Consider the following 71,435-nt stretch of genomic DNA (forward strand, 5'->3'; position numbering starts at 1 on the left):
GACGCGGTTCCCAGTAGGGTGATGGGTTTTTCATCATAAAGAAATGCTTTTAAATGTTGTGTCAGTTGAGAAGGCTTAAGAAACTTGCCTGCTCCATGCGGCTGGATCGACGGTGCCTGGGAGGAATATGCAGGCACAGAGCAGAGCCATTTTCTCCACCGCTTCTCTCCAGAGCCCCAGTCATCGCCTCAGCTGCTGCATGGACACCTTCTTCTACACTAAAGCCTCTATCAGCACCCCTCAGGACACTTTTAACAATTGTGGTACAAAGCCCTCCATGATCTAGCACTGCCTATAATCCCAGCACTTAGAGGTAGAGTTAAGGAGATCAGGAGTTTAAGGCCAGGTTCAACCATTTAGAGTTTAAGACTAGTCTAGGCTACTTACGCCGTCTCAAAAAGAAAAAAAAAAGTAGTAAAAGCTGGGCAGGTGTCACACACATCTGATTCCTGCACTTGGGTGGAGGAGGGTCATTCACCACTATGTTGCAAATTTGAGGGCAGTCTGGGCTGTTTGCGACGCAAAACAAACCCACATTAATCAGATCAGCTTTTCCCACTCCCAAGTGGGCTGCAGTTAACACAAAGGCTCATAACTGCTCCGAGTGCTGAGAGTCAGTGACTGCTGAGTGCCCGGCCCTAAATGGTCGTCTGTGCTAGGGCCGAACCCCTCAGGGTTCAGGGAGCATCTTGTAGAAGAGAGAGCAGAAAGGGTTTAAGAGTAAAGTACTATGACATGTGACATGCACTCTTCTAGACGCTCGTGGCCTTTGCCCCCATGAACTCACCATGGCAGTGTTACCTGTGCAAGCTCAAGCTGCTCCAGCACAGAGAGGCCACAGACAGGTTCATGAAGTCTCACCTCTCCTGAGGAATGACCACCAGCTGCGGGCTGCTGGGAAGGAGCATCATTTTGTGGGAGTATGACCGCTGACAGGTGGCCTGTGCTCCAGCAGCTTGTCCCATTGTCACACACACCTGAGCATCAGGAATTGGACACAGTAGGCTAATCAAAAAAATCAATTTTAAAAGGACTTCAAGAAGTTTGGTGTTGCTTTTGGGGTGCCAGAAGGAGTTGGAAATTGAGAGTAGGGATAGATGGGCTTTAAAAAGTAGTCATGTATGACATGCTGAAGAAAAATCTAAAATGACTAGAACACAGCGAAACCCCAGGCATACTGTAAAATTTAGCAAGGTTAACTGTGTTTCGATGGTAAGTACACTTGTACTGTTGTGCAGCCACCACTGTCCATCTTCTCAGATGGAAGCAGGGGTGGGGGTGGCAGAGGCTCCTGCTGTGGCTAGCCTCATGCCTGTGGATGCCCATGCCATCTGAGCTCCTTTGCCAATAGTCTCTTAGTGGAGAGTTTCCTCAGTTGGAGTGTGGCATTGCTCTGTTGTCAGGTTGGGTATGAGAGTCCTGAGAGGGGTTGGCTAAACTGAGTGTATATCTCCACCACACATGAGAAACTGAATCAAGGGGACCAGACAACTCTACCTCCAAGACATTTAAACAGAAACAAAGGGCTCCAGACATGACTTCAGACAGATGTGGGGACCCAGGACAGGTGAGGAAGCCATGCCGAGAAAAACAGGCAGAGACCAGCAGGCTGGAGAGAGTCAGGGAGGCGGCTGTGGACCTGTGTGGAGAGGAGGCACAGGAGCCCAGCTGGACTCCATATCCCAGCGGACAGTTTGTCCTCGGAGGAGATGCTGCCATTGACTGTTACTGCGTCTGTCCTTTTGCCTAATGTATTTAGTTAAGTGGGGCAGAGGCCGAGAGGAGCCTCCCCAAGATGGAGCTCTGTGGGCCAGCAGCAAGGCTGGTGTTCATGTAGGAAAATGTGGCAACTTGTTCCTGACTGGAGCCCTGCGGCCCTGCTGAATGACTTGGCCCCTGTGTGAGTAGTGTGACTGAGTGGATTTACTCTGCTGGTTTGCCTCCCATCACAAAGCAGTCTGAGAGCATAAAAGGCAGAGAAGACAGCAGTAAGGTGCCCGGTTTGTTACTGGGAGCAAAGGGAAGAGGAGGAGGCAGAGGACAGCAGGGATGTTCTCTCTGTTCAGTGGGGTGGCTCTCCTGGCTGGCTCCTTCCTGTTCCTGAGGCTTGCCACCTTGTGCTGGAAAAGGAGCCACCTTCCTCCCGGCCCATTCCCTTTCCCCCTCCTTGGGAATTTATGGCAACTAAACTTTCAGCTACACCCAAATATGCTGTTCCAGGTATGGAGCGGGGGTCTCAACATGATTCCCTAAAGAGATAGGCAGAAGAACTCTATCCTCTCAGCTTAGGGATCTTGGAAGTTGAAGACTTAGAGCCATAGGTTGGAACGGGGAGGTTCTGGTCTCGTCCTAGCCAGCTCAGAAGCTTTGAGCCTCAGTTACCGCACCTGCCAAATGCAGGGGCTTACAGGGCTTGTGAAAATAGTCTCAAGACTGGGTGGGAAGTCGGGGGAGGGGGAAGTGTGTGTGTGTGTGTTCAGGTAATACCTAAGAAGCCCATCCAAGAAACTGCAGCTGTCTCTATCACACACGATACTGGAATATACCCATCCCAGGACTGAGGGGTGTGAATGCAGTGGGAAGAAAAGAGGGAGAGGGGGAGGGAGAGAGAGAGAGAGAGAGAGAGAGAGAGAGAGAGAGAGAGAGAGCATTCCTTATATATACACGGATGGTGCTGTGGTCACAGGTAAAGGTGAGCCCAGTGGATTCTGGGAATATGGTGGCTGCTGCCTTGGCAACAGGTGTACAGGTCGCACTGTCACCATGTGATGTCATGGGTTTCGGAGGTCCTGGTACCAGCATATAGCAAAGGTTGAGTGTTGGCTGCAGGAAGGTAGGAGGTATTCATACCTAGACGGCGATCACAGCAAATGGGGCTGGGAACCTGTTGAAGCAGAGCTGTGGGATGGATACCCGGTGTCTCCACAGCTGGCTCAGACTCACGGCAGTGTGTTTACGGTGTGGTTGGGCTCTACACCCATTGTGGTACTGAGCGGCTTCCGTGCAGTGAAGGAAGCCCTGGTCTCCAACTCAGAACAGTTCTCCGGGAGGCCCCTCACTCCGTTCTTCCGAGACTTATTTGGAGAGAAAGGTGAGTCTGCTCGTGCTGTGAGGGAGGGAAGGCGGCTGGCTGTATATCAGGGTACTCAAGGTGTCGAGAGTTGTTAGAACTATGAACAGACAGGGCTGGACCAGGAAGATATTCTCAAACCCCTCCACGTGAGGGGAGATGTTAAAAACGGACAACTTAAAAGCCCTGATCAGCACCTTCCTGGCTTCCTGGTCCTGGATGAGTCAGCTTCACATTCCAACTTCCAGTGCGCTCATCTTTAGAATGGGAACTGCTTTCACTTCCTCAGGTGTTGGAGACTAAGTCATCCAGAATACCTCAGAGGGCCCACGTCTGTGCCAGCTCAGAAGGGGCCTTGTCCCTCCTGTCCTTTTAGGCCTTTGTTGTCTCTTTCACTCTTCATTTCTGTGGGGACTCGATGCAGAGTCAGGCTGGAGTGTAAGGACAGGTATCTCTGAGCTTACCCTAAGGACCCTGGACTCACTTGCCACCACCCCACAATGGCCCTCTACTCTTGGGCAGAGCAGCAGTTCAGAGCAGGTGGGAAGGTTATTTGGGGGTCTGCCCTCTAGGCCTGGTGGACTTATCCGAGGGGTGGGGGCATCTGGTCATCCTCTCCGTCCTTGGACTCAGGTGTTATCTGCAGCAATGGGCTTACGTGGCGACAACAGAGACGCTTCTGTCTGACCACTCTTCGAGAGCTAGGCCTTGGCAAGCAGGCATTAGAGTTGCAGCTACAGCACGAGGCCGCAGAGCTGGCTGAGGTGTTTCACAGGGAACAGGGTAAGAGCAAGTGGGCCAGGGCAAGCCTGCCTATCCCTGTGCTCCTCCACACTCATGCACATCCCTGCAGAGAAGCATAAACCCGTGTGTGCGTGTGTGCGTGTGTATGTGTGCGCATGTGTGTGTGAGATGTCACGTCACTGAAGCCTAGTAACAGTACCAGTGGTTTTGACTCGGAATTTCCCCAAGGTGAGTGGATACAGACCTAAAAATGCCTAAGTGGAAAGCCTCGACGCCTCCTCTATAGTTCTGCACGTGTTCTCAGACAGCACCTAGGGCCTTTTCTATTTCTTGCCTTTGCACAGGTTTCTTTCTCTTCTGGACTTGCATAGGCCCCAAGCCTTCCTTTCCATTGGGGAACCAATACTCATCCTTTTAGGCCTCAAAAGACCTGAAATTCCCGTCTTAAGGCCTCCTCAGTCCTAGGCATAGCTAGTTCTTCCCAGCAGCAACATGCCCGCACCATAGTGTGTGTGACCAGCTTTTCTTGCTTCACACAGCGTCTTTCATAGAACATGGCTCACAGGAGGAGTTGGAAGCATCTGACGGGCTTGAATGAGGAGTGAGAATGAATGACATAGAGGAGTGGTGATGTCTGAAGCTGGATGACTCCTGAGACAGAACTTTCTGTGCCTCCTCATATCCAGCCCTCCCCTCTCCTCACAGGGAACGCCTTCGATCCTCAGGTCCCTATCATCCGATCCACAGCGAGAGTTATCGGGGCCCTGGTGTTTGGCCATCACTTCCTCTCCGAGGAACCCATCTTCCTGGAACTAATTCAAGCCATCAGCCTTGGCCTAGCTTTTGTCAGCACTATATGGCGCCGGGTAATTGGCTCTTGGGGAGGCTGATGCTTAGATCATGGGACTTAAGTCACAGGCCCAGTCTATTTTGGAGTTCCTGGTACAGTGCTCAGCTGTTCTGCTCAGGACTGGTGCCGGAGTAAGCCCTGAGTGGGCCATTCTCTCCACAGCTGTATGACATGTTTCCCTGGGCCCTCCGCTACCTCTCAGGGCCCCACCAGAAGATATTTCAGTACCACGAAGCTGTGAGGGGCTTCATCCACCACGAAATCCTCAGGCACAAGCTCAGAACGTCTGAGGCCCCCAAGGATTTCATCAGCTGCTACCTGTCACAAATCACCAGGGTGAGTCTGGGGCACTCGCTCCTCAGCCGTGAGCCATTTCTCGTGTTTGCCTCATTCTATAAACTTTTGGGCACCTTGAAACGTGGGCTAAGAAAGGGTCTTTCCAGGCCAGAGCTGGTTTCTCTACAGATGATAGGCTGGAAAGAAGACGGTATAGATGCAGGGGGCAGAACTCCATAGCCATCCCCTACTGATACCAATCCAGTCCTGGTACTCAGGCCCTCCTCTGGGGGCCTCACACTCAAGAAAGCTCTGATCCTACAAGTCTTGGGGCAAGTCAGACCTTAGGAAGACACCTGGTCTATGCTACAGGAAACTCTTAGAGGGCTGGAGAGATGGCTCAGTGGTTAAGATTACTGACTGCTCTTCCGGAGGTCCTGAGTTCAATTCCCAACAACCACGTGGTGGCTCACAACCATCTGTAAAGAGATCTGGTGCCCTCTTTTGGTAGGTCTGAAGACAGCTACAATGTACTCATATACATTACATAAATAATTTTTAAAAAAAAAAGAAAGAAAGAAAAGAAAAAAGAAACCCTTAGAGCCAGAGCTGTTCCTTCCCTCATCCTCACCAGGCCAAGGATGACCCTGTCTCCACGTTCAGTGAGGAGAACCTGACCCAAGTGGTGATTGACCTGTTTCTGGGAGGCACAGACACCACGGCCACCACACTGCACTGGGCTCTCATATACCTGGTCCATCACAGAGCCATCCAGGGTAGGGGATTCTCAGTTATACTCCTCCTATGCCTAACTCCTTCCTTCTGTTAGTCCCTAATTCTATGGGCATGGGGGAGGACTCGTTCTCTTCTCTGCGGCTGAGAGATCAGTGGCAGATTTGAGTCAGACAGGAGGGATTTCAGCTCCCCAGACTGTGACTTGCTACATGACCTTAGGAACTCCTTCTTCCTCTCAGAACTGGTGACTGGGAAGGCGTGGCTTCACTCATTCTGTAATGACTCAGCACTTACTGAGTGCCAGGCCCTGGGGTAAGGATAAGATAAGGAACTAAAGTATCTGGAGTTCTCTAAGGAACAAACTGGCTGCAACCAGCTCCAGTTCTGGGAGGGCAAAAGTACCTTCTCTGTAGAGCCTTTGTTTCCTCATAAGTCAAATGAAGACAGTAGGTAAATGAAGACTAGTTTGTGAGACTCACATCCAGGTCTTTTCCCTTCTCATAACATCTCCCTCCAGAATGAACCTTACGCAGAAGCAAATCCTCTCTCCTGTGAAACTGTTGGTGGTGGGCTGGAGGTCTGACCTAGGGCTGTGAACTTTAGCTGTTGTCCCTAGGTAGGAAACCCGGATAGCCGCGTGCAGTGGGGAGGAGTGGTGTGGGGACGCTGGGCCACAGACATCTTCCCAAGACCCTCACTGAGCTATCTGCAGAGAGAGTGCAGCAGGAGCTGGATGAGGTGCTGGGAACTGCACAGACCATCTGCTATGAGGATCGAGAGCGACTACCCTACACCCGCGCTGTTCTCCATGAGGTACAGCGCCTTAGCAGTGTTGTGGCTGTGGGCGCGGTGCGTCAGTGTGTGACTTCCACCTGGATGCACGGTTATTACGTGCCTAAGGTAAGTGGCCTGAGATAGGCCCGTGCCAGACCCAGCATCAGCAGAAAGCACTCCTCCGAGCACAGGTGCTTGCTACTGATTCTGTCAACCTGACAGCTGTCTGTCATTTAGTCTGTGGCATTTGGGGCAGTGGTTATGACAGAATACAGCCATTGATTGATAACCTTAAAGTTTCCTGTGTTTGAGAGGTGTTTTAAGAAACTTCGTTCCAGTGTTTATTATCCACACATATTTCATGTAGTTCTACCATGTGCAGGGGGTACCTAGGTTTAATACCCAGGAATACAAAAGTAAACCAGCAAACACAAGTTAGGCTAGCAGTAGATCCAACAATTCAGGAAGTAGAGGCAGAAACATCAGTTCAAGATCATTTTCAGCAACATAGTCAAGGTCAGGTGGCCAGGCAAAGACTACATGAAATCTTATCTCAAAAACCAAAACTAGGGGCTGGAGAGATGGCTCAGTGGTTAAGAGCACTTGATCTGGCACTGGTCTTCACTGCAGGAAAGTTAAGGCAGCAGGAGTTAGAGAGAATTGGTATGTTTTATTCACAGTGAGGAGCAGAGAGTGGTAGAACACATGTAAGGGAGTCATGTAGCCGTTCATGCGTGTTAGTGCCAGGCTTGCTTTCTCTATTCTTACACAGGCAAAGGAAGCGATGCTATCCTTATCTGTCATGGGTAGGTCTTACACCTCAGTTAACATAATCAGACTAATCCCCCACCACCAAGCCCAAGGCCCGGCTCCCAGGTGAGTCCTGATTTTGTTGAGTCAAGACCATTTTAGCAACCGAGGGACAGGGACAGCAATGGACCCCCCACAATGGACCCTCTTCAAGCTGTCTCTGCTCAGGGATTCTATGTGTTGGTGAAACTCAAACTGCCATTTCCTGAGGACAGACTAGAATAGGGTCCCCAGGATCCAGATGGTTCTTTAATCTAGGAGAAAGGCATGTTTAGCTTTTATGAATGAATATGGGGCGTTCTGAATCTGCTCTATGAACTAAGATCAGTCTGTGCTTCCCACGGCACCAGATGTCATTTGGAATGGGATGCATGAGCAACTATAGCCTCCTAGCAAATGTCTCTTTATCTGAGGAATTAATCTCTCATGTTTGCCTCCTTCTCCCCTCTTTATTAAGAATTACTGAGCTGGCTCAGAGAGAACTCAGCTGTTAAAGGTTAAGGCTCACACTCAAAAGAACAGGAATTGATTTTGATTTGGCTGAGGTGTGGCTTAGTGGTAGAGTACATGCTTTCTACATGTGAGTGAAGCCCTGGGTTTATCCCCAACACCACACTAAGTGGCAGGTGGGGCTGTCACAATGCATGTGCCTATTAATCTCAGGCCAAGACCCAGGGAAATTCTCTGCACTGTAATGGGAAAATGTGCAGCTTACTCAGGCACGAGCAGAAACACGTGCGTTTCCAACACCCATGTAAAGCCACAGAGTGGCCAGATCTGGGCGTCTCACTGGTCCAAGTGGCTGCACCTTCAGCCCAGACGGTGTAGCACCCTCCACAATGCACACACCTACTGGAAGCCTTTGGCTCAGCTTCTCTTCTGCATGCTTTAGTTTTTGTTTGGGATGCAGACTTCAAACTCTTCAGAAGTTTTTGTTTTACTTTGGCTTTAAACTTAAAATTCTCTTTCTTGAATCCTGGATGCCATGGGACATTTGGCCTGATTCTGTGGGATTGTTAATAACCCATAGGGTAGGAATCCTGAGGTCTTGGACACCAGAATCCTGAGGCTGAGTGTCCTAAGACCTAACTAATCCTTATTGTTCTTTGCTTGGCCTTTTTGCTACCTCCCTTCTTGCTCTCCCACACTGTCTCCCTCCTTCCTGTGCCAGACTGCAGGATGAAACTCGGGCCCTTGCAGACAGGCAAGTCCTGGACCACTGAGCATTTCCCCTAGCTGCTAACAGTGTTTCTTGTTAGCCCTGGGTCCACATGGAAAAGAGCACAGTTTATTTGGGCTGAAGCCTTTGACCCTTCCTGGTCCTATTTGCTCAGTGTGACTTCTTTTTAGTCACTCATTCACTTCACTTGTGAGGCAGAGTGGATGCTGGGGTTAGAGCTGTAGGGTAGTTAAGGGTTAGGTAGGATAGGGCTGTGGTTAGTGGGAAGGTGAGGGAGGACATAGTTCGGGTCTCCTCTCCCCACTACTAACCAACCAGTCAAGTGTCTATCTCTGGCTCTACATTTTCTGTCTTTCCAATGCTTGATTTTTCTTTGCCCCTTTTTATTCTCTCTATTCTTTCCTTCCCCCACCCATCGTGGGCTGCCTTGAATCTAGAGGTATGAAACTCTGCTCCTTAATGGGTGTGAGCATGGAGGGAGGGCCCTTGGGGTCCTGAGCACTTGGGCCACGCCCCACCCATATCCTGGAGTTGCTTTAGCTCCAGGCCAAGGCTGGGGACTGAGCAGTCTGAACCTCCTTAAGCTATGTCAGCCCTTCTCTGCAGGGAACCATCATCTTGCCCAATCTGGCCTCTGTGCTGTATGACCCTGAATGCTGGGAGACCCCTCACCAGTTCAACCCTGGCCACTTCCTAGACAAGGATGGAAACTTTGTGGCCAATGAGGCGTTCCTGCCCTTCTCTGCAGGTATTAGGAACCGGGCTGGGCGCTGGAATGGTATATGTATGTGGGAAGATTATTGGGACAGACACAGTCCCATTTTCCTTTGGCTTTTCCCTCTGCTTCCAGGGCATCGGGTGTGTCCTGGGGAACAGCTTGCCCGGATGGAGCTCTTCCTGATGTTTGCGACCCTCCTCAGGACTTTTCAGTTTCAACTACCAGAAGGGAGCCAGGGCCTCAGACTGGAATATGTGTTTGGTGGTACGCTGCAGCCTCAGCCCCAGAAGATCTGCGCAGTGCTTCGCCTGAGCAGTCTCAGCCCTAGGAAGCCCTAGGCCTGTAACTGCAGTGCCCAACACACAAGGTTTCCATCTGTCAGCCTTCAAACTCAGGAACTAGGAAGAAGCAGATTTTTCCTAGCTCAGCTGCCCACAATTCTCACACTAGCTCTGATGGGAATCCCAGAAAATGGATGTAGCAGGATCTTGCAACAGTAACCAACTGGATTTGAGTAGTTTCTTTCTTAGAGTAAGATGATTATGCTTTGGCAGAGGAGGATTTTATAACATTTGATAAAGTTTGACTTTGAATCAGTTCACAGGGTTCATTTTGGGGCAGGGGGAGGAATCAAATGTCACAATGTAGTAGCCAAGTAAATTTAAGGGAAATGCTTTCCCATAGTACTATAAACAGCAGTGCATGCAAATGCTGGGAACTGGTAACTGGTGGGGCAGGGGTGGGGGTGGGAGTGGGGGTAGGCACACACACCATTTTCTGTCCCCTCCCTGCCATCTTCAGACCATAGGGAAGAAGTACCTAAATGTATAATCTAAATAACTATTTCTATAAAAATGTCCATCAAGAACCCTAGCTTTACTTTCCCTAAAACAGTTGGAATGCTTTGAAATATTGTATCTCCAAATAAATCTTATTGAAAAGAGAATTATTTGTGTTAAGTGGAAGTTATAATAAAAACGAGAAGCCACCACATACCTGCTAAATTCCTAAAAACCAAACTCTGACACCCAAGAACTTGTTGCACAGAATCAAGAGCTTTCACACACCTCTGGGGACTGCTACAGTGTTTACATATAATAATCTTGCCGCGTCTATATCATCACCACAAATGGTAAAATAGTGGAAAGAATTTGGCTGGTTTTTGTGTGTGTGTGTGTGTGTGTGTGTGTGAAATTAGGCATTGCACCACAACCCCAACCATCATGTCAGCATTTTCTTTCTTTCTTTCTTTCTTTCTTTCTTTCTTTCTTTCTTTCTTTCTTTCTTTCTTTCTTTCTTCCCTCCTTCCTTTCTTTCCTTCCTTTCCTTTCTTTTCTTTTCTTTTCTTCCTTCCTTCCTTCCTTCCTTCCTTCCTTTCTTCCTTCCTTTCTTTTTTTTTTTTTTTTTTTTTTTTTTGGTTTTTCGAGACAGTGTTTCTCTGTGTAGCCCTGGCTGTCCTGGAACTCACTCTGTAGACCAGGCTGGCCTTTAACTCAGAAATCCTCCTGCCTCTGCCTCCCAGCGTGCTGGGATTACAGGCGTGCGCCACCACGCATGGCCATGTCAGCATTTTCATCCAGAGAAATTAATATATGCTTGGATGAATGTGAATTGTTTGATTCAATTTTTATGCTACTTTTTGAAAGAGTAAAACAGATAAGTAATTTTTTAATGAAAGGTAAATAGTGGCTAAGGTTTAGGAATAGGGTTGACTATTAGAAAATTCATGAGTACAGACTGGAAAGATAAATCAGTGGTTAAAGAGTTCTTACTGTGTGACAGTGAAAGGCAGTGCAGAGCCTCCTCCTTCTTGGTTTGTTTGTTTGTTTGTTTTGCTTGAGGCCATTTCAGGTTTAACTAGAGTTTGGTCTCTGATAGAGAATCCCATGGAAAATTACTAAACTTTGTTCTAGGAACCTGAAGGACAAGATGCCCTAGTTTATCTTAGTTTCTGCCTGCTTGTGAAGAACCCTCCCCAGCTAACTGCTTATCTTAGCTTCTGATAAACTGCTTGCTTCTGCAAATTATCCCGATGTCCTTTTTTTTTTTTTTTTTTTTTTTTTTTTGCCTACAAACACCCCATGCTGTGGCCACTTGGGGCTACACCTAGGTCTCTGGTCTCTGAGTACCTGAGTGTACTCCCAGCCAGCTGGGATAAAGATTTTCAATGGCCTCTCAACTGTGTCTAAGTGTTTTCTGGTGGACTCTCCACAACAACTGCTCTTCCCAGAGAACCTAGGTTTAATTCCCAGAACCCACACGGTGGCTCAAAACCATCTGTAACTCTAGTTGCAGGGACTCGGATATCCTTTTCTCACCTCCATAGGCACCATGGTGCACAGACACACATACAGGCAAAACAATATACATAAAATAAAAGCATAAAAATAATTTTTAAATGAGGGAACTTTCTAGGGTCATTGAAATTTCTTTTGTTTTATTATTATTATTTAATAATAATGTTTTATTTTAAATTTCACTTTAAAACAGATTTTTTTATTCAATAAACTCTTCATTTACATTTCAAATGATTTCCCCTTTCCTGGATCCCTCCCCCTGTTCCCCAATCCACCCCTTTCTGCTTCTCTGTCCTGGTATTCCCCTAAACTGCTCCACTGAGCCTTTTTAGGACCAGGGGCCTCTCCTTCCTTCTTCTTGGGCTTTATTTGTTATATGAATTGTGTCTTGGGTATTCCAAACTTCTAGGCTAATATCCACTCATCAGTGAGTGCATACCATGAGAGTTATTTTGTGATTGGGTTACCTCACTTAGGATGATATTCTCCAGTTCCATCCATTTGTCTAAGAATTTCATGAATTCATTGTTTTTAATGGCTGAATAGTACTCCATTGTGTATATATACTGTAAGACCCCCAAAAACCGAGGGTGCCCCAGAACCCCACGCCTCGGAAGGCGACACCCAAATCACTTGCGAGAAACGGTCTCGATGCAATAACATGAGGATTTCTTTATTCCAGAATTCTGGGTTCCACAGCCATACACTGTGCAGGGTTAGAGGACTGTGGACCCCGTGCAACTGAAGTCAGGGGTATTTAAAGGGGAAAAATCACAAGACAAGGGTTGGAGGACACAATTCACAAGGCAAGGGGTGGAGGACAAAACATGCACGGAATGGGGAAGTACAGAATGAGGAAGTAAGGAAGGTTAGAGATTATCTGGAGCAAACATCCTTGGGGCATTTGTATAGTTAAACATTGGAACTAGAATAGGGTGGGCTATCTTTCTCAAGCTGAAAGCAGAAAAACAAGTTACTCTTTGCTGGGCTAGTTGTTTAGAGGTCTAAAAACATTGAGTTGCGGGGGAGGGTCTCTCATTCCCCCCCTCCTTCTCTTGTTAGGAGTTCTAATCTTAGAACTAGGAGACTTAAAGGTTAGCCTCCTCTTGGCTCAGAAGGCTCTCTTACAGTTATCTAAGTGTTATGGTTTTGGGGGTTTTGTTTTGTTTTGTTTTCTTTTGTTTTGTTTTTTTGGATTTGTTTTTTTCAAGACAGGGTTTCTCTGTATAGCCCTGGCTGTCCTGGAGCTCACTCTGTAGACCAGGCTGGCCTCGAACTCAGAAATCCGCCTGCCTCTGCCTCCCAGAGTGTGTGATTACAGGCATGTGCCACCACCACCCGGCTATATAAGTGTTATGATCTGGACTGCACTCACTCATTCTCTAACAAAAGCAATAAACATAAACCTATTAATTATGCAAGGCCCAACTGTAAGCAACAGGAGCAAAATTACTAAAGGTCTCATCAAAACAGAAAGCAGGGTGGTCAAGAGTACAATTCTACCGAGTCTCAAGATTTTCTGCACGGTGGTATCTAACGTAGACCAAATCTCCAAGTTGGAAGCGACATGGGACTTGCAAGTCTCTTCCTCCTGAGTAGGCCTCCTGGAGCTGCTTCCGCTGCCTCACCCACTCGGGCACCATGAGCCTAGAAAACAAAGGCCTGAAGAGCACAAAGGGTAGGAGAGCTATTTAATCATTAACACCAGCCTCTGTGGTCAATTTGGTGAGGGTTTCTTTCATCAGGGTTTCAGCAACAGTTCCTGAAGCCTTCTTATACAGATCCAGTCACCTATATGGAAGCAGTGAGGAGTCTCTGGCATGCCTGGAACATTTAAGGAAAATCTAATATTGTGGGACACCTCCTGGGAGGGCCCAGTGAACACAAAAGGAGTTGGGTATCAAGGAAGACCTCTAGGGGCGTCAGGTTAAAATAGTAGGGGCTCTTTAGAAACAAGGGGAGAGGCACCACCCAGCCTGAACGAGTCTCCAAGGTCAATTTAGTTAAGGTCTCATATAGGGTTTTGTTTATTTTCTCTACCTGCCTTGTGCCCTGGGGACAGTAGTCCAATGATGTTTCCAATTAGTCCCCAATATCTCTCAATTTCTCACTTACCTTAGAAACAAAAACAGAGCGATTATCTGATCCAATTACGTCGGGCAATCTGAAACTCGGAAAATTTTTTCTAACCCTGGCAGCTGTTTCCTGCTTACTGGGGAAAGTCTCACCTCATCTAGAGAAAGTATCTATAAATGCTAGAAGGTATTCATAACCATATTCTCCTGCCTTAGCTTGTATAAAATCTCTTAATATACTCTAGGTTGTTCTCTTCTAGGTCTTTTGCCCTGTTTACTCTTTACTGCATAAGCATTTACTTGCTGGCATATCTTAAACTGTTCTATTATCTCTCTAGCCTAAAACCTGAGTCATAAATATATACGTTTGGTCCCTTATCTGCCAGGACAAGGTTTTTTTTTTAATCTGCTAAATGAATCCTTCTGTGCATTTGGCCTAGTGAGTCTTTGGCTTACTTTCTGGGGAGTATGGTTCTCCCTTCTTGTGTGCACCTTCTCTTGGTAATAGTTGGTAGGGTGGCCAGCAATCTCAGACCTTTTTTAAGTGAGGCTGTTCCTTAATTTTGTCCCATTTCCCAATGGGTGTCTCTTACAGACCCATAATCAGTATAGGCTCCTGCATATCCATTGCTGGAGCCATTTGCTCTGCCTGGTTGTTGCCCATTTAGCCTTTTCCCTTTGGACGTCCTGGGCAGTGAATACTCACAGTGGCTGGCTTCATTAGGACATGTAAGAAGTCCAAGATTTCTTGTTGGTTTCCTCTGATGTGAGCAGTCCTCTTGGCATATATCCCCGTGGATGTGGGCTGTGGCAAAGGCATACCTGTTATCCGTGTGGATGTTGATTTTCTTGCTGGTTCCAAGTTCCAAGGTCTTGGTGAGGCAACGAGCTTTCTGCATTGATGTGCCAGGGGGTAAAGATTCTTCTACCCAGAGGCTGGAGAGATGGCTCAGCGGGTAAGAACACTAACTGCTCTTCCAAAGGTCCTGAGTTCAAATCCCAGCAACCACATGGTGGCTCACAATCATACGTAATGAAATCAGATGCAGTCGGGCGGTGGTGGCACACGCCTGTAATCCCAGCACTTTGGGAGGCAGAGGCAGGTGGATTTCTGAGTTTGAGGCCAGCCTGGTCTACAGAGTGAGTTCCAGGACAGCCAGGGCTACACAGAGAAACCCTGTCTCGGAAAAAAAAAAAAACAACCCCCCCCCAAAAAAAGAAAAAGTAAAAAAGAAATCAGATGCCCTCTTCTGGTATGTCTGAAGACAGCTACAGTGTACTTACATATTATAACAATAAATAAATAAATCTTAAAAAAAAAAGATTCTTCTATCCAGATGACATTTGTGCTGTCCACCATAGCAGCACCTGCTTCTATCATGGAGAGAACTTCTCCAGTCTGTAGCGACTTTCAGCAGGGGTCAGTCTCTCTTTTTGGGCCAGTTAGCTGCAGCCCGTTGGGCAGGAAGAATATCTGCCCCCCCTCCCCATTTTGGAGAGTATGTCTTACTCCAACAGAGAGTAGGAACAGTCTGGGGTGACCCTAAATGAATGGGCTACCCACCCCATCCCTAGGTCTGCTGTTCTTCGGGTAGTCCATGAATAAATTTTGGTGCCAGTGGCTTCTTGGACCCAAGATCTTTTCTTGGAAACAACGCCATTGGCTTGGAAGACCGAGTGTTGAGCCCCTGTGTCCACCAAGAACTGAGTGGGTTTCTCTTTCACTCCCACAGTTATCCTGGGTTGGGGGAGGTGGTCAGAAACCCCATCTCCCCTAGTCATTGTCTTCACCCAGGGCTAACACCTGGGTTTGCCATTTGGTAGCACTTTCCCTAAGACCTGGGAATTCCTGTTCCTGGCTTCTATTTGTTAGGGCACACTCTGGCTCAGTGGCCTCTCTCCTTACAGTATGCACACTGGTCCTTTTCTGTCTCCCTTTTCTGCTTTTTCTAACTATTATAGCCAGGATTCTCTGTAGCTTCCTTCCTTCTCTGTCATTTTCTTTTTCTCCGAAAGTCGCACTTCCTGGCCAATGCACCAAGAAAATGTAAGACCCCCCAAAAACCGAGGGTGCCCCAGAACCCCACGCCTTGGAAGGCGACACCCAAATCACTTGAGAGAAACGGTCTTGATGCAATAACATGAGGATTTCCTTATTCCAGAATTCTGGGTTCCACAGCCATACACCGTGCAGGTTTAGAGGACTGTGGACCCCGTGCAACTGAAGTCAGGGGTATTTAAAGGGGAAAAATCACAAGACAAGGGTTGGAGGACACAATTCACAAGGCAAGGGGTGGAGGACAAAACATGCATGGAATGGGGAAGTACAGAATGAGGAAGTCAGGCAGTAGTTTATGCCTTAAGGAAGGTTAGAAATTATCTGGAACAAATGTCCTTGAGGCATTGTATAATTAAACATTGGAACTAGAACAGGGTGGGTTATCTTTCTCAAGCTGAAAGCAGAAAAACAAGTTACTCTGTGCTGGACTAGTTGTTTAGAGGTCTAAAAACATTGAGTTGGGGGTCTCTCAATACCACATTTTCTGTATCCATTCCTTTGTTGAGGGACATCTGGGTTCTTTCCAGCTTCTGACTATTATAAAAAGGGCTGTTTGAACAGAGTGGAGCACGTATCCTTATTACATGCTGGGGAATTCTCTGGGTATATGCCCAGGAGTGGTATAGCAAGGTCCTCCGGTAGTATCATGCCCAGTTTTCTGAGGAACCGCCAGACTGATTTCCAGAGTGGTTGTACCAGCTTGCGACACCACCAGTAGTGGAGGAGTGTTCCTCTTTCTCCACATCCTCTCCAGCACCTGTTTTCTCCTGAGTTTTTGATCTTAGCCATTCTGAATGGTGTGAGGTAAAATCTTAGGATTGTTTTGATTTGTATTTCCCTGATGACTAAGGATGTTGAACATTTCTTTAGGTGTTTCTCTGCCATTCGATATTCCTCAGGTGAAAATTCATTGTTTAGCTCTGTACCCCATTTTTTTTGTCTTTTTTTTTTTTTTTTTTTTTGAGACAGGGTTTCTATATATAGTCCCCTGGCTGATCTGGAACTCACTCTATAGATCAGGCTGGCCTCAAAGTCAGAAATCTGCCTGCCTCTGCCTCACAGAATGCTGGGATTACAGGCATATGCCACCACTGCCTGGCTATTTTTCTTTTTTTTTGATTTTTCAAGACAGGGTTTTGTAAGACCCCCCAAAACCGAGGGTGCCCCAGCACCCCACACCTTGGAAGGTGACACCCAAATCACTCTCAAGAAACAGTTTTGATGCAATAGCATGAGGATTTCTTTATTTCCAGAATTCTGGGTTCCATAGCCATACAGGGGTAGAGGACTGAGGACCCCGTGCAACTGAAGTCAGGGGTATTTAAAGGGGGAAAAATCACAAGACAAGGGGTGGAGGACAAATTATGCATGGAATGAGGAAGTACAGAATGAGGAAGTCAAACAATAGTTTATGCCTTAAGGAAGGTTAGAGAGTATCTGGAGCAAGTGTCCTTGGAGCATTGTAGAGTTAAACATTAGAACCCGGTGGGCTATCTTTTTTAAGCTGAAAGCAGAAAAACAACTTACTCTGTGCTGGGATAGTTGTTTAGGGGTCTAAAAACATTGATTTGGGGTCTCTCATTTTCTCTGTGTAGCCCTGTCTGTCTTGGATCTCACTCTGTGGACCAGGCTGGCTTTGAACTCAGAAATTCCCCTGCCTCTGCCTCCCAAGTGCTGGGATTAAAGGCATGCACCACCACTGCAAGGTTCTGTACCACATTTTTTAATGGGGTTATTTGGCTCTCTGGAGTCTACCTTCTTGAGTTCTTTGTATATGTTAGATTTAAGCCCTCTGTCAGATGTAGGGTTGGTCAAGATCTTTTCCCAATTTGTTGGCTGCCATTTTGTTCTTTTGACAATGTCCTTTGCCTTACAGAAACTCAGTAATTTTATGAGGTCCCATTTGTCAATTCTTGATCTTAGAGCATAAGCTATTGGTGTTTGGTTCAGGAAATTTTCCCCTGTGCCCATGTCTTCCCCAGTTTCTTTTATGTTAGTTTCAGTGTGTTTGGAGGCTTGATCCTGTTGAGCTTAAGCTTAGAACAAGGAGATTAGAATGGATCAATTTGCATTCTTCTGCATGCTGACCTCCAGTTGAACTAGCACCATTTGTTGAAAAGGCTATCTTTTTTCCACTGGATGGTTTTAGCTCCTTTGTCAAAGATCAAGTGACCATAGGTATGTAGGTTCATTTCTGGGTCTTCATTTCTATTCCATTGATCTACTTGCCTGTCACTGTACCGATACCATGCAGTTCTTAACACAATTGCTCTGTAGTAGTGCTTAAGGTTGGGGATACTGATTCCCCCAGAAGTTCTTTTACTGTTGAGGATAGTTTTTGCTTTCCTGGTTTTTTTTTTTTTTTTTTTTTTTTGTTGTTGTTTTTGTTATTCTAGATAAATTTGAGAATTGCTCTTTCTAACTCTATGAAGAATTGAGTTGGGATTTTGAATGGGATTACATTGAATCTGTATGTCACTTTTGGCAAGATGGCCATTTTAACTATATTAATTCTGCCAATCCAAGAGCATGGAAGATTTTTCCATTTTCTGAGGTCTTCTTGGATTTCTTTCTTCAAAGACTTGAAGTTCCTGTCATACAGACCTTTCACTTGTTTGGTTAGAGTCACACCAAGATACTTTATATTGTTTGTGGCTATTATGAAGGGTGTCATTTCCCTAATTTCTTTCTCAGCCTGTTTATCTTTTGTGTATAGGAAGGCTACTAATTTGCTTGAGTTAATTTTATATCCAGCCACTTTGCTGAAGTTGTTTATCAGCCATAGGAGTTCTCTGGTGGAGTTTTTTGGGTTGCTTACTTATACTATCATATCATCTGCAAATAGTAATAATTTGACTTCTTCCTTTCCAATTTGTATCCCTTTGGCCTCCTTATGTTGTCTAATTGCTCTAGCTAGAACTTCAAGTACTATATTGAATAAATATGGAGAGAGAGGGAAGTCTTGTCTAGTCCCTGATTTTAGTGGGATTGCTTCAAGTTTCTCTCCATTTAGTTTTATCCTGGCTTCTGGTTTGCTATATATTGCTTTTATTATGTTTAAGTATGGGCCTTGAATTCCTGTTCTTTCCAAGACCTTTAACATGAAAGGATGCTGAATTTTGTCAAATGCTTTTTCAGCATCTAGTAAAATTACCATGTGTTTTTTTTCTTTGAGTTTGTATATGTAGTGGATTACATTGACAGATTTCCGTATACTGAACCATTCCTGCATCCCTGGGATGAAGCCTACTTGATCATGCTGAATGATCGTTTTGATGTGTTCTTAGATTCCGTTGGCAAGATTTTTTTTTTTTTTTGGCAAGAATTTTATTGAGTATTTTTGCATTGATATTCATAAATGAAATTGTTCTAAGGTTTTCTTTCTTTGTTGGATCTTTGTGTGGTTTTGGTATCAGCGAAATTGTGGCTTCACAAAATGAGTTGGGTAATGTTCCTTCTGTTTCTATTTTGTGGAATAGATTGAAGAGTATTGGTATTAGGTCTCCTTTGAAGGTCTGATAGAATTCTGCACTAAAATCATCAGGTCCTGTGTTTTTTTTTTTTTTTTTTTTTTTTTTTTTTTTTTGGTTGGGAGACTGGCAATGACCACTTCTATTTCTTTAGGGGTTATGGAACCATTTAGATGGTCTATCTAATCCTGATTAAATTTTGGTAGTTGATATCTGTCTAGGAAGTTGTCCATTTCATCCATATTTTCCAGTTGTGTTGAGTATAGGCTTTTGTAGTAGGATATGATAATTTTTTTTTTTTAATTTCCTCAGTTTCTGTTGTTGTTTCTCCCTTTTCATTTCTGATTTAGTTAGTTTGGATACTGTCTCTGTGCCCTCTGGTTAGTCTGGCTAAAGGTTTATCTATGTTGTTGATTAAAGAACCAGCTCCTGGTTTTGTTGATTCTTTGTATAGTTCTTTTTGTTTTACCTTGATTGATTTCAGCCCTGAGTTTGATGATTTCCTGCCTTCTACTCCTCTTGGGTGTATTAGCTTCTTTCTGTTCTAAAGCTTTCATTTGTGCCATTAAGCTGCTAGTGTATGCTCTCTCTCCAGCTTCTTTTTGTAGGCACTCAGAGCTATGCATTTTCCTCTTAGCACTGCTTTCATTGTGTCCCATAAATTTGGGTATGTTGTGCCTTCATTTTCATTAAATTCTAAAAAGGTTTTGATTTCTTTCCTTTTTTCTTCCTTGACCAAAGTATCATTGAGTAGAGCACTGTTTAGCTTCCATGTGTATGTGGGTTTTCTGTTGTTTTTGTTGCTATTGAAGACCACCCTTAATCCATAGTGATCTGATAGAAGGCATGGAATTAGTTCAATCTTCTTATATCTGTTGAGGTCTGTTTTGTGGCCAATTATATGGTCAGTTTTGGAGAAGGTACCATGAGGTGCTGAGAAGGTATATTCTTTTGATTTAGGATGAAATGTTCTATAGATATCTATTAGATCCATTTGGTACAAAACTTCTGTTAGTTTCACTGTGTCTCTATTTAGTTTGTGTTTCCCTGATCTGTCCATTGAGGAGAGTGGGGTGTTGAAGTCACCCACAATTATTGTGTGGGGTGTGATGTGTGCTTTAAGCATTATGAAAGTTTCCTTTACAAATGAGGGTGCCCTTATATTTGGGGCATAGATGTTCAAAATTGAGAGCTCTTCCTGGTAGATTGATGAGTATAAAGTGTCCTTCTGTGTCTTTTTTGATGACTTTTGGTTGAGAGTCTATTTTATTGGATATTAGAATGGCTACTCCAGCTTGTTTCCTGGGACCATTTGCTTGGAAAACAATTTTCCAGCCTTTTACTTTGAGGTAGTGTTTGTCTTTGACAATGAGATGCATTTCCTGTATGCAGCAAAATGTTGGGTCTTGTTACAAATCTACTCTGTTAGTCTATGTCTTTTTATCAGGGAATTGAGTCCATTGATGCTAAGAGATATTAAGGAATAGTTATTGTTGCTTCCTGTTATTTTTGATGTAATTTTTATGTTTGTGTGGTTATCTTCTTTTGGGTTTGTTGAAAGAAGATTAATTTCTTGATTTTTTTCTAGTGTGTAGTTTCCTTCCTTTTGTTGGTGTTTTCCATTCATTATCCTTTGAAGGGCTAGATTTGTGGAAAGATAGTGTGTAAATTTGTTTTTGTCATGAAATACCTTGGTTTCTCCATCTATGGTAATTGAGAGATTTGCTGGAAAAAGCAGTCTGGGTCGGTATTTGTGTTCTCTTAGGGTCTGCATGACATCAGTCCAGGCTCTTCTGGCTTTCATAGGTGTAATTCTGATAGGTCTACCTTTATATGTTACTTGACCTTTTTTTCCTTACTGATTTTAATATTCTTTCTTTGTTTAGTACACTTGGTGTTTTAATTATTATGTGATGGGAGGAATTTCTTTTTTGGTCAAATCTATTTGGAGTTCTGTAGGCTTCTTTTTTTCTATATTCTTTATTTACATTCCAAATGCTTTCCCCTTTCCCAGTTCCCCCTTCCCCTTCTGTAGGCTTCTTGTATGTTCATGGGCATCTCTTTCTTTAGGTTAGGGAAGTTTTCTTCTATAATTTTGTTGAAGACATTTACTGGCCCTTTAAGTTGGAAATCATCACTCTCTTCTATACCTATAATCCTTAGGTTTGGTCTTTTCATTTGTCCTGGATTTCCTGGATGTTTTGGGTCAGGAGCTTTTTGCATTTTTCATTTTCTTTGACTGTTGTATCAATGTTTTCTATAGTATCTTCTGCATCTGAGATTCTCTCTTTTATCTCTTGTATTCTGTTATTGATGCTTGGATCCATGACTCCTGACTTCTTTCCTAGGTTTTCTATGTCTGTAGTTGTTCCCCTTTGCGATTTCATTATTGTTTCTACCTCCTTCTTTAGATCCTGGATTGCTTTGTTTAATTCTTTCACCTGTTTTGTTGTGTTTTCCCTTAGTTCTTCAAGGGCTTCTCCCTGTTTACTTGTGTTCTCCTGTATTTCTTTAAGGGAGTTATTTATGTCCTTCTTGAAGCCCTCCAAGAAGCCCTCCATCAGCATCATGACCTGTGATTTTAAATCCAAATCTTGCTTTCCTGGTGTGTTGGGGTATCCAGGACTTGCTGTTGTGGGAGAATTGGGTTCAGATGGTACCATATTGCCTTGATTACTGTTAGCAACGTTCCTACATTTGCCTTTTGCCATCTGGTTATCTCTGGTGTTAGTTGGGCCTGCTGTCACTGGCTGGAGCTTGCCCCTCCTGTGTGCCTGCCGGCCTATCTCAGCAACCCTGGGTGACCTGCTTTCCCCTGGCACAAATTGCTGTGGTGCTGCTGAGTTCCTGGGTGCAGGTAGAGTCCTGGTGGAGTGTGTCCCAAGCGATCCTCTACTCTGGTGATCCCTGCCTACTGTAAGACCCCTAAAAACCCAGGGTGCCCCTGCACCCCAGGCTTTGGAAGGTGACACCCATATCACTCGTGAGAAATGGTCTTGATGTAATAACATGAGGATTTCTTTTATTCCAGAGTTCTGGGTTCCACAGCCATACACCGCGCAGGGGTAGAGGACTGTGGACCCCAAGTACCGAACTGCGACAGCTTTTATAAGATTACAACGAAGCCTGCAAATCACAAACCAATTATTCCTTAGCATCAAGAGCCCGCAAAGTGTGAGCCAATCGATTTGTACCACTTTATAGTTTTTAGGCCAATCAGTTTAAATTATCGGAGCCCTTGTTCAGTGGACCAATTAGTTTCCTATTGGAGTCTATAGCTGTGTGAACTCCTGGATAGGGGTAATGGCATAAGCAGTTTACAGAAGCAAGATAAGCTTAGCTCATTTCCAGTTACCTTGTGGGGCCAGGATCACCTATTCAAGGCCTTTTTGTCAAGCTCTGAACAAAGGGCGGGCTCTGGAATGTGACCTTTTACCTAGTTTCTAACAAAGAGCACAAAGAGCGGGCTCTGGAATATGAAGTGTTTGGGGCTCCTTAGAAGGCTGGAGTTAGGCTGTATTTTCTATTCTTTCACTACCAATCTGTTACACAGTCACAGGAACAAAGATGGTGGCCAAGACCCACTCTCTTGTAGCTGTATTTGGGTATGTAGCTCTGTGGCCCCAATCAACTCTGGATGCAGGCTGTGCTGGCTGTCTCCTCCATACAGCTGGGTGTATAGCTGGCTTCCTGAGCCACTTGGAGATGGTGCACTGTGGCAGAGGATGTTCCCCGTCCAGAGGTGGAAACCAGAAGGCTCCTGCCAGAGGCCTCCACACAGGATCCTCCGATCTACAGGGCTGGTCTCACCTGTGCAGGCTGCCTCCTCCACGCTGGTTGCTGGGTGGATATCTGTCTTCCTGTGCCGCTTGGAGATGGCACGCCGTGGCAGAGGATGTTCCTGATCCAGAGGTGGAAACCGCTGAAATTTTGTATTGACTGTGTTGATGGATGCATAACTGTATATTTGACAAGACTCATACAACTGCACAATTAAAGATTTCACACACACACACACACACACACACATACATACACACACACACACACATATACATACACACACACATATAGTCTTCCCTTTCCCCATATATATACATACACATATATACATATATACATACATACATACATACACACATACACACACATATATATGGGAGGAGGCATACTATTTTCTGTGCTCTCCTGCCCTCTTCTGACCAGAGGGTATATATCTTTAAAAAATCCTTAGGGGTGTGGCAGTGTTTTACCTTTCTTTTTTGTGTACTTTAAAAGATGTGAAGGTTGGGGTGTATCTCTGATGAAGAATACTTGTCTGACATGTGCTAGACTCTGGTTTCTATCCTTAGCACTGAAAATAAGTGAGAAAGCTAATAGATTTCTATTGATATAAAGCATTGTGGTCAGCACCCACTTTCCAGAGACCACCAGGTTAGCATTATGACCTTCTCTCCTAGGAGGCGCTAGGGAGAGTCATAGGACCCTCCAGCCTCTGGCCACTCCTCCCAGCAGTCTGTTTGTAACTGTCTGGATTGGCAGGCTTTCTTTGAGGAATGAAAAACATCATTCTATGCCCTTTTGGCTTCTAAAGTTTCTGCTGAGAAACCTGTGATTTTGAAGGACCTGCCTTCATCTGCGACTGGCACTTCTCCTGTGCAGCTTTAAATATACTTCCCATGTTCTATATATTTAGCTAAAATGTGACATGGGGAGAGGTTTTACAGTCTCATGTGGAGTCGTAAATGCGTCCTCCACATGAATGGCCATAACTTCCCCTAGATTTGAAAAGCTTTCTGCTATGCTTTTAAAATATTTTCTATTCTTTTTAGTATGGAAGAATTTCCCATTCTGTGCCCTGAGTTTGTAGGTTCTGCCTCTTTGCAGAATCTCATCTGTCTCTGATGTTCTTACATTCTTTTCGTTATGAATGCTACCATTCCTTCCCTTGCCTTCAAACCCTGATATTCTGCCCTTCTCTTGATATATTCTATTGGTGGAGTTTCGTTCAGTCTTTTATTTGATGTATTGAAATTTTAATTTCCAATATTTCAGTTTTTCTTCAGTATTCCCTCTCTTTAAAAAGTTCTTTATTCATTGACAATTTCATACATGTGAACAGTGTATCTTAATTCTGTCCATCCTAACTCCTACCTCCCACTCTCCAGAAGCCTCCTAAACATGCCCTTCTTACCCACATGTCTTCTCCTTTTTCTGTAGTTTGTTTTGTTTTTGTAACCTACTGGTCCCACTTAGTACTGCCTTCTGGAATGTTGGCCAACGTTGTAAATATGATCTGTGGCAGTAATCATAGCTGAGGTTCAGATGCCACATCTTTTAAGTTCAGACTCCATTTTAGAGAACCTGACCTAAGTTTAAACTTAGGTAAACTAACAGGCTGGTACCTAGCATTAGTTTTCACGTTGCCCCACAACAAAACCTGAGCCTAGCTCCAGTCTCTAGGCTAATCCCCAACAAGACCAGAGTTTGCAGGTTACACCCTCAACAAAGCCAGTGTTTCCTGGTTATTCCCCCAACAAACCTGCATCTCAGGTTACAAGCCCACCCCTTGTCTAATGACCACCAATGCAGAGGGAACAGAACTTAAGTTTATGATATGACTCTCAGCATCAGCCAATGTGTTAAAGGCCACAATAGCTTTCCAATGAGATACTTGCTCACATACACCCTGCTTGCTGCTTATTATAGACATTCAGGGCTCCCCACCCCCCAACCATCCTGCATGACCAAAGTGCACTGGGGCTTGGTGTGGGGTGGCGAGCTAGCTCGGACAGAATAAAGACCCTGTAGTGAGTGGCATCAAATTGCCTCCCATCTGTTTTTTGGGGATCACTAACATTTCCCTGGCACAACAAGGTGAATTCATGACTGTAACAGCCATGACCCACCCAGAAGGCGGCATTAATGAGCACTCCTCTCTATCTCTGGTTCTTATATTCTTCCCATTCCTGTCTTGTTCAGTGTTGTCTGGGCTCTGGGTGGCAGACAAAGCTGTCCAATCACTCAGCGGTTGCTATCCTCAGGGTTTGACTGCAGTAAGAAGCTTCTCTGGCTGAGGCTGAGGACTGCACCAATCTGTGGCTATCAACTTAATATTTAGAAGGCAGTTTGATAACATGTCCATTTAGCAAAATGTCAGAAGTAGGTTCCCATCACCGATGTCCTTGCAGACAAGGCATTAGATCATGTTTGTGGTACAAGGCATGAATTTCCTCCAGTGGAGTGGGCCTTAAATCTAATCTGAAAGTCACTAGCTTTTGGCCCAGCGGGTAGGTCAATGGTACTCATCCTGAGTAACAACTTAGATACCTTTCCTCCCCTGTGGCCTGCATTGCATTTCCTGGCACGATGAAAGCCAGCCATTAGGAAAGAAGTTCCAAGGTCACTTCCAGCTTGACTTCTCTGTTCTGCAACATCTGTCTTCATCATAGAACCTTACTGCACAGTGATGGTGGGAGACCAAGAACGATGGTAAGACACTATACTATTTGTGGGGCGGGGCTCCTACCCAATACTTCAAAGGATGTAAACACACACAGCACTGGGGTGTTCATTTAATACCTTATGTCTTTTGGGGGTCCTGTGTTCAAGCTCTTTCTTAAATTATATTTTTAAATTAGCTTCCAAAATAGTGGGTTTCTAGAAGGTTTTGAGCTGCTATTTTGTGATGGTTTATTATTTTTTTTTATTTTTTGTGACAGTCTTATTATGTGGACCAGGCTAGCTTCAAAGTCTCAGAGATCTGTTTGCCTCTATTCCCCAAGTATTGGGAAGCATGCACTACCATGCCTGGGTTGGTGTGTGTGTGTGTGTGTTGTTCAGGAACCAGAAAAGGGCATGAATCATTTGGAGCTGGAATTTTAGGCAGTTGTGAATTACCCAACATGAGTGTTGGGAATTGAACTGGGGATTTCTGGAAATGAAGTTAGTATTCTTAACCCATTAGTCATTTTTCCAGCCTCCATTAAAAAAAAAACATAAAACCAAAACAACAACAAAAAACTGTTAAGAAAAAAGCCTTTACTCCCAGCACTTGGAAGGAAGATGCAGGTGGATCTTTGAGATTAAGGCCAGCCTACTCTACAGAGTGAGTTCTAGGACAGTCTGGGCTATACAGCAAAACTTTGTTTTGTCTCAAAACAACAACACAAAAAAACCCAAACCTAAAAGAAAAAAAAAGAAACACTGATAGCACTTCACGAATGGGAAGAAAAAGAAAAGCAAGTGGCTGGAGTAGGTCGATGCAGAAGAGACAGAGGCAGGGGGATCCCTCGGAGGGCGACTGGCACACGGTGGGCAGTGAAGTCCTGGCTAAAGGTAGAGTGAAGGAACAGAGGTAAAGCAATGCAAACAGTAGCCTAAAACAAGCCAGACTCTCTGCACTCTGCACATTCCCTGAGAATCAGGCCAGCCTGTGATGTCTGGCAAACACATACAAAAGAAAATCACAACAGGAAGAAGGGATGGGGGCCAAGGCAGAGAAGCTACCAGAGCAGAGCAGGTGAGAGCTGGCCTGTAACACGACAGTGGGTAGTAATAAAGGAGCAGGAAGCCGGAAGCGGGCGGAGATACACATGACAGACACAGGCTGGCCCGCACTGGTTCTGGCCTCAGCTGGCTCGGTCCATCCGTCTTTACGTTGGCCCATTTGGCCTAGACTGACTTTGGGAACATGGACAATAAGAAACAATTGTGTATTTAATCTGTGAATGGAAACACAGAGCCACACACAGTGGGCATTCCTTAGCAACCGGACTCCTCTGCATCCCATATCTCATCCCTTAGCAACCGGACTCCTCTGCATCCCATATCTAGAAGCTATGAACAGTGACTGGGGTCCCTGAAGCATCTTCACTGGTGCTGCCACCCACAGATCTGCTGTGTGTTCTGACTTGTCTTAAATGAGGGTCGTTCCCCATGCTTTACCTTCTGTACAGGCCATTCTTCTTCCTTGAAGCCTGGAAACACCCAGCCCAGACCTTTATGAACAGCAACAGAAGAGTTTCTGAGGGACCCCCACCCCCACCTTTTCCCTCTTCAAATAAATGAGATTACAGAGTAGTCCTGGAGGTGCATCTGATAGACTCTAATCTAACCGTATAAACTAAGGGCCTTGAAGCTGCAGAGGAAGTTACAAAGTCTCTTTTACTGTAAATGAGGTCTCTTGTGAGTTCTAGAAAATCGCAGATTTATAGTTAGGAAAGAAGACACGCCACGCTTAGGCAGTGAGCATGACTCGCTGCTCCCGTAACATTTTTATTTGAAACATTCCTATAAAAAGGGAACATTGCTCTCAAAGCAAATGCTAATTGTGCTGGGATACTTGACTCTCAGTTGGCTAGAGACCAGCCAGACTTAGGTGTAGGAGACCCCTTCCTTTGCTTCTTTATTTTCTCGTGAGTGGTCTTTTCTATCCTGTCTCCGTGGAACCAGCAGGAGTGAAAAGAGAGACACTTGTGGCCCTGTCTTTGGCTATCAAACTGAAGTAGTGCAGCCTAAGAAAATGGAACCACTCCAGAAATCTCATGCTTGAAGAAAAAAGTCTAAGTTCCTGGGGGCAGCCAGAGTCTACAGAAAGATTTGCAACTTGTCAAGAGGGCAGACCTGGAGAAGGAAGCTGGATCAGGGGTGGGGGTTGACAGGTGAAGGGTGACGGGTGAGGGGACACAATTTTCTTATATTGCACGCCTCTTGCCTTCTATTTAAACCTTATCCTTACGTTAGACCTGGAAGATGAACTTGGGAGTCACTGAATCTCTTTCTCCCATTGAATAAAACTTTTTCTGTTTTTCACAATCAGACCGATGGTCAAGCCTGGCGTGTTAAGGTTGCCAGTGTACAGGGCCATTTCACCTTTCTGAGACTATGAAGCACTGTGAAACGGTGTCTTGTGGTTAAATGTGATAACCCGAGGGTGTCTGATAACACAGCATTACTCAAAGACTCAAGTTTCCCCCCAGACACTCACTCTCACCAGAAGCTTCCAAGCTGGCGCTGGTCTGAGACGAGGAAGACCGGAACTGATTGGGCCTCCAGGTGGCGCTCTAGGCCGCTCCTCCGCGCTCTGTGTTTTTCCTTCGCCCCGGAAGTGATTTCCAGGCCGGGGTTAGTGAGGTCGGGCCATGGTGGGGCAGAGGTTGGGAAGATGGCGTTGCGAGGTTGGGTACAGCGAAGCTGGCGCTGCGGCCAGGCGTGGGCGCCTCCCTTGGGTGGCGGCTACCGGGAGCTGTCTGCGACCCAGGCCCCGCGGCTGCTTGGACGCAGGTAATGGCCGCCGCTTCCAGCTTCCCGGTTTTACCCGAGCTGGGCTTGCGCGCATCCTCCTCCGGAGGTAGCCGCCCGGGGCTCCCGCTTTCCATTGTTCCCGACGTCTTTCCGAAAGCTGCCTCCTCCCCGCCGCGCTTTGCCTTGGTCCTCCTTTCCCTTCTGGCTTCTGGATGCCGAGCCGCGAGCGGTGTCTGGCCGAGCCTGGCCCGGTCCTCCCAACCCGCCGTGTCTTGCTTAGTAATTTCGAGGGACGAGATGGAAAGGGGAACTAACTTCTGAGCGTTAATTGCTTGTCCGGTTCGTATTCTTGACAGGACTGTACTGCTGTAGGAAGCACGTGGCCTTTCAGGTTGGCCGGATTTTATGTTAAGTGTAATAGAAGAGAAATTCCAGAACAGTTGAATTAATTTTGACTTTGAAACTTAATCCGAAGATGTCAGCTTTGCAACTTCTACCTAATTGGTGGTACCATACATCAAGGAACCTGAGACCTTTATCAACGTGCCAGCTAGCCAGAGATAAATAAGTTTGAGCATGGTGAAGGCACCACCCGATCTTAAAATTCACCCGAGGTGGGCACAGGTCTGTAAGCTCAAATCTCAGTAGGCAGAATCAGGAGGATGGTGAGTTTGAGCCAACCTGGGGGAGGACTCAATTATAAATAAGTAAATAGCCCCTGGACTGTAGACTCATTTCTCATGTCCCACCCGAAATCAGAATCTGGAAGATGGTGAAAGTGGAAGAACCTGCTCCCCAAGGGAAGCTTATTAGCATCTGGAGAAAAGTTGCATAAGCTGTAGCTTACTGGCTAATGCGTTCTTCAGGCATCCATCTTAAACAGCTTGGGGTGGTCAGCCTTGCATGTAAGCTTGATAAGGAGTTAAAGGCCAGCCTGGACAGCAGCAGACCTTGAAAAAAAGAAAGAAAAAAGTCTTAAACAGGTGGAACTGAGGCGGTTACTTGGAGGTAACTAAAGATTTCAGTGATCCTGTTGATCTGCTGTAATAGTTTTGGGAAAAGGCAGCAAGAGAACCAGACACTTCATTTATGAGGAACCTCTAGTAAAAGCCTGGGAATAGTTTATTGGTAGAGTGCTTGTCTAGCATACCCAGTCTCTAGTAATGCCACACACACAAAACTTGTCAGAACAGTTTAGTTTATCATGGTGTCTCAGGCCTTTAGTTCCAGCACTTGGGAGGTGGAGTAGGAGCCAGACTGGGGGGGGGGGGGGCATCATGGATTATTTGAGACCCTGTCTAATTCAAATACATGTGGTATTATTAAAGATTTATATGGAAGCTTTGAAACTGACATTCTTGTCTCGTGGTTCTGGAGAATGCATTAGCTGAGAGTGGGTGAGCCTGAACCTGCTCTTGAACTCAGTAGGGAATGGGAGTTGCATACTTTGTGATCACTAGTCTGAGTTGCTGTGGTTCTAAAATTAGCATGCAGAATGAGCCAGGCCTGTGGCTCTAAAGAGGGCCCAACATTTGCATTTTATAAACACTTTATGTGGTGATACAGAGGCTTACACAAACACAAAGTCCCAAGGCACCTGCTAGCCAAAACACTTTTCTACCTTTAAAGGAGTTGTAAGATTTTATGGTATGGCTGATAAGTTTATGCTGTTGCATTCGTAGCCTTCATAATCCTTGTTCTAGTAAGAGAAATCAATTTCGTTTTGTATAATGAATGCATTCTGATAATGATCATTTGCTTTGGTTCAAAGTGAGCTTACCACTGTATGTATTAAACCTACTTTTGCTACTTTAAACTCTTCCTGAGTCTCATGAGCTCTTAGCACTCAAGAGTCTCTGCCCGTGCAGAGGACCTGGCTTTGATGCCCACTTTCCACATGGTCTGGAGCTTCAGTTCTAGGAGATAAAACACCTCAGGCCTCTGCTGGCACCAGGCACACAATGTAGTGCACAGACATAGATATAGGCAAAACATCCATGTACATAAAATTTAAAGCTTTTGGGGCTGGAGACATGGCTCAGTGGTTAAGAGCACTCAGTACTCCTCTAGAAGACTGAGGTTCAATACCCAGCATTCACATGATGGTTCACAATTGCCTGTAATTCCAGGTCTAGAAATCTGTTACCTTCTCTGGGTCTCCTCGGCATCAGGCACGTGAGTTGCACAGACATACATGCAGACAAAACATCTATACATATAAGTAACTGAATTTAAAACAAGAATAAAGCTCTCAAAAAGAAAAAAAAATTACTTAGGAATGCATTTGGCTATAAAACGGATGACTGTTTAGACAAATGGGAGTCGTTTTCCTAAGATGTTTTGAGGGAAGAAGTAGCTGCTGGCTTTGTTCTGTAGTCCAAAATGTCAGGGTTTAAGTGTAAATTCTTTGACCTTTCTCTTGCCTTTAAAGAAAACTTTTCTAGCTTTAGATATTACTTCCTATTCAAGCCAGAAAGGTGTGTGTGTGTGTGTGTGTGTGTGTGTGTGTGTGTGTGTGTGTCTGTGTCTGTCTGTCTGTCTGTCTGTCTGAGTGGGGGGCATGGTGGAGAGGCAGACTGGGGATATGAGACCATACAGAAGACTAGAAAACAAGGGTTTTTCTTTCCAAGCCACTAAGAAAAAGTAGGCAAGGGGAAAGGATTAATATCATTTGGGATTGGCTGTTCAATGGTGTTTGCTTATCAGACTGATGATGTCATCGAAGGGAGTTCTTCGCTATATATAGCAGCCTTAGCATTGATTGAATAAGTGGATAATCTTCTGAAACCAGGTTGTTAAATGTAATCCAGGCATGAAGGAAGGGACTGGATTAGAAAGGAAACTTTTTTTATTTATTTTGAGACAGGGTCTTACCAAGGTTGGTCTACCATCAGACTTGATAGTGTCCTGCTTCCTTCCTGTTTGTGCTGGGGTTACAGATGTGTGCTACCGTACCTGGTTTGTGCCGATTGTGGGATTGAGGCCAGGGCTTCCTGTGTTTAGTCCAGTGTTCTACTGACTTAAATCTCAGTTCCCTCATCTAAGTTTTCTCCCTTTTTCTTCTTTTTGAAACAGGACCTTCACTATTTTAGCCTCCTGTTTAGGGTGTAATGAAAATATCACAAAGGGCAAGGGTGCTTCAGGAACTTGCATGGATTGAGTTTTCATAGATAAAGGAATTAGAGCCTTTGAGTGCATGTCTACTATTAAGGTGTTCAGGAATAGGAGCATCAGAATGAAAGGTCAGATTGAAGATGGCGCACTCACAGAACTGGGATGGGGGGCTGTGAGCCACACTGCCAAGTCCTTGAGATGGCCAAGCCTCAAGGACTCATACAAGAAGATCTTTTGAAGACTTCCTAAACGCAGTGAAATAAGGGGAGAGGTGGGAGGAATCCATCACTTTATAACAATGTTATCAAAGGAAATGGTTAGGGCTGCAAGGACAACACATTTACATGTTTCTTTTGGAAACTGGCCAAAATTCAGACAAGGTTATTTTATTGTCGCTGAAGCTGTCAGTGTGTGGATCCACCAGATAGAAAGTGAAACCCCAGGCCGGGCGGTGGGGGCGCACGCCTGTGATCCCAGCACTCTGGGAGGCAGAGGCAGGCGGATTTCTGAGTTTCGAGGTCAGCCTGATCTACAGAGTGAGTTCCAGGATAGCCAGGGCTATACAGAGAAACCCTGTCTCGAAAAAACCAAATTGAAAAAAAAAAACAAAAAACAAACAAACAAACAACCCCCCCAAAAAAACAACAACCAAAAAAACCCCCAAAAAGAGAAACCCCTGGAATGTTGGTTTGAGTGTACACATGATAAATAAATAGAAACAAAAAGAAACAGTTTGCTATTTATGTAGTCATTCTGAGACAGCAGGACCTCTCTGGAGATTCAAGGAATTCTTTTTCTGATTGACACAAAGTAATAGCCCAGTGGCACACTCTCTGGACCACGGTAGTTTGTGTGTCATTTCCCCCCTGGAAGGTTAAGGATTACCTTCTTGAGATTAGGGGCCTTGGCTCTTGTTGGATTGTTAGGAAATCAAGTGACTTGGTGCTGCCTCCGGCCAAGTGCAGGCTCTTGGGGCTATTGTGTATAAGATGCACTGTTTCTAACCAGATGCTTGCTTACCCTCCACAGGTTTAACTTGTTTCTTCAGCAAAAATGTGGATTTAGAAAAGCACCCAGGAAGGTTGAACCTCGAAGATCAGATGCAGCAGGGTCGAGTGGAGAAGCATATAAGAGAAGTGCCTTGATCCCGCCCCTGGAGGAAACAGTCTTTTACCCTTCCCCCTATCCTATAAGAACGCTGGTGAAGCCCTTCTTCTTCACCATTGGGGTAAGCGCTCAGGCCACTGCTGTCCCCTAGCTTGCTGCTAGCACTGCAGTGGACCAATGAATGCCTGGGTCGTCCTGCTGCTGGAAGGAGAGGGTGGGGCTTAGTGGACCTGGACACTGGCTGCAGGAGTTCAGATTAAAGGATAAATTGAGTAATTGCTTTCAGAATTTGGCTCCATTGCTTAAGTTCTGAGGATGACGTTTATGGGCATCCTTCTTTATAGAGCATTTCAAGTGGTACTGAATTGGTAGTTTTTTGTTTCTCTGGAGATTTATTGCTGGAAACAGGCTTCTGAATGCTTAACGTTATGATAAAGCAACACAATAGGTTTCACTGTGAAATATTATCTGGGAAATGATTTCCCTTTCAGATTATTTAAATATTTTCTCTAGTTCACAGGCTGTGCATTTGGGTCAGCTGCTATTTGGCAGTATGAATCACTGAAATCCAGGGTTCAGAGTTATTTTGATGGCATAAAAGCTGACTGGTTGGATAGCATACGGCCACAAAAGGAAGGAAACCTCAGAAAGGAGGTAAGAATAAACACTGCTTTCTTTATCCTAACACTTTTTAAGTCTGATTAATTAGAAAATACTCTTTTATTTTTAAACTTTTATTATCACGTGTGTTGGAGGAAGTGAGGGCGGGGTGAGTACTATTGCATTCACATGGAGGTCAGAGAACTTTTTTTTTTAAATACAGAGTCTGATTCTGTAGTCCCGACTGGCCTGGAACTCAGAGATCCACCCACCTCTGCCTCTCAAGTGCTGTAATAAAGGCATTGCCACCATGCCCAGCTGAAGAGCAGATTGTTACAGTGGGTTCTGAGGTCAACTGCCTTACACAGCAAGTGACGCACTGAGGTCTGGCCTTAGAAAGAGTCCTTTCCATTCCGTAGATGTGGAATTCCATCCATAGATGTGAAGTTGATGGCATTTTTCTTTTGTGTCTTGTAAGCACAGTGGGCATTTACAGTGCATGTTTGGCAGTGCTGTATCGACACCATTCTACCCACACGTGTCAGAATTACCATAGGGAGTTGTTAGAAATGGTTTGGGGTCCTTTTCTAGCTCTGTTCTAGGAGCCAGTGCTCACTTCCTTCACCTTGTTGAATTAGTTTAGAACAGGGTCACAGGGATTCTCTCTCTCTCTCTCTCTCTCTCTCTCTGTGTGTGTCTCTCTCTGTGTGTGTGTATGTGTATGGTTATGCACACTTACGGACCTTATAGACAGCCATCAAATGGATGTTAAAAGACTGCTCAGTGACACAAGGTTTATGAACTGGTAAATTCCCACTGCATTATGTTCTAACTGTTGGATAGAATGTGAGAAAGGAATGCAGATTCAGAGCTTGTAGAGTTACATTTACTTTGTATAAAAACGGTGGCCTTCTTTTCTCTTATCTGAGTTATTAAAAACATTCTAGACACACAGTGTTTTCACCTATCAGTACATACTGAGTACTGAGGCCATGAATTAATGTACAAATTTTTTTTTCAATGTGTGTGGTTTTGCCTGCATGTGTATCTGTGCACCATATATATGTGGTACTCTCAGAGACTAGAAAAAGGTATTGGATTACTTGGAACTGAAGTTGCAGGTGGTTATGACCCACTATGTAGATGCTGGGAATTGAAACCTGGTCCTCTGAAAGAGCACTGCTTCTAAATGCTGAGACATCTCTCCAACTCCCAAAAGATTTATTTTTATTTACGTGTGTATGCCACATATTTGCAGGTGCCCAAGGAGTCTTGAGGAGGGCGTTGCCCCCTCTGGAGCTGGAGGTACAGGGGTTGTGAGTGCATTTGACATGAGTGCTGGGAACTGAATGCGAGTCCAGCAAGTTGCCTCATTGCTGGGCAGTGTCTCAGTCTTTAAAATGCTGAAAGTGTTATAAGTGATTTTATATAAAACCTTAGTCCAAAAGTAGATTTCTTTTTAAGTAATAATTAAGTAAATGGTAGGTTATGATATTTAAAACCCATGTCCATTAAAGAAAATGGAAGTAATTATGAGTACAGTATGGAAGATGGCGTCCCAGCTTGGCATAGTGCCGTGGGCCTTTGTCAGTGCTACCTGGAGATTTCTGAGTCCAGGAATTTGAAGAAAGCCTCAGCAACAGCAAGCTCTTAGTTAATATTAGTTAGAAAGGGGTTCTTAGAAACCGGTTCGCACCACTGTACATGTAGCGCTGAGAACTCAGTGCCAGTTGCAGAAGTGGGATCTCAGACATACTAATGTGTCATTGCTTGTTAGTCTTGGATGCCTTTCCAAAGGACAGGTTCAATTTCATAATTGGAGTTGTTTTTGAGACCTTGACTTTATAGTGTGGACAAGGATGACCTTCAATTTCTAATCCTCCTGCCTCCACTTCCCAAGAGCTGGACTTACTGGTGTGAACTAGCACACTGGTTTCCTTGTGTTGGATGGAATTCGGGGATTGTGTGTGTCGGGCACATCAGGAGCCCTAGATTAATTTTTACTTGAACATCTTAAACATGGAAAACTTGAGATCGAGAAGTAGAAAGGACAGTCTAATGAAGACCATTATTGTGCACCCTGAGCAGGTCCCATCATATGGCCAGTTTTTTTTTTTTTCATTTCCTTTCCATGCCCTTACTAGATTATTGCAAACAAGCCATAGATGTGTCTGACCCCTAAATATTTCAAAGTGCATTCTGAAAATGTAAGGTCTGGACTAATATTACTGCATTAAAAACATGGCTCCAGGTGCAGTGGGCAGAGGCAGGCGATCTGTGAGTTTTAGGGCAGCTAGGACTCTACAGTGATATTCCCCTGCACCCCACTCCATACACACACACACACACACACAAAGAGAAGAAAAAGGAAAAGGTGGCAATTTTAGTGAAAAGTATAATTAGAATCTTGTTTTTGGAGATTTGTTCTATGTGTGCGAATGCCTTGCCTGCCTGTCTGTGTATGTACCATATGCGTGCCTGACGCCCACAGAAGTCAGAATAAGCCACTAGATCCCTTGAACCTGAGTTACAGTTGGTTGTGAGCCACCATGTGAGTGCTGGGAATTGAACCCAGGTCCTCTGTAAGAGCAGCCGGTGCTGCTGACCACTAAGTAGCTTCCCAGGCCCTTTGTGTTTTGAGATGGGTTTTGCCGTGTGGCTCAGGTCTGTCACCAGCTCCTGGGCCCAAGCAGTTATCTTGCCTTAGCCTCTTGAATTACGGGACTCCGCATGCCATCATGCCTCGTTGTACATTTTTCCTGTTTTTTGTTTTAAGATACATATCTTTACGTTAAGATTCATACCTTATGCGTATGTACTTGAGCACACATGAAGAGAATGAGTCTATGCTCACATGCGTGTGGCAGAGGACAGAAGTAGGTGTTAGATCTCTTGGAACTTGTTATGAAGGTATTGGGATCTGGACTCCAGTTTTCATAACTGTGGAGCAGGTGCTCTTAGCCACTGAGCCATCTCTCTAGCTCCCTTGTTAGAATCTTTTATTATTTTTAAATTAAATTTTGTTTTGTTTTAGATAGGGTCCCTGGATAGTTATAGTCCAGGTTGTCCTGCAATTTGCTGTGTAGATCAGCTTGACCTGAAACTCTCAGAGATCTGCTAGTGTCTGCTTCCTCTGTGCTGGGATTAAAGCCTTGTGCTACCACACCCTGTTCTAGAATTTTAAACTTAATGTGACTACCACTTGGTACCTACTCCATCTTGTAGTGGGGCAATTGTGCTTCACTGTTGGTTGGTCTCAAGACAATACTGCTAGCTATCCTTTATTATCTCATTCTAGCAGAATCTGGAGTTTAGAAACAACTGTCTGAGCAGTGGTTCTGCGGAGAGTGTCTGAGTATGAAGCATGTTTTTTAGCAGTAGAGGCGCTGATGTGTTTGCACAGGAGTGTAGCACAGACGCTGCAGCTGTCAGAAGACAGCATGCAGTACACTCTTGCCCAAGCGTTACGTCTTTGTAGTTTCATGCCCTTCAACACATTCTATCATTCACTTCTCAGTCTTCTGTCCTCCCTACTACTTAGGTTATTTGGGCCTTTTTCGGTATTTAGCTTCTTTTCCCTGTAGTTACTCATTTATATGCATACTTATAACTAGGAAATTGTTACAAGCCTTTTTCAATACAAGTAATGTTAAACTGAAAATTGTGAACAAAAAAGGAGATAATGACAATTGGATGCAATTAGTTACTGATCAAGGGCAGTAAACTTTTTTTTAAAAGTAATAATGGTGCTCAGAGGATATGAAATTAACATTGTTAAAGAAGTTTTCAGCCCCTCAGATTAAAACTGAGAAACAAGTACTGTGATAGAAGGCATCATAGTGGCCAGTAAATTTGGGTTGATAGGCTTCTTGGTCACAGGCACAATTACTTTAAAGAATTCTGAAGATTATGTAATATAACAAAATTATTTGGTTTGATAGATAATTCTTTTTATCAAATAGTTTCAGTCCTTAAAAATAAAAAGGATAAGCTTTCTCCATGAGTCTGACCTATTTCACATAGAGTCATATGCAATTTTCCTTCTGTTTTAGATTAACAAGTGGTGGAATAGCCTAAGTGATGGCCAGCGGACTGTGACAGGTTTGTGTTAGCTTACACGTTTTAGCCATTCAAGGGAAGAGAAATCAACCAAAAGGTACAGTATGTCACAGGCAATGGCTTTCATACCGTGCTTACTGGTGGCTTAGAAGACAGGGAATCTTTGTACCTTCATGCCTACGTGATAGTATAAAAATAGTGTGGAGCTGGGCAAGATGGTCCACATCTGTAATGGAGCCATGAAGAGTTTAAGGCCGTCTGTGTAATAGCAAGGCAAAACAAAGGTCTGTCAAGACAACAAAAAAGGAGTGTGGCATAAATGTTTCACGATGTCCTGGATCAGTTTTCTAGTTTGCATAGAACACATTATTGACCAAATAAATAGTTTCATGGTCATTGATATTTACCCCATTTAAGAAGATGAAGGAATGCTGGGATACTGTTTAGTTTAATAGAGTACTTGCCTAATAAGGCCCTGGGTTCAACTGCAGTACTGCACAGACCTGGCAAAGTGTCAAGTATGTACCTGTAATTCTAGCACTTGGGAGGTGGAGGCAGCTGGATCAGAAGTTAATGGGTACACAAGTTTGAAGCCATCCTGGAATACAGAAAACTAAACAAGCGAAAGGGGACATTGGCTCAAGTGCTTTCTGTGCACCAGGGTCTCTGACTTTCCAGGCTGGGTGCAGGGCATTTGTCTCTATTTTGTAGATGAGGAGACTGACTTCCAGAGAAAGAACTTTTCTCCTCCCTTTTTTAATTAGAAAATTTTATTCACGTATAGAATGTGTGAAAAAGAACTCTTTGAAGTCAAACCACTAATAGAATAGAGGTGAGTTTTAACCCAGGCCCACGTTCCTGCCTTGGTAACCCATGTGCAGAAGGTTCCCTTAACTTGTGAATGGGAGCCGCGTAATCCATGCTGACAAATCCACAGTGATTTTTGCTCTTTTTTTCCCTCCCCGCAATTTGAGGGGCAAAGAAACAGAATCTGTATGGCCAGGCTGGGCCCGGAACTGTAGTCTGCTTGCCCTACCTTCTGAGGGGCAGAAAGAAAGGTCTAAATTCTCACAGCAACAGTTTCATAGTATTTGATGGACTTAAAAACTCAAGGAAAAGAATTTGTAAATTCTGTATGTTTAGGTAAATAGCAAACATGATTTCTAGAGAGTAGCTAGATGCTACTTAATCTCAAACAGGGTAGACTTAATTGGCACACTCCTTTAACTTCCTTGGTAGATAAAGGGTGTGGCTTTGTTTTGTTTTATTTTTAACTTTTTAAAATTCAGACGGTTCTTTCTATATGCAGACTTAACTTTCCTTACATTGTTAGAACCGGATGTGGCCTTCAAGCTTATGATTGGTGTTACTTTCTTTAGAAAGTGCTTTGTTCTTCCGAATTCATTGCCAGTTTTTCATAACACTTACTGCAGATGTTAGCACTTGAGGGCAGATGTTAGCACTCATAATTGTACCTCTAAGGGCCTTTCTACTTTTTGTTTTTTATTTTATCCTTACACGAGACTTATAGATGTTATCTATATCTATGTTTTTTTATTGTGGGTGTTGGTGATCTGAATTCAGTCCTCTGCTGCAGAAGCAGTTTACAAATTAAACCATCCCTTTACTCCCTTAAATGAGTCATTTGTCATGAAGAATATGGCAGTAGAGAAATTAATTATACTCAGTACAACCTGAGTATAAAGCACTTTGAATAACATAAACGGGTTTGTCACCAGATAATTGGATTAGCTACCAGATTTCTGTCTGATATCACCCAATACTTATTTAATAGTGTTTCTAGCTTTACAACATCTGGAATGTAAATCAACTAACTTTGTACCCAGAATTAAAAATATATCTATTTATTTTATGTGTATCTTGAGTATATGTGTGAGCACCATGTGTGTACAAGAGCTCTTGAATGTCAGTCAGAAGAGGGCAGCTGCAGGCAGTTATGAGCCACCACGTGAGTGCCAGGAACCAAACCCAGAGCTTAATAGATTTACTTTCCCGGGATTATTAATGTTCTGATGGGAATATGTGTGATATTTATTTTCATTTTTGTGTTTTTAAAGAACTTGATACTTTCTGACCTAGGGATTTGTAAACTGAGTGAGGACCGTCGGCTTGTGGTATTCACACATACGGGAGCAGACGCATACAAGCACCAGTGTGCTAAAGGTTTCTGACTGAAAGCAGGCTCATCAGTTGGCAGGATGTCGGATAAAGCAAATCTAGACAGTGGATTGTTTGCAGAGTATTTGCCTTCTGAGTTCAGAGAAGTTTATTTGTGCTTCTTTAAATGTAGATGGGAGCAGATGGTGAGGAGCCTGCACTGTGTACCATGTCTAATGGTAGAGAGTCTGGGTTGGGGAAGGACTCGTTCCTTGTAGCTGATATTCTGTTTGGCATCCCTGTGTGGTTCTTCTGTCTCAGGACTGTTCTTGAAAAGTCACTTTTTAAGGGTAGGGTAGAAAGAAAGCTCCTTTTACATTTTTTTTTTTTTTTGGAACTTATCATCATTGTTGTTATTGTTATTATTTTTAAATAGGGTTTTATGGTACAGCTCAGGCTGCCTGGAACTTGCAGCTGTTGTCCTGCCTCTGACGCCCAAGAGCTGGGATCATGTGTGTGAAATACCGTACCTGGCTTTGGAAGTTTTCTTTTTTTCTTTTTTTTTTTTTTTAAAGATTTATTTATTTTATGTATATGAATACACCATTGCTCTCTTCAGACATACCAGAAGAGGGCATCAGATCCCAGCACAGGATGGTTGTGAGCCACCAATGTGGTTGATGGGAATTGAACTCAGGACCTCTGAGGAGCAGTCGGCGCTCCCAACCGCTGTACCATCTCTCCAGCTTCTGGAAGTTTTCTTTCTTGATCTTATTCAGAATATTTCCCTAGACTTCAAGTTGCTTAGGGAAAAATGTGTGTGCATATATATGTATATATGTGTATATGTATTATATATATGCATATATGTGTATATGTTATATCTGTGTGTATGTATATGGGGGGAGCAGAGGTTGGTGTCGAGCCTCTTGCTCAGCTGTTCTCCACCTGAAGAAGGGTTCTCTCACTGGAGCTCACTGTCCTGTCCTCTGTCTCCCATCTGTCCACGTGGGATCATAGGTACACACCACTGTCTTACGCTGTTTTCTTCTAAACATGGTACTAAGGCTTGATTCGGGTCCTCATGCTTGTACTTTAGAGGACTTCACTGACTGGAGAAGGGTATAATGCACCCTTTTGGTGTCTGTGAGGTAATGGAGAAGCCTACAGCAGCATCTTCCATTAGGACGTGACCCTGCTGCTTTTCATCTTGGCTACTTTCTCGTTCTGCTCAGACTTTACAGCCTGTCTTGGGGGACCCTAAACTAGGGGGGCCCCAGGAGAAGATTTCTCCTGCTCTCTGCTTTCCAGGTGTTGTTTGCGTGTGAAGCATCACGTCTGCATTTGGTCCCAAGCAGGCGGTGCTGCTCTGTAGGGAGGTTGATGGGACCCTCAGGAGGAGGCCTTGCTGAGGAAGTCTTCACTGGGTAGGCTTTGACTATATGACCTCCTGAACCTGCCATCTTGCCGAACCTGAGTTCAGTCATTTGGCTGCTGTAGACATTCATGTTTGCCACTGACTGGACTGTTGGAGTGGAGTCAGTCGGCAGCTCCTTGAGGTAGAGATGTACTGGGTAGGTAAGTCCACCCCAAAATGGGATCCTGTGCTTAGCTGTTGAAGTGGGATCGTAAGTCTTAAGTGTAGGGAGAAAAGCAAGATAGACTAACGGTCTCTAAATCAGCTTAGGGCCTGTTTTTGTTTTGTTTTTTTCAAGACAGGGTTTCTCTTTGTATACCAGGGCTGGCCTGGAACTCAAGATCCATCTGCCTCTGTCTTCCAAGTTCTGGGATTAAATAAGGTTTAGTCTGGGCTGGAGAGATAGCTCAGCAGTTAAGAGCACTGACTGCTCTTCCAGAGGTGCTGAGTTCAATTCCCAGCAACCACATGGTGGCTCACAACCATCTGTAATGGGATCTGATGCCCTCGTTCTGGGGTGTCTGAAGACAGTGACAGTGTAGTTACATGAAAAAAATAAACAAATCTTTATAAAAATATATTTCTTAAAAAAATAAGGTTTAGTCCATGTATCACTATTTAGAAATATAAAATTTAGTGCTGTTTTTACTATATATAAAAGGTCATAGATCAGGTTGGATGTCCCCTGTACCCCAGTTTATGGTCCATTGGTCCAAAAATAGGAAGGGCCATTCCGATCGTGCGCCCTCACATCTGTGAGCTCAGGTCCTGAACTGAGAATAAAGGGAAGAGGCAAGCACGCTGAGCCTAGAGCCATCTCATGTGTTCCTGCTTGTGGTGCTGTGTGACCAGCCACCTCCCGGCCAAGCAGACTTGGAGCCACAATAAACCCAACCTCTCTTAAGTTGCTTTCTGACTAGTTTTCTTGTTACATCTTGGTTTTGATATCAAGAGTAGTACTGATTGATTGGAATGAATTGGAAAATGTTCTTTGGGGCGGGGCAGAGATTTGAGAAAAGGTTCTATAAAGACATTTTATTGTTTTGCTTTGTCTTATTTGAGTTTCATATTCCCAAGGCTAGCTTACAACATACTCTGTTTATTAGGATGAGCCTCCTAATACTCTGTTTATTAGGATGAGTTCCTGATCCTCCTGCCTCTGTTTCTGGGTTGGCTAATATCAAATAATAATTATGGATCTAATTATTTACTGAGAAGATTAAACTGTCTTGAAGGGAGAAAAATATTGATCTGAGTGATGAAAGTTCTTGTGCTGGGGAGGTGACTCAGTGTGTAAAGATGCTAGCCTCAGCACAGTGGTGGTGGCACACAATCTTTAATCCCAGCAGTTAGTCAGAGGCAGGCGGGTCTACAGAGCAAGTTCCAGCACAACCAGGGCTGTTATACAGAGGAACCGGTCTCAGAACACCAACAAAGAAAAATGTTCCTAATCCCAGAAACCAAGGGGAAAACTGGCAAAAGGCTGGATGCAGTAGCACTCCTATAGCAAGATGGGAGGTAGAGACAGGACAATTGCCTGTAGCTTGCGGGCCAGCCAACCTGGAGCACACAACCCAACAGCAATAGCAAGGAAGGCAAGAATGACTCCAAGAGTTGTGTATGTGGTAACCATAAATAACTAGCCTTTAAAAAGAAAACCAGCTCTTATAGAGTGTTTGCAACTGTCTACAAATCCTCTAACTTCCTGCCAGGTAGCAGTTTGGACACTCTTAAAAATTACTAGCATTTGCTTTCCTTAACCTGCTATCCCTTACCAAATATGTAATGCGTTCATGTAACCTGGCAGGACAAGGTCAGGAGGACTTGAACTTCCGCGCTGCTTATCTCAGTGTCCTTCAATTCTGTCTTGTAGGGATCATAGCGGCAAATGCCCTCGTATTCTTGCTTATGGAGAGTGCCGTCCCCTGCATCGCACCATGATTAGATACTTTACATCCAACCCAGCATCAAGTAAGTCTGAGTTTGGGAACTTATTTTGATATAAATAATGTGAAAAATATGCTTTGTATTAGTTGGAGTGCTACAAAAGTGAGTCATTATGTCAGTAATTATGAACAGAGTATAGAGAGATGAAGCCTGCAAGGGCAAGAGCCCTGTCTCTCCTCTGTTGCAGTCCCCTCATGTCTGAACGGTGCTTTACACATAGTAGAGGTTTTTCTGAGCCAGGCATGGTGGTATAACCTTTAATTATAGTACTTGGGAAACAGTGAGGCCAGCCTGATCTACAAAGAGGATTCTCGGACAGATGGCTCAGCAAATAGGAACATTGGATGCTTTCCAGAGGACCCAGCGCGTGGTGGCTCATAACTGCCTGTAATCTCAGGCCCAGGCTATCCCCTCTTTGGCCTCCTTGGGTACCAGGCAAACTCAGCCAAACAAGCAGGCAAGGCACAGCAGCATTAAATTAAAAAAAATTTTTTTTAAGTTAAGATCTATAATCACTGTATAATCACTTTGAGGAGAGTATTACATGTAACTTTGTGGTCTGTAATTGAAACAATTGGCTGCTTACTAAGTAGAAACATTTTTTAAGGTAGTTCTTTATCCTTTGAAATACACTCTGTTAAGCCATCTTATTTAAGCTTTAACCAACCGTTTTGGATTTTTATGTTTGATTTAATACAAAAATCAGGCAAGTTTCAAACGAGTAAAGGGTAATGACCGCGTGTTGCGTGCTTACCGGATATTTTCTTGTCTTGTAGAGGTCCTTTGTTCTCCAATGCTCCTGTCCACGTTCAGTCATTTCTCCTTATTCCACATGGCAGCCAATATGTACGTCTTGTGGAGCTTCTCATCCAGCATCGTGAACATTCTGGGCCAAGAGCAGTTTGTGGCAGTGTATCTGTCTGCAGGTAACAGCTTTACCCTGAGTGGAGGGAGTGGAGGACTCACTCTTCTGCAAAAGGGATGAGGCCTGACCAAAGTAGAAGTCTGTACACATCTGCACACAGCACAGCCTCAGGATGCGCTCCTTTATCAAGTTGTGTATAGAGAAGGACATCACAGACAAATGCAATTGTTCCTTCTCTGTTTCTCATCTGATTCCCACTAATTTCTTGGGTAAACTTTGTTTTAAATTAGTAAAGGAGAGATTCAGGAATAGAGTACTGTTTAAACAACATTTTAATCTCACTGGACCTTGGGTTTTTTAGTTCAAATAAATCATCTTATAGATTGATGGGTTTCTAGACTTCCCAGCTATCGTAGCCATCTGGCTCCTTTCCCGTGTGTTCAGTTGATAGAAAGCTGTAGATCAGCTGGTTAGAGTAACTGCTAAAGATACAGCTTAATGGTGTGAAGCCCTTACCGATCACACACAAGATTTTGGGTTGAATCCCTAGCACCAAAAAATTATTTCCAATGATATGAAAGCCAACAGGACCTAATGGACCCCTGATGTCTGGAATCAGCCCAAGATTGTGAGGTAGCTGATAAATGATTAAGAGAATGATAACTGAAGGTAAAGTGACTACCCAGTGGCACAGCATCCAGGACATTGCCTTGTAAATTAGCTGAAGGGCTAATAGGGTTTGGTTCATGCTGATACGCTTAGATTGATCCCAGTGAAACCTTCCATCATTGCTAAGCATAGCCTGTAAGCTGAAGGAATACTCAGGAGGGTGAGGCAGCAGGTTAAGCAAGTTTGAGCTCAAGCTGAGGTACAAAGTAAGATGCTATCTAAAGAAGAGAAGCAAAGCAGATTCTATTAAACTGTGTGCAGTGGAGACTAAAGTACAGACTCAGGGCTGGGGTATAGTACCATAGAAGAGGGCTTGCCTAGTGTACATAAGGCCTTGGGCTCAGTCTCTAGTTTGTCTAAAATGGGGGGGGGGGGAAGCTTTTTATACTTAAATTGTTGAAATGTGGCTTATTTCATAGGTGTTATTTCCAATTTTGTCAGTTATGTGTGTAAAGTTGCCACAGGGAGATACGGACCTTCACTGGGGGCAGTAAGTATTTCTAATGTAAATATTTTCTGATTTAATTTTAAATTTCATTGTCATTGATTATGCTTATAAGAAAGTTTCAAATGAATACAGATTCCATATACTCTCATCCTATTGTTACCTTGTGTCTTATAGAGTCAGTGTAACAGTGAACTTACATATTTGTAACACTGAAAATCTTAGACATTAGCTGTTTTATTTTACATTTGTTGGTGTGCATGCACGTATAGGTGCTCCATGGTGTGTGTATGTGTGTGTGTGTGTGTGTGTGTAGAGCAGAGTATAACCTGGTGGAACTGTTTTGTTGTTTGTTCTTTTGAGACAAGTGTCTTTGTCAGGGTTTCTATTCCTACACAAACATCATGACCAAGAAGCAAGTTGGGGAGGAAAGGGTTTATTGAGCTTACACTTCCATGTTGCTGTTCATCACTAAAGAAAATCAGGACTGGGACTCAAGCAGGTCAGGAAGCAGGAGCTGATGCAGAGGCCATGGAGGGATGTTTCTTACTGGCTTGCTTCCCCTGGCTTGCTCAGCCTGCTCTCTCATAGAACCCAAGACTACAGCCCAGGGCTGGCACCACCCACAAGGGGCCCTCCCCCCTTGATCACTAATTGAGAAAATGTCCCACAGCTGGATCTCATGGAGGCACTTCCCCAACTGAAGCTCCTTTCTCTGTGATAACTCCAGCCTGTGTCAAGTTGACACACAAAACCAGCCAGTACAACAAGATCTGACTGGCTGGCCTGGAACTCACAGAGATCTGCCTCTGCCTCCAAAGTGCTGGGATTAAAGAGCTGTGCCACCACCACCTGGCAAGATGCTTGCCTAGAAATCTTGAAATTTCTCCATATTGCTGTGTGTACCAATCATTTATTCTAGTATGGGTATGGTGGCTCCTGTAACTCTAGCTACTCAGAGAATAAAGTGAGAAGACTGAATTTGAGGCCAAACTGAGCTACTTAGTGAGACTTCATCTCAAAATAAATAAGAAGTATTTCTCTTGTGAGTGTTAAGTCCATTCTATGGTTATGATATACACTATACAGTAAATGATATACACTTGGTTGGCCATTACTTTAAAAAAAGTAAAAACAAATTATGCTAGGCATGGTGATATGTGCCTTTAATCCTGGTCCCAGGGAGGCAGAAGAAGTAGATCTCTGAGGATTCTAGGCCAGCCTGGTCTACATAGTAAGTTTCAGGTCAGTGGGGGCTATATCTACTTAGTGTGAGACCCTGTCTCACGCAACAGCACACACCGTCAGGTGCTGTGGGCATTTTGTGGACAGCCCTTGTTGTGGACACATGCTTTCATTTCTCAGAGTAGAATGGCCAGGCCATCTGGTGCGGATGTCACTGTAAGAACCTGCAGACTGGTATCACATGACAGTAGTGTTGTCTGCGTTCTTGCCCGAGGAGTTTGAGAGCCCAGTCTCCATGTTCTGGAGTGATTGGCATTTTTGCTTTTTCAGTAGCTAGTGACGTTAATGATGTGTGCTTGTTCTTGTGCATCATCTTTGAAGTATATTTTGCTCATTAACATTTTAATTGAATTTGTTAACATTTTTTATATATTTTGGGTACAAGTGCTTTGTCAGGGTGTTGTTTGAGAGATGTAGGAACTCTTTATCCTATTTCCTCTGCATCCCAAGTGCTAGGATTGTAGGCATGTGCCTGGCTTTTATCTGAATTTATTTATCTATCTATCTATCTATCTATCTATCTATCTATCATCTTCCTTCCTTCCTTCCTTCCTTCCTTCCTTCCTTCCTTCCTTCCTTCCTTCCTTCCTTCCTTCCTTCCTTCCTTCCTTTTATCTGAATTTTGACCTGTAAAATATGTGTACACTTGGAAGGCTAAAGACAACTTTAGAGTTGGTTCTCTTTTCTACTTTTGGTTCTGGGGACTAGATTTAGGTCATCAGACTTTTAGTGGGAAGTGCTTCTACAGGCTGAGACAGCTTGCCATCCTCAAGAATAGCTTTCTTAGATTGTGTCTCTGTTTTTAAATACTTTGAAATAATTCCAGAAAGACAAATATCTTCACATATCCCATAGCACCATTCAGCTTAGTTTATAATTCATATTTCAATTGTGCAAGTTGTCCCAGTAATGCTCCCCTTAAGCTCAATTATTACATTAAGTGTTTTTGTTTTTTTGTGTTTTGGCTTTTGAAAGCTGTCACATTCCAATAGGTCATCATTGTTTTTCATGCTACCAGTGGTTTTGAGCAAAACAGGGAAGCTATTAAGGATTTATTTTTTTCTCAACATTCAGTCAGTTTGTTTGTTTTGAGTGGGAGTATTAGATGGTGTCCTCAGTACTGGGATTACAGGTACATGGTGTCTGTCCTTTTTTGTGGTGAATGTCTCAATTTTTGTCCAACTTTGATACTTCTGTAATATTAGTATATAATTGTGAGAAGATATTTTTAGATTATGAAAATAGCATGTTTGCTAACGTCCCTCTGCCCGTGCTCTTTTGGGATCTGTTATCTCTTGATTATTCTAGCTTGTTGGTTTTTACTGTGACGCTTGTTGCGGGGAGGGGGGGGGATCATGTAGATCATAGCAATGTCCTCAGTAAGCACACCCCTTTGTCTCAGCTCAGCTCAGCACTGGTGGCACTGGTGGCTCTAGACCATGAGTGGGTCTTTACCGTGCTGTCCTTTTGCTGTGCTGAGACATCACACTGCAGACTCCACTAGTCTTTCACAATAGCCATCTCTCCTGACCTGATACTTGACATAAATGTAGAGTGACCCTTGTCCTTTATTCCTTTAATAGACAGCTTTGTCTCTGCTGTGAACTTCCTTACAAAACCATAGTGCGCGCGTGTGCGTGCTGGTTTCAGCCTGCTCTCGGCACTGCATGTGCATTTCTTTGTGGTCCTCTGCCAGGCTTGAGCTCATTCTGCCTCCTACTCCTCTGCTCCGCTGGAGTCTGCCCTGAGCTCTAGCAGCTCTGCCCTGAGTCTGGGCTGCCTGGGCACACAGCAGCTTTGCTCTTGGTCTCAGAATTGCTTGTTTTTACCCAGATGCCTTTTCTGTGTCATACTATAAGCTCCAGGAAGGTGGGAACTGTTTCTGCACCCCTAGGATATAATATTCCTGCTATGTTAGAATTCAGATATTTGAATGAATGTGTATCATAAAAGTTAATGTCAAATAGGACATATAATTGAGGTTTTGATATATTTTCATCATTCAGATGAATTAGAAATGTGATTAACTTGGAAGGGGTTTGTTGGTATATTCCAGAAAAAGAATCTCATAGCTATTATAAATTTAAATAGGAAGAAAAAAAACTGTTCCATAGTTTATTCTAACTGGTTAGGGAGCTGGTAGAGAGTCTTCCTTCTTTCTTCCTTCCTTCCTTTTTACTATTGTTTTTTTTTTTTTTTTTTTTTTCTTTTTTCTGAGACAGGGTTTGTCTGTGTAGCCCTGGCTGTCCTGGAACTCACTCTGTAGACCAGGCTGGCCTCGAACTCAGAAATCCGCCTGCCTCTGCCTGCCAAGTGCTGGGATTAAAGGTGTGCGCCACCACTGCCCGGCTTCTCTTTTTACTATTATGATTTTTATTTTATATGCATTGGTGTTTGCCTCCTTGTATGTATATGTGAGGCTGTCAGATTCCCAGGAACTGGAGTTGCAGACAGCTGAAGTTGCCATGTGGGTGCTGGGAATTGATCCTGGGTCCTCTGGAAGAGCAGCCAGCACTCAGCATGTCTAACTAAGCATTCATGTGCTCATTATGATATATTTTATTTTTTTGTAGTGAAAAGGCAGTCTGTTTCCAGGGAGTATTTGCAGTATTATGTAACAACCTGGGTCCCTTTCCCTGATACTGTGAACATTCACAGTACAACGTTTTTACGATTTGTGCTCCCCTGCAGATGTGGAGTGCGTCAGGGTGTCAGAGCCGAGTCAGTCACATTTTCTGCTGTCCTTCTCACTGTGTTTATTGTAACCCCTGCAGTCGGGAGCAATCATGACTGTGCTCGCAGCTGTCTGCACCAAGATCCCGGAGGGGAGGCTCGCTATCATCTTCCTCCCCGTGTTCACCTTCACAGCGGGCAATGTGAGTATCGGCTCAAGTCATACAGTGACTGAAATACCGCCCTGAAATTGGAAGTAGAGGATTGAAATTGTTTTCTCATTTTTGCTTTCTCTTCCTGGTATCTAGGCCTTAAAAGCCATTATTGCCATGGATACAGCTGGGATGATCCTGGGATGGAAATTTTTTGATCATGCAGCACATCTTGGGGGAGCTCTCTTTGGAATGTAAGTTTGGGTGTAATCAATTGCTGCACTGTTTGTCCTCCCCACCACCCCACTGGTCCCCACTGAATGGTGCTGTTCTGAGCTGGTGCAGCCATCTCTCTCCCTGGACTGCATGTGTGGGAGAACACAGCATGTCTGGGTAGAGGCTGTTGTAGGGCCTGTTCCAGACCGATGCTTACTGGGTATCTGCTGCGGGCAAGTTCCAGGATAGGTGCCTTAGGCTCCTGCTGATTGTAGAAACTGAGTCTCGGAAATGACTGATGGCTCTGATGTAGTAGAACAAAAATGTAAATACAAGCCCACAGCCTCTTTTTGCAGCATACTAGATGCATTCTGTTGCACTTCAGGAAATTGGTTTTTGTCTAAATTTAAACAGAACAGAAAGTTGTTCTGTGTGAGGCAGTGCCGCCCTAGGCCGAGCCGAGTGCTGCTGTGTTTATACCTCCCATGAGTAAAGTCTAGTGTGCGCGCTCTAGCTCTGGTTACGTGGCACATTATAAGCAGTGAGACGCTGGGACCTAGAAAGTAGTTGTGCTTTGTGACTTCTAACTATGTCTGTCCTCGCCGTGTAAGCTCCTGCCTGACCTCGCCTGTCCTCGGCCCAGCTGTACTTTCGGCTGTTCTTGAGCCTCATCTTCCCGAATATTAGGATTACAGATGTGTATCCTATGTCCAGCTCTCACGAGCAGACTTTACCCGTGTTCAACAAGTAAAATTAAGTCAAGCCCTTAAGAAATGCACATTTGTATATTGTTGTAGTGTTAAAGCATTATATTGCTATTTTGGTATCGATGTAAGGTAGAATACTTTTCAAGGTGTATTTTTCGAGTTTCATTCTTTTACCTTCATGTATGTCTGTGTACCACATTCATTATCGGTGCTCACAGAGGCCACAGAAGCCCATCAGATCCCCTGGAACTGGAGTTTCATATGTTGTAGGGTGCCATATTGATGCTAAGACCGGAACCCTGGTGTCCTTAAAGAGCAGTCAGCAGGGCCACTCAGCACCGGGTGTGTCTGTGTGTGTTGCCCCTGCATGCTGCCTTGTGTGTAACAGAGCACAGGAATCTCAGGTTGGGTTCTGTTCTTAATTAGGTGATTCCTCGTCAGGTCTGAGCAAATGTGTTGTTAAACCTCTCCCCCTCACTGCCCATTCATTGTCATAGGCAGATGGAAGTGGCAGGAGGTATGCCATTATAGTCATGTTAGCAAGTTCTTATTTATAATAAACAAAAAAAGTCTGTGCCTTGATCAGACCTTGATTGACACACAGAAACTATTAGCATGTTGAATAAATTATTTTGTTTTATACTTGCTTTTCTCAAGTCAGGTAGATGTGGTTGATTATGCCTTTGGAGGCAGAATTTTCATGAGTGTCCAGCCAGACTTGGGCTACATCGTGAAAATTTGTCTCATAAGTAAACAAATAAACAAGGCAAAGTAATGGTTAGCTTACCGTGAATGAAAAGGTTACATTGTAGGGCCCCTGAGTGGGTCTTTGGGTAAAAGTATTTTCCACAAAGCCTCACAAATTTGGTTCAATTCCTGGGACCTACTTGATGTCCTCAGACCTCCACCCATACACTGATCTGTGTCCCTGTGCTTCCTTCCCAAGACACAAATAAAATGTAAAGAAAAATATTTAAGTAACTGTGTAAAACTGCCACAGAGTTCTAAATGCCCCCTCTGGACCAGCCTGCTTTCATCCGTCATATATGACAAATACCAAAGCTTCATATCAAATTACCTGTTTTATTCGGTTGTCCAGAGTGACTGTGGCATTTTATTTGAAGCGTCAACTTGGGGCTAGAGAGATGACTCAGCAGTTAAGATCACCAGCAGCTCTTCGAGGACCCAAGGTTCCATCGAGCACCAGCACAGCAGCTCACAGCTGTCTCTAACTCCAGTTCCTGGAGATCCAATGCCCTCTTCTGCCTCCCACTGTCACTGCACAACATGACACACAGACATACATGTCGGCAAGACACCCATTGACATAAAGCAAACATTCTTTTTAATAAAAGCAGTTGAAGGGACAGCTTGGTATTATAATGGTGTGAGGTCTCATTGTTTGAACATTGGACATTTGTCTTTCTCCAGATGGTATATCACGTATGGACATGAACTCATTTGGAAGAACAGGGAGCCTCTAGTGAAAATCTGGCACGAAATAAGGACTAGTGGCCCCAGGAAAGGAGGTGGCACTAAGTGAGGCCAAGCTGGTCATTGTGGCGGTGCACCTGATCCTTGCTGCTTGGAAGTCTCAGCATCGGCCGCCCGGGATGGAAATGTCCTCAGTACATGTCTCCTTAGCAATTATGGCAAAGTTGTGAAATAAAGGTTTATATCTCTAGTTTGTAAACAGTGTTTGTTCCTTCAGAGTTCTGCTGTTCTGTGGTGCTTGTTTTGTTAAATATGGCATTCTTCAAGTCAGGAGGGACCTTAGACACCTAATGGGACTCTGGAGGAGCCTTGGTTTTAGTCCTGACCTGGCATCCGCTTAGCATTGGTTCTGACTTTCATCTTCAGCTGGCCCACAGGAAACAGTGGAGGGTAGCTTCTCTCTGACGTGGTCTGGAGTAGCAGCTGCCACACTTCTAAATCCTTCTCTAACTGGCAGAGAGCAGCACATCCAAAAACTATTTTTAGGATTTACTTTGAGGTCAAAGTTGCAGCCAAGGAAGAGGAGAAGAGGTGGCTTGGAAGATGGCTCAGGCAGAAGGACCTGAGGTGGGTGCCTAGCACCGCATGGAAATCCACGCCTGCAGCCCCAGTGTGTGGACCACAAGTGTCGGTGGTGGAGAGAGGAATCCCTGCGGCTCTTGGGCTGTAAGGATGAGCCAGTTGGTGAGCTGCAGTTTCAGTGAGAGACCCTGTCTCAAAGGAATAAGCATAAAATGACAGAGCACACACTAAGTACTTTTCTCTGGCCCCTGCACATGTATAGGAATGTCTGTGAGGCAGCCTGTGTTCTTGTTGAGCTAGGTTTAAACCCTGGTGACCCAGCAGGTGTTCCTCCAAGGAACAGAGGCTGGCTGTTTGCCACCCTCCCAGATACTAGGCCCCTAACACGAGGCCTCAGCTCTCCATAATTCTGTGGTCATCAGTCACGTAGGGCAATGCCCCGAGTCCCCTCCACAGGTACAGAACATGACCACAATGTAGCCTCAAGACAGATCTCCATTTTGAGTGAGGTACCTAAAGCCCTGATGGGCTTAGCCAGTTAAGCTCTCCTTCCCAGACACTCCTCCCTACAGAAGGTAGTTAACCTCAGTCCCGCCCTGAGAAAGTGGGGTATGATTTCACCTCATCACAACCCTCTGCCATGACAACAAATGCTTTAAAATCATGGACTGCCTCTTCTCATTGGGATCCGCAGTGCTGGAGCAATGCAGCAGCTCTTCCTATGAAGAGCCACCATGTCTAATCTCATGCAGGAGGCCTCTGTGTTCTCAGCCATGGTCACCACCAAGCCAAGCCACCGCTGAACAAGCCAAGGACACTCTTGTCCCTGAGGGACCTGGCTGGAACTCTCCTCCCACATCTCTTCCCCTCAGCCCCAGGCTAAAGCCAACCCTGCTGGTCCCCACCCAGTTCTCAGCTCTTCTGAGGCATCCAGGGACTTCTGTGGTGTCCAGGAGCCTGAGAACCTGTTGTCCTCTGCCTCAGAGCAGACCAGGATCCCTGATTTTACTGGTTCCTGGGGGACCTCCGACTGTGCTTCCCCACTCTGGATGCCAGCCTTGTGGCAGCATGGAAAAAAACTTCCCATGTTTTTTTCCCTAGCTCTGGCTGGAAGCAGGCCACCATTTTAACCCACAAATGTCCTTGGGTGTGAACAAACCACCACACAAAGTAAGATGGGAAGCAATCGAAAACACCTGGCTTCTACCTCTGGTCTCCACATGTATGCACATACATGTGCATTTTGCAGGATATTTGGTCACAACACTGAATCTCAAGATTCTGTTGTTTACTAGAAAAACCTGTTTTTAGTTGTATGGCTCAGCCCTTAACACACATCTTTAATTCCTTTGGCTGGAATACAGACACACCTTTACTACACACCTTTAATCCCAAACAATGAAGGTAAAGTTAGTTTATTGAAGGAAGCATCCATGTTTAAAAGTGATGTCTAAGTGAGTGGCAGAAAAAGTGACAAGCCAGAGGATGATTTGACAGAATAGGATCTGCCCAGTTCTCTCGAGAAGAGAGAGGAAAGGGAAGCTTGAGAGGCAGAGAGAGAGAGAGAGAGAGAGAGAGAGAGAGAGAGAGAGAGAGAGAGAGAGAGAGAGAAAGCAGTTTTTCTAGGCCACTTGTGCAAGCTAGACACAGGTGAAGACAGAACTAGCCAGAGAATTAATCAGAAGATCAGAACATATTGACAAAGTTAGAATGAGGCCAAGCAGAGCAATTTAGTCAGAGGCAGAGAGAAGCTAGATTGAATCAATCATCTTGGAGAGGAATTTGAACCAGAACAGCTGAGTTGAAGCATCCAGTCAAAGTTCAGAAAGAACAAGAAAGGGTGAGCTTATTTGGCAGTGAGTCTCAGAGGCTAAAAACATAGATAATATTTTACAGAAGCTAGATGCTTGCAGGAGTAGGCCTCGGTTAGCAAAGTAAGCCTTAGGGGTGACAACTGCATCAGGAGAATGAAGTTATTTTTATGTGTGCATGCACACACCCTTGTGAACATGTACATTGTTATTTTTACATGTGCATGCACACACCCTCATGAGCATGGATGGACATTTACCCTCCTCCCAGAATCCCAAAGCAAATGACTCGATAGATACAGATATAAAATCCTGGTTTAGCCTTATCCTTAAAGGTATGTGTTCTAATTAAAGCATCATCTGTTGCAGACAACAGCTTCTTTCTAGGAATTTCCATTCACACATCCCACCACTCCAACCAGATGCTCAGGAAAATGGTGTTTCAGGGGACAGTTCATAGTTCTCAGTGTTGGACTTAAAAAATGCTTATTTCAAGTTTTATCCCCAGCCCTCTAGCAGACTGCAGCTTTGTCTTCTTTATCTGCCTTGGTTACTTGGGGACTCCAGCAAACCCCTAGCTGACCCAGGTTTCCTCCTTTGTACCTTCTCAATCCCCCTTTCCCCAGCCTATTTCCGTGTGTGTGTGTGTGTGTGTGTGTGTGTGCGCGTGTGAGAGAGAGAGAGAGAGAGAGAGAGAGAGCCACCAATACCTGGAGGCACTTTCTACCTGGGAACCCAGTGGCCAGGTCAGGCCTGGAATCAGGTAGGCAATCTTCATTCTCTTTGTCTTTCATTCCAAATCTTCCCAGTTTCCTTCTCTAGCTGTGGAGCGGACCATTTGCAAGGAGCTGTCTTCTCATTCTGTCTCTGTTCCTGGGGACTCTGCCCATCCTTGATTTCAGTCTTCACCTTGTCTTCCAGTGGTATTGCAATGAAGCGTGACTTTGTTTAAACAGAAGACCCTTGGAGACAGCTCTTCCATCTATGAACCTGAAGGAGGCATTTTTATCTCAGCAGTGATAACTGCACTGAGAGATCTTTCAGGGAAAGAATCTTTTTGTGCTTTTAAAATTAAGCTATGTTAGAATTGTTTTGGCATGTAGCATTCATGTTTGCTTTAAATAACAAAGTTATATATTTAAAATACAATTTAAGGTTGAATTCCTAGTCAGTAAAGACAAGGATGGCTAAAAGGCAATGTGTGTGTGTGTGTGTGTGTGTGTGTGTGGTGTGTGTGTATGTGTATTTTTTCCTTCAGTGTTGAAGTAAAAATTTTTTCCAGCCTTTTTTCCTTCAGTGTTGAAGTAAAAATTTTTTCATTCTTCTTTATGTCAGTCAACAATTTTTTCTTTTAAAGTATTGTTCATATGATATGATTTTCAGCAAACTACAGGCTTATTGCATGTTGCAGTCAGCTTCTACCCAACCAGATCTCTTACATGCTTTTCCAGGGTCTAGCCCAAAGAGTCTCCCTGACTCTTCCATGCCTTCTTCACAACCTCTCCGAGCTAGCCAGTGTCCAGCATCACATATCCAGCTTACTTTAGCTTCCCCTGCTTGTATCACAACTAATCTCTAGGTTTCTGTCCAGAACCCAGCCTCCCAAGCACACCCAACCTTTCTAACCAGTCTGATACACCCTCACAAGCTAGGCGGTAAGCCAGGAGGCACATATAGTACACCAGCTCAGTCCCATCTGTTCACATGACTTCATTCTAAGCTCGTTGCAACCCATAGACCCAACCCTCACATCATCCTCTCTTCTGCCCCAACCTGCTGTGTCCATATCAGACTTAGAGCTAACAAATGAAGATGATATACCTGATCTCATCCCCAAAATGCAAACAAAATGAAAGACCAAGCTTGTGTCTGTCCTCTAAAACCTACCAGTGGAAATGTTTGCCAATAATTCCTTAGATTGCTAAGACATATATTTAAAAGAACAATCATTAACTCCATCAAAGACCTCAAGGAGATTAAAGAAGACAGAAAGCTCAATGAAATTAAAGAGCAAGAAATTAGAAAAAAATACCTGAGTGATGCCCAAAAGAACACAAATTAAGGCTGATGGGAGTGATAAAGACAGTTCAGGGCTTGGGAACAGAGATTATTTAGTAATGAGATAGAAACATTAAGGAGGACGGATGCTGAAATGAAAATGGAATTGACAAACACAGTAACTCAACTAGAGCACTCAAAATTTTACAAGAAGAATGAATGAATCAAGCAGAAGATAAAGATAGATAAAGGAGAAGATCTAGGCCAAATAAACAAGGATTATGAAAATTATAAAATGACACAGAAATGGAACAAAAGGGAATTGTGAGATACCAAGAAAAACAACATACCTTCAAATTATGTAGATAAGAAGAATCCCAAGTCAATGGCATACACCACATCTTCAACAAGGCAATAGAAAACTTCCCCCAAACTATGCAAAGATGCACCCATACAGATACAAAAGATGCACACACAACCAAATAGGACTTGAAAAGAAACTCCTCAAGTCATATCAGAGTCAAAACACTAAGTAAAACATAATAAAGAAAGTGTATTGACAGCTACAAGATTAAAAACACAAGTCACATACTAAGGAAAACCCATCACAATAACAGCCCATTTCTCATTAGAATCAGAAAGCCAGAGACCCTAGAGAAAAGCATTTCCACTACTACAGTACTGTGGTGGCCTGCTTAGACCAACATATCCAACAAAATGATCCGCCATAATTGAAGGAGAAAAAGAAACTTCCCATGTTATAAACTGCCTAAATGAATTTGTAGCCAACAATCAAAAAGAAAATACAAGTAAAATTTTGTTCTCAAGAGAATAAGCATAGCAGAGAAACTGTGGCAAGACATATAAATCAATAATTATTAAAACAACAAAGTACAACTGAAAATACATGAAAACAACATGAAATCAACATCAAGATGACTGACTTACACACACATTTTTTGACTTTTTTTATTGAATATAATCTTCATTTACATTTCAAATGGTAAAACCTTTCCCAATTTTCCCCCTACCCAGAAAACCCCAACCCCTCCTACTGTCCCCTGCCTTCAAGTATATGCCCCTCCACCCGACCCAATCCCAACCCCCCCCACTCAATTTCCCTTTGTTGGGCCATCTATTGAGCCTTCACCTGACCAAGGACCACTCCTCCCACTGATTCTTGACAAGACATACCTCTGCCACATTTTTGGCTGGAACCATGTGTACCCCTTGACTGATGGTTTAGTCCCTGGGAGTCCTGGGGTGTCTGGGTGGCCGACATTGTTGTTCTTCCCATGGGGCTGTAAACCCCTTCAGCTTCTCCGTACCACCCTCCAACTCCTCCATTAGGGACCCCACGCCCAGACCAATGGTTGGCAGCTAGCATCTGCCTCTGTATGTGTAAGGCTCTTGCAGGGCCCCTCCAGAGACAACCATGGCATGCTCCTTTGGTATACACTTCTTGTCATCCATAGTAGTATCGGGGTTTGGTGACTGTTTATTGGATGAATCCCCAGGTAGAGCAGTGTCTGGGTGGCCTTTACTTCAGTCTCTACTCAACACTTTGTCTCCTTTATTACTCCTGTGAGTATTTTGTTCCCTTTCTTAGAGGAACCAAAGCACCCTCACTTAAGTCCTCCTTCTTCTTGAGCTTCCTGTGCTGGGTGGATTGTAGCTTATTTATTTTGAGCCTTTGGGGTAATATCCACTTATCAGTGAGTGCATACCATGTGCATTCTTTTGTGATTGGGCTACCTCGCTCAGGATGATACTTTCTAGTTCCATCCATTTGCCCAAGAATTTCATGAATTCATTGTTTTTAATAGCTGAATAGTACTTCATTGTGTATATATACCACAATTTCTGTATCTATTTCTCTGTTGAAGGACATCTGGGTTCTTTCCAGCTTCTTGCTATTATAAATAAGGCAGCTATGAACAGAGTGGAGCATGTGTCCTTATTACATGTAGGAGCACCTTCTGGGTATATGCCCAGCAGTGTTGTAGCTGGGTCCTCAGGTAGTACTATGTCTAATTTTCTGAGGAACCGCCAAACTGATTTCCAGAGTAGTTTTACCAGTTTGCAATCCCAGCAACAGTGGAGAAGTGTTCCTTTTTTCTCTTATCCTCTCCAGCATCTGCTGTCCCCTGAGTTTTTCATCTTAGTCATTCTGACCAGTGTGAGGTGGAATCTCAGTGTTGTTTTTATTTGCATTTCCCTGATAACTAAGGATGCAGAACATTTCATTAGGTGCTTTAGAGCCATTCAAATTTCCTCAGTTGAGAATTCCCTGTTTAGCTCTGTACCCCATTTTTAATAGGGTTATTTGACTCTCTGGAGACTAACTTCTTGAGTTCTTTGTATACATTGGATATTAGCCCTCTATCAAATGAAGGGTTAATAAAGATCTTTTCCCAATCTTTTGGTTGCTGGTTTGTCCTATTGACAATGTCCTTTGCCTTACAGAAGCTTTGTAGTTTTATGAAGTCCCATTTGTCGATTCTTGTTCTTAGAGCATAAGCCACTGGACACACACATTTCTATAATCATTTTAAACATCAGTGACCTCAGTACTCCAAGACACATGCTAACTGAATGGACCAAGAAATAAAAACCACCTGTTTTCTATAAGAAATACAACTTAGGTTTAAAGAAAGGCACCACCATCCAGTAAAAGGGTGAATGGAAGTACTCCAATCCAATTAGACCAGGAAGCAACAAGCATTGCCCCTCTAATACCTGACAAATAGACTTCAAACTGAAACTAATCAAAAGAGATAAATAGGGACCCTTCCTTTTAATCAAGATCTTGGTTAACCAAGAAGACATTCCTATCCCAAATACATATGCATCAAACTTTGGTACAAGCAGTTTCATCAGAAAGATATTAGTGGATGTAAAGACACAGATTAACATCAATCCATTAATACTAGGTAATGTGAATAACCCACTTTCTCTAATAACTTGGTCATCTGGACAAAACACTAACAGCGAAACATGAGAATTAATTGATTTATTACACCAAAAAGGCTTAACATACCTACAGAATATTCCACTCAAACACCAAAGAAGATGTATTCTACTCATCAGACTAAGAAAGCATCTCTAAAACAGATCATGTCTTGTGGCACAAACCAAATCTGTACAAATTCAAAAAGATAGAAATCATTCTTTGCATCCTATCTGACTGTATCACAGTACAACTTAACATTGACAGCAAATCAATCTGCAGTAAGTGCACAGACTCCTGGAGACTGAAAAATTCAACCCAATGATAGATGTAAAGACAGACCAATTGACTGCAGCCATTATTTGACCAGCCATAGAGGTCTTGGTGCCCCACTGTGCACAGGTCAGTTATGGAGCTGTGGGTTAAAATGGTGGCCCATGTCTGGCTTGGGCTATTGGACAAGGCAGATATGGGAAGTTTGACTGCTTCTTCCCCCATGCTGCCGAAGGGTAGGTGTTGGGTTGTGAGAAGCTATAGGATCCCTCTCCAGGGTGGGGAAACACAGTCATAGGTCCCCAGGGCTCAGGGATCCTGGCCTGCACTGAGGCAGAGGACAACAGGTTCTCAGGCTCCTGGACACCACAGAAGTCCCTGGATGCCTCAGAAGAGCTGAGAACTGGGTGGGGACCAGCAGGGTTGGCTTTAGCCTGGGGCTGAGGGGAAGAGATGTGGGAGGAGAGCTCCAGCCAGGTCCCTCAGGGACAAGAGTGTCCTTGGTTTGTTCAGCGGTGGCTTGGCTTGGTGGTGACCATGGCTGAGAACACAGAGGCCTCCTGCATGAGATTAGACATGGTGGCTCTTCATAGGAAGAGCTGCTGCATTGCTCCAGCACTGCGGATCCCAATGAGAAGAGGCAGTCCATGGTTTTAAAGCATTTGTTGTCATGGCAGAGGGTTGTGATGAGGTGAAATCATACCCCGCTTTCTCAGGGCGGGACTGAGGTTAACTACCTTCTGTAGGGAGGAGTGTCTGGGAAGGAGAGCTTAACTGGCTGAGCCCATCAGGGCTTTAGGTACCTCACTCAAAATGGAGATCTGTCTTGAGGCTACATTGTGGTCATGTTCTGTACCTGTGGAGGGGGCTTGGGGCATTGCCCTACGTGACTGATGACCACAGAATTATGCAGAGCTGAGGTCTCATGTCTGGGAGCATGGCAAACAGCCTTCTGTTCCTTGCAGGAGCACCTGCTGTGTCACCAGGGTTTAAACTTAGCTCAACAAGAACACAGGCTGCCTTACACAGTCCCATAAGCAGCCATGGCCCAATCATTTTATTCCTCAGCATACTCTGCCTGGTCTACTGGTTGCTCCAGAAGTGGTTTTCCACTTTCAGTTGCACAGTGTCCCAATACCTGCATCACAGAGAGCCTCAAGAGCATGACCTCTACAGTCTCAGCCAGTGTGCACTTTCTGTCTAGTGGCAGCCAGAACCTCAGAGGCCACTGGGATTTTGACTCAGGTGGTTACACGAGAAGAACTCAAGTTTGGTCCCAGTATGGAAGGGAGACTTTTGTTTTCTCTTAGTCCTCTATAATCATTATTTAAGAAACTTACTGCTCATGGGATCTTAAAGGACTTTAAATCAAGTAGTCTTCATTTCGGTGGAAACAGTACACAGGAGTCCAGTTGCTGGTTCGTCAGCTATTACCCCACCCCTCCCATTTTATTGTTATTAATTTGAAAAGATGTGATCAATGTTTCTTGAAAATAACTTTTCTATTTTAAAATTTTTCTTAAAAACATGAAAATTTTCATTTCTGGATTTTTAACTAGTATTCTGTCTCCATTCCATCTCAACCCATGTCTCAAGGGCTAAGGTTGTGAACCCAGCCCAAGAGAGCACCTCCCCCAATGAATCACTCAACAGCACCTATTTCCTGAGATCTGCCTCGACTAGACAGAGGCTCTGAAGACTTTCTTCATCTTAAGCTCCCTATAGTAAAACCTCTTTCTAAACTTTACATAAATGGTAATTTTATGTTGCATGAATTTCACTTTTTGAATTCAAGAGGCTGGATCTCGTAGTCATTTATTTTCTCAAGGGAACTTTACTGTGATCGTGAACTTCAGCAACCTAACCCCTGCGTTAAAACTCACCTGGGGCAATACAGAAAGCCTTCATCAGACACATGGACCTGATCTTCCCAAATTAGTGTGGGCTGTGGAAAAGCAGCCAGAGACTGTACTGTACTGTGTGTGGATGGCACTGGCCCAAAGCAGGCCACGGGTCTTGGCTGCCTAGCACTGTCCTCACCTGTGCAGTGTGCCACACATCTGGATCCAAATGACAGAACTTGCTATAGTTGCAATGAAGTGCTTTCAGGAAAGGGAGGAGAACTAGAGGAAGAAGGCAGCTTCTTTAACAGCCAAGAGGCAGAGTTAGGAATACACAGTTAGCTGGCTGGAGCAGAGTGAGCACCAGATGGAGAGGCAGATGGGGAGCTAGGGATGCTGCGTCTACACCAGCCAGTCAGAGAAAATGGCAGCCACCCCCTTACCTGGGACAGGCTATGTAGGCTCCCTGGAAGCACAGTATGATATCCAGACAAACACTCTGACAGCACATAAAGACCAGCAGGAAGGGCCTTCCACACTCCTGCAGAGCCCGAATCCCAGAACACCATTCATGTAAAAGCATGAGCACTAATCCAACAGTGAGAAGACTGTGACTTGCTGAGTAGGTGGGGGCAGGGATGGGGTTGTACCCAGGCCAGAGAATTCTAGTGGAATTCCATCCAGGACACATTGGCAGCTTGTGCAAATTCCTGAGTGGTGCTTCCTTCTCCTGACAAGATTGATGCATATGACAATGGATGTAAGTGTCAGGGCAAATTATCCGTTTGCTCTTAGAAGTGCTTTTCAGTCCCTTATTTTTTCATTATTTTTTTGCTTGTTAATTTGACAACTTTACGATTTGTTAACTTTCTGCTTTAATTTGTATCCTGTAAAGGAAATCCTTTACAACACTCCTTTTCTTTCTATGCCTACAAAATGTTTAATCTACATTGTGACTGGTACAATAGTCTGCTCTGTATCGCTTATTGCACACTCTTGTACATCCTTTCTTCTTCACACTTTATAACCTCATTCTTTCCTGGTTTCCATACTGACATTCATGATAGTAGCTAAGCAGATTAACTACAAGGTTCCCACTGCCTTTTTTTTTTCTTTTTTTTCTTTTCCCTTTTTAAAAATACGGTATATTCTTTATTTACACTTCAAATGTTGTCCCCTTTCCTGGTTCCCCAAAAATCCCTTCCCCAATCAACCATCCCCCGCTTCCCTGTCCTGGTATTCCTCTACACAATGGCATCGAGTCTTTCCAGGACCAAGGGCCTCTCCCTCATTTGGTGTCCAACAAGATCATCCTCTGCTGCCAATGTGTCTGGGGCCATGGGTAACTCCATGTGTACTTTTGGTTGATTTTTGTCTCTGGGAGCTCTGGGAGTACTTGGAGACTCATATTGTTGTTCCTCCTATGGTGCTGCAAACCCCTTCGGCTCCTTACGTCCTATCTTTAGCTCCTCCATTGGGGACCTTGTGCTCAGTTCAATGGCTGGCTGAGAGTGCCTGCCTCTGCATTTGTCATGCACTAAGAGAGCCTTCCAGGTGACAGCTATATCCAGCTCTGGTCAGCCAGCACTTGTGGGCACCCACAATAGTGCCTGGGTTTTTTTTTAACTGTATATAGGTTGCATTCCTGGGTGGGGTAGTCTCTGGGTGGACTTTCCTGCAGACTCTGCTCAACCTTCTGCCTTTGTATCTTCTTCTGTGGGTATTTTTTCCCCTTTCTACAAAGGACCCAAGGATCCATACTTTGTTCTTCCTCCTTCTTGGGCATCATTTGATATGTGAACTGTGTCTTGGGTATTCCAAGCTTCTGGGCTAATATCCACTTATCAGTGAGTGCATACCATGAGTGTTCTTTTGTGATTGAGTTACCTCACTCAGGTTGATATTCTCCAGTTCCATCCATTTGCCTAAGAATTTCATGAATTCATTGTTTTTAATGGCTGTTTTTAATGGCTCTATTGTATATATATCACATTTTCTGTATCCATTCCTCCACTGAGGGACATCTAGGTTCTTTCCAGCTTCTGGCTATTATAAACAGGGCTGCTATGAACATAGTAAAACATGTGTCCTTATTACTACATGCAGGAGAATCCTCTGGGTATATACCCAGGAGTAGTATAGCAGGGTCCTCTGGTAGTATTATGCCCAGTTTTCTGAGGAACTGCCAGATTGATTTCCAGAGTGGTTTTACCAGCTTGTAATCCCACCAGCAGTGGAGGACTATTCCTCTTTCTCCACATCCTCGCTAACACTTGCTGTCTCCTGAGTTCTTTATCTTAGCCATTGTGACTGGTGTGAGGTGAAATTTCAGGGTTGTTTTGATTTGCATTTCCCCCGATGACTAAGGATGTTGAACATTTCTTTAGGTGCTTCTGAGCCATTCGATATTCCTCAGGTGAAAATTCTTTGTTTAACTCTGTACCCCATTTTTAATAGGGTTATTGGCTCTCTGGAGTCTAACTTCTAGAGTTCTTTGTATATATTGCATATTAGCCTTCTGTCGGATGTAGGGCTGGTAAAGATCTTTTCCCAATTTGTTGGTTGTCATTTTGTCCTAATGACAGTATCCTTTACTTTACAGAAACTTTGTAATTTTATGAGGTCCCATTTATCAATTATTGATCTTAGGGCATAGGCTATTGGGGTTCTGATCAGGAAAATTTCCCCTGTGCCTATGTGTTCAAGGCTCTTCCCCAGTTTTTTTTTTTTCTTTTCTATTAGTTGCAGTGTGTCTGGTTTTATGTGGAGGTCCTTGATCCACTTGGACTTGAGCCTACTACAAGTGGATAAGAATGGATAGACTTGCATTCTTCTGCATGCTAGCCACCAGTTGAGCCAGCACCATTTGTTGAAAAGGCTAGCTTTTTTCCACTAGATGGTTTTAGCTCCTTTGTCAAAGATCAAGTGACCATAGGTGTGTGGGTTCATTTCTGGATCTTCAATTCTATTCCATTTATCTATCTGCCTGTCACTGTACCAATACTATACGGTTTTTAACACTATTACTCTGCAGTATTGCTTGAGGTCTGGGATACTTATTCCCCCAGAAGTTCTTTTATTGTTGAGAATAGTTTTCGCTGTCCTTGGTTTTGTTAATCCAGATGAATTTAAGAATTGCTCTTTCTAGCTCTATGAAGAATTGGGTTGGGATTCTGATGGGGATTGCATAGAATTTGTATATTGCTTTTGGCAAGATGACCATTTTTACTATATTAATCCTGCCAATCCACAATCATGGGAGATCTTTCTATTTTCTGAGGTCTTCTTCGATTTCTTTCTTCAGAGACTTGAAGTTCTTGTCACACAGATCTTACACTTGTTTTGTTAGAGTCACCCCAAGATATTTTATATTGTTTGTGACTATTTTGAAGGGAGTCATTTCCTCAATTTCTTTCTCAGCCCGTTTATCCTTTGAGTATAGGAAAGCTACTGATTTGTTTGAGTTAATTTTATATCCAGTCACTTTGCTGAAGTTGTTTATCAGCTGTAGGAGTTCTCTGGTGGAGTTTTTTTTGGGGTCATTTAAGTATACTATCATATCATCTGCAAATAATGATAACTTCCTCCTTTCCTGTTTGTATCCCTTTGATCTCCTTATGTTGTCTAATTGCTCTAGCTAGAACTTCAAGAACTATATTGAATAGATATGGAGAGAGAGGTCTGCCTTGTCTGGTCCCTGATTTTAGTGGGATTGCTTCAAGTTTCTCTCGATTTAGTTTGATGTTGGCTACTGGTTTGCTGTATATTGCTTTTACTATGTATAGATATGGGCCTTGGATTCCAGTTCTTTCCAAGACTTTTAGCATGAAAGGATGCTGAATTTTGTCGAATGCTTTTTCAGCATCTAACGAAATGACCATGTGGTTTTTTTCTTTGAGTTTGTTTATGCAGTGGATTACATTGATGGGTTTCCGTATATTGAACCATCCCTGCATCCCTGGGATGAAGCCTACTTGATCGTGGTAAATAATCGTTTTGATGTGTTCATGGATTTGGTTGGCAATAACTTTATTATTATTATTTTTGCATCAACATTCATAAGGGAAATTGGTCTGAAGTTCTCTATCTTTGTTGGATCTTTGTGTGACTTTGGTATCAGTGTAATTGTGGCTTCATAGAATGAGTTGGGTAGTGTTCCTTCTGTTTCTATTTTGTGGAATAGTTTGAAGAGTATTGATGTTAGGCCTTCTTTGAAGGTCTAATAGAATTCTGCACTAAAACCATATGGCCCTGTGCTTTTTTTGGTTGGAAGACTTTTAATGACCACTTCTGTTTCTTTAGGGGTTATGGGACTGTTTAGATGATCTATTTGATCCTGATTTAATTTAGGTGTTTGGTATGTGTCTAGGAAATTGTCCATTTCTTCCATATTTTCCAGTTGTGTTGAATATAGGCTTTTGTAGTAGAATCTGATGATTTTTTTTGAATTTCTTCAGTTTCTGTTGTTATATCTCCCTTTTCATTTCTGATTTAGTTAGTTTGGATACTGTCTCTGTGCTCTCTGATTAGTCTGGCTAAGGGTTTATCTATCTTGTTGATTTTCTCTAAGAACCAGCTCCTGGTTTTGTTGATTCTTTGTATGGTACTTTTTGTTTTATTTTGGTTGATTTTAGCCCTGAGTTTGATGATTTCCTGCCTTCTACTCCTCTTGGATGTATTAGCTTCTTTCTGTTCCAGAGCTTTCGGGTGTGCCATTAAGCTGCTAGTGTATGCTTTCCCAAGTTTCTTACTTGGGGGCATACACTTGGGGGCATACACTTGGAGGCACTCAGGGCTATGAGTTTTCCTCTTAGCACTGCTTTCATTGTGTCCCATAAGTTTGGGTATGTTGTGCCTTCATTTTCATTAAATTCTAAAAAGTCTTTGATTTCTTTCCTTATTTCTTCTTTGACCAAGGTATCATTGAGTAGAACATTGTTCAGCTCCCATGTGTATGTGAGATTTATGTTGTTTTTGTTGCTATTGAAGACCACTCTTCTCCATAGTGATCTGACAGGAGGCATGGTATTAATTCAATCTTCTTATATCTGTTGAGGTCTATTTTATGGCCAATTATATGGTTGATTTTAGAGAAGGTACCATGAAGTGCTGAGAAGAAGGTATAATCTTTTGCTTTAAGATGAAATGTTCTATAGATATCTGTTAAATCCATTTGTTCTAAAATTTCTGTTCGTTTCACTGTGTCTCTTTTTAGTTTGTGCTTCCCTGATCTGTCCATTGATGAGAGTGGAGTGTTGAAGTCACCCACAATTATTGTATGAGGTACAATGTGTGCTTCGAGCTTTAGTAAAGTTTCTTTTACAAATGAGGTTACCTTGCATTTGGAGCATAGATGGTCAGAATTGAGAATTCTTCTTGGTGGATTTTTTCTTTGATGAGTATGAAATATCCTTCCACATCTTTTTTGATGACTTTAGGTTGCAAGTCAATTTTATCTGATATTAGGATGACAACTCCAGCTTGTTTCCTGGGACCATTTTCTTGGAAAATTGTTTTCCAGCCTTTTACTCCTTGTTGGTGTTTGTCTTTGACACTGAGATGCATTTCCTGTATGCAGCAAAATGTTGGGTCTTGTTACAAATCCAGTCTGTTTGTCTATGTCTTTTTATTGGGGACTTGAGTCCATTGATGTTAAGAGATATTAAGGAATAGTGATTGTTGCTTCCTGTCATTTTTGATGTTATTTTTATGTTTGAGTGGTTATCTTCTTTTGGGTTTGTTGAAAGAAGATTACTGTCTTGCTTTTTCTAGTGTGTAGTTGCCCTCCTTGTATTGATATTTTCCATATATTATCCGTTGTAGGGCTGGATTTGTGGAAAGATATTGTTTAAGTTTGATTTTATCATGGAATCTTGTTTTCTCCATCTATGGTGATTGAGAGTTTTGCTGGGTATAGTAGTTTTGGCTGGCATTTGTGTTCTCTTAGAGTCTGTATGAGATCCGCCCAAGATCTTCTAGCTTTCATGTTCTCTGGTGAGAAGTCTGGTATAATTATGATAGGTCTTCCTTTATATGTTACTTGGCCTTTTCCTCTTACTGCTTTTAATATTCTTTCTTTGTTTAGTACATTTGATGCTTTGATTATTATGTGACGGGAGGTATTTCTGTTCTGATCCAGTCTGGAGTTCTGTAGGCTTCTTGTATGTTCATGGGCATTTCACTTTTTAGGTTAGGGAAGTTTTCTTCTATAATTTTGTTGAAGATATTTTCTGGCCCTTTAAGTTATAAATCTTCACTCTCTTCTATACCTATAATCCTTAGGTTTGGTTTTTTCATTGTGTCCTGTATTTCCTGAATGTTTTGGGTTATAAGCTTTCTGCTATAATTTTGCATTTTCTTTGACTGTTGAGTCAATGCTTTCTATGGTATATTCAGCACCTGAGATTCTTTCTTCTATCTCTTGTATTCTATTGTTGATGTTTGCATATATGAGTTCTGATTTCTTTCCGAGGTTTTCTATCTCCAAAGTTGTCTCCCTTCGTGATTTCTTAGTTGTTTCTACTTCTGTTTTTAGATCCTGGATGGTTTTGCTCAGCTCTTTCACTTGTTTGTTTGCATTTTTCCTGTAATTCTTTATGGGATTTGTGTGCTGCCTCTTTTAGGACTTCTGCCTGTTGATCTATGTTCTCCTGTATTTCTTTAAGTGATTTTTGTGTTTCCTCTTTATGGACTTCTATCTGTTGACCCATGTTTTCCTGTATTTCTTTAAGTGATTTTTGTGTTTCCTTTTGAAGGGTTTCTACCTGTTGATTCATGTTCTCTTGTATTTTTTTTTAAGGGAGTTATTAATGTCCTTCTCGAAATCCCCTAACAGCATCATGAAGTATCATTTTAAATCCAGGTCATGCTTTTCCAGTGTGTTGAGGTATCCAGGACTTGCTATTGTTAGAGAACTTGGTTCAGATGGAGCCATGTTGCCTTGGTTTCTGTTCGTGATGTTCTTGTGTTTGCCTTTTGCCATCTGGTTATCTCTAGTGTTAGCTGATGTTGCTGTCTCTGACTGTGTCTTCCCTGTACTCCTGGGAGACCTGATCTCTCTGTGTACACTGGTATGTAAGTACTTCTGGGAGACCCACTCTCTTGTAGTTGTATTTGGGTATGTAGCTTTGTGGCCCCATCGACTCTGGGTGCAGGCTGTGCTGGCTGTCTCTTCTTGCCGCTGGGTGTATAGCTGGCTTGTTGCGCCACTTGGAGATGGCATGCTGTGCTGGCTGCCTCCTCCATGCAGCTGGGTGGATATCTGACTTCCTGCGCCACGTGGAGATGGCTCACTGTGACAGAGGATGTTCTCAAACAGGAGGCAGAAACCAGAAGCATTGTTTTGTTTTCAATTAATTAATTTCTGCTTTGATCTCTCTCTCTCTCTCTCTCTCTCTCTCTCTCTCTCTCTCTCTCTCTCTCTCTCCTTTCTTTTTCTCTTTCTAACTTGTTTCTTTTTTTTTTTTCATCTGCTGGCTTTGGTTTTGTGTGTTTTTGCCTTTCACATCATTAAGTCATTTATTTGTGTTCTGTCTGTGCTTTGTGTGTGAGTGTCTGTGTATCTGCTTAAAGATATATATTTCCCTCATAGGTGGTGTGTTTTCATTTAATTCGGTTCTTGATCATTTTACATATCTTTCTAAGTGCTTTCTTTGACCCCCATTATTACACTGAGTGTTGTTCAGGCTTTGTGACTTCCTGCAGTTATTTGCATCACGTTGCTGCTAATTTTAAGCTCTGTTTCACTGAGGGAGACAGCATGATAACAGTTATTTCATTTCTTGTTGACATTCGTTTTGTATCACAGTACGTGCTGTATTTTAGAGGAACTTCAGCTCCTGAACAGAAGGAGTGCTCTTTGTGTTTGTGTGAAATTGTCTGTGAGTCCTTGATGGATGATCTCACTTGATTCTGGTGTTTCTCTGCTTATCTTTTGTCTAGATCAGTTGTTTATTAGAGAAAAGGGGGCATTGAACTCACATACTCAGTTGGGCTCTTCTGTTTCTTGAAGCCCAGTATTACAGTTTTTATGAAGCTGGGAGCACCTGTGTTTGGTGCTTATCTGTAGGACTATCATGTGTTCTTAGTTAATTGTTCCCTTGTGCAGACTGATGTGTCCTTCTTTATCTCTTTTCATTAATTTTAGTTTTAAATCAATTTTATTACAAATTAAGATGGGGTATATGGTAAGAATATAGCAAAATTACACTATATGGTGCAGGGGAGAATGAGAACATTTCTTCTACTATCATGAGAAATGTACCCACACTCTTCATTCTCCATTCTCCATACTGAGAATCTTAACTAGTTCTATAATACACTTCTTCAATATGTGAATATTTTTATTTATGTGAAACACATATATACACACACATACGAGAGAGAGAGAGAGAGAGAGAGAGAGAGAGAGAGAGAGAGAGAGAGAGAGAGAGAGAGAGAGAGGTATGCTCTTGGAGATCAGAAGAGTGCACAAGATCCCGGGAGCTGAAGTTACAGGCAGCAGTGAGTTACCTGGATGTGAGTGCTGAGACTCAGACATGACCCTCCAGTAGAGCTGTGGTGCTCTTAATCACTGAGCCATCTCTCTAGCTCTATCCTACCTGCTCTTAGCTTGTGAACATTAATATATATGTTTTTATTTTGAATATGAGTGTTTGAATGCATGAATGAATGTGGACCATGTGAGTGCTGGGTGCCCACAGAGGCCAGAAGATAGTGTTGGATCCATAGAACTGGAGTTACAGATGAATGTGCTAGGAACTGAACCCGTGTCCTCTGCAAGGACTGCAAGTGCTCTTAATCTCCTTATCATTTCCTCAGTCCCCTGAGAACATCTAAAAAGCCACAGGAAACAATGAGCTGGGTTGCAGGCAACTTCTAGATACCAACATTCTAAGTGAAGAATTTCAGTCCTATATTTATCTGAGTCAACTGAAGGAAATTATTAATCTTTATGAACTTTAACTTCCTCTTGTTAAATACTAGAATCTTGTTACTACTAAGATGGCATTGGGTCTAATGAGTTAACATAGATAAAATAGTTGAAAGATGTTAAAATATTATTTAAATTTCAGATTCAATTTAATGATCATTCTTTGTGTGTGTGTGTGTGTGTGTGTATGTGTGTGTGTGTGTGTGTGTGTGTGTGTGTGTGTGTGTGTATGTGTTTTCCTAGACAGATTTCTCTGTATAGTTTGGCTGTACTGAAACTCACTCTGTAGACCAGGCTGGCTTTGAATTCAGAATTCTGCCCACCTCTGGCTCCCTAATGCTGGGATTAAAGAAAGTACCACTGCTCAGCTTTTTTTCTGATTAATGACCTAATATTGATTTAGGAAGGAATTTTATGACTATTAATTCATGTGTTTTTTATCTCATAGCAAGAAAATATTCTTTAAATGATTATTATAGAGTAGCACTTGTAGGTTTCTCCCCCAGCATCCATGATGTCACTAACTGTCCAAAAAGTACAGGACAATGCTGCCGTTAATAGCCATGTTGATTCAGAAGGGACTCTACACAGAAAGCTAGAAGCAGCTATGGGATGCAGAGAGAGGAAAAATAGTTTTCTTCTGGCAAGAGTTCCTCAAAAGGCTATACAATACCCAGTGGTCATCCTGAAATCATTACGTATAAGTAACCCTGCCCTGAATGAGCAGTTATCTTTATATTTAATTCCTAAATATATAAATATATAGGAATAGATATAAATACATGATGTATACATATATGTGTAACAACAATTAAAAGAGGCCAGAAGCCATGGAAATGAGAGGGGAGCTGTAGACAGGGAAGAAATGGAAAGGAGATTATGATATAATTATATTTTAGTTAAAATAACTCCTTTTAACTGTCTTTATAATTGTCACTATTATAAAGAGTCAGAAATAGATGACTATATTAACAATATAAACAAAAGCAACTAATGTAATGTGATTGCAAAGCTTCTCTTTATGGTTAATGTTTGAGCCCACACCATGAAATGTAATTATGCCGTTAGGTGCTTAAGGACATATAGAAGACTAAGTTCCTCAGAGACACAGACAACTCTGTAATGGGGATGTCTGAGGAACTCAGGGTCACAAAACTGTAGCTCTGAGAGTCCCAGTGCACTGCCGATTAGAATGGCTAGTGCTCTTGCTTTTATAGACAACATGGGCAAACTAATTTTAATTATTTCAACAGGAAACATACAAAACATGGGTGATATGTTAAATGTTAGCACTCAAATGGCAAGGTGATACATTCTACTTTGTAAGTAATAATGCTTGAAATATGGTGTTTTGTAACGAATGGTTCCTGTTCTCCCGAATGCAAGAGGCATTCAACAATGCCACTGATTGTCTTAAGGTCAGATTCTGATGCCTTTTAGTGTTCATAAAGGAGAAATTTTACTCAGCAGCACAGAGTCAGCATGATGATTGCTGTTTGAAACCAATTTCTAGAATGTTGGATCCTTATTGGCATGCAGCTCTTCAGTTTATATTCAAATGTACATGCATATGATATCACATACACATAATTATTGCTAGCTTACTATAAATCTATAAATGGATAAATGTGCAGAATGATCATTTCATGTAATGTCTAGACCCTGTATTTTTTTCTTTTTCTTTCTTTCTTTTTGTTTTTTTTTTTTTTTGTTTTTTTTCCCAAGACAGGGTTTCTCTGTGTAGCCCTGGCAGTCCTGGAACTCACTCTGTAGACCAGGTTGGCCTCGAACTCAGAGATCCACCTGCCTCTGCCTCCCAAGTGCTGGATTACAGGCGTGCGCCACCACCGCCCAGCTGTATTTTTTTTCAATAAGTTTTAATAGAAACATCTAGAGGATTGTGTTAGTGAGTGATGTAGAAGAGGACAGCAGGCCCATATTGTAGATGTATGGATAAAGAGATTCAATCTGGAGTC

The 71,435-nt window shown here is 43.3% G+C and overlaps 2 protein-coding genes across 2 annotated transcripts; both read left to right on the plus strand.

Moving 5' to 3' along the window:
* The first annotated feature begins 4,747 nt into the window (after window positions 1-4,747).
* Window positions 4,748-10,103, plus strand: LOC127666144 (cytochrome P450 2J2-like). The gene is made up of 5 exons (XM_052158890.1): window positions 4,748-5,000; window positions 5,575-5,716; window positions 6,388-6,575; window positions 9,046-9,187; window positions 9,290-10,103. The coding sequence occupies exons 1-5, from the start codon at window positions 4,836-4,838 to the stop codon at window positions 9,493-9,495; spliced, it is 843 nt and encodes a 280-aa protein (XP_052014850.1). The 5' UTR covers window positions 4,748-4,835; the 3' UTR covers window positions 9,496-10,103.
* An 18,069-nt stretch (window positions 10,104-28,172) lies between these two features.
* On the plus strand, window positions 28,173-51,331 carry Parl (presenilin associated rhomboid like). Its single transcript, XM_052158429.1, is given in 12 exon segments — window positions 28,173-28,343; window positions 32,448-32,646; window positions 33,039-33,179; window positions 37,178-37,226; window positions 42,593-42,621; window positions 42,623-42,643; window positions 42,645-42,690; window positions 43,443-43,592; window positions 44,620-44,690; window positions 48,665-48,766; window positions 48,872-48,969; window positions 51,070-51,331. Coding segments are annotated over 12 exon segments (1,137 nt in total). The 5' UTR covers window positions 28,173-28,224; the 3' UTR covers window positions 51,182-51,331.
* Window positions 51,332-71,435: the final 20,104 nt, after the last annotated feature.

Source organism: Apodemus sylvaticus, chromosome 15 (assembly GCF_947179515.1).
Source record: "Apodemus sylvaticus chromosome 15, mApoSyl1.1, whole genome shotgun sequence".
Taxonomy (NCBI): Eukaryota; Metazoa; Chordata; class Mammalia; order Rodentia; family Muridae; genus Apodemus; species Apodemus sylvaticus.

Excerpts from the sequence above, each read along its gene's own strand:
- LOC127666144 (XM_052158890.1), top strand. The coding sequence starts at position 4,836 with ATGTTTCCCTGGGCCCTCCGCTACCTCTCAGGGCCCCACCAGAAGATA. Across the intron at positions 5,717-6,387 it reads CCATCACAGAGCCATCCAGG|AGAGAGTGCAGCAGGAGCTG; the intron begins GTAGGGGATTCT and ends AGCTATCTGCAG. Across the intron at positions 6,576-9,045 it reads ACGGTTATTACGTGCCTAAG|GGAACCATCATCTTGCCCAA; the intron begins GTAAGTGGCCTG and ends CCTTCTCTGCAG.